This window comes from Pan paniscus, chromosome 15 (genome assembly GCF_029289425.2).
Source record: "Pan paniscus chromosome 15, NHGRI_mPanPan1-v2.0_pri, whole genome shotgun sequence".
NCBI lineage: Eukaryota > Metazoa > Chordata > Mammalia > Primates > Hominidae > Pan > Pan paniscus.
The window spans coordinates 108,375,971-108,448,059 of record NC_073264.2 but is presented as its reverse complement, the minus strand read 5'-3'; the positions used below and the strand labels follow the sequence as shown (position 1 = coordinate 108,448,059).

At 44.4% G+C, this 72,089-nt stretch overlaps 3 protein-coding genes across 5 annotated transcripts in view; 1 reads left to right on the top strand and 2 right to left on the bottom strand.

The window, feature by feature from the left end:
• Window positions 1-11,892: 11,892 nt before the first annotated feature.
• Window positions 11,893-37,669, bottom strand: LOC129393901 (putative protein FAM157B). 3 transcript variants are annotated; one of them, XM_055098125.2, is made up of 5 exons: window positions 37,153-37,669; window positions 32,873-33,420; window positions 23,242-23,437; window positions 13,973-14,060; window positions 11,893-13,317 (listed from the first exon to the last, which is right to left on the bottom strand). In XM_055098125.2, the coding sequence occupies exons 2-4, from the start codon at window positions 33,284-33,286 to the stop codon at window positions 13,993-13,995; spliced, it is 678 nt and encodes a 225-aa protein (XP_054954100.1). In that variant the 5' UTR covers window positions 33,287-33,420; window positions 37,153-37,669; the 3' UTR covers window positions 11,893-13,317; window positions 13,973-13,992. The 3 variants fall into 3 exon arrangements, with proteins under 3 accessions (XP_054954100.1, XP_054954097.1, XP_054954098.1); XM_055098122.2 differs by lacking the exon at window positions 37,153-37,669 and having other exon boundaries at window positions 32,873-34,495; XM_055098123.2 differs by lacking the exons at window positions 13,973-14,060; window positions 37,153-37,669 and having other exon boundaries at window positions 32,873-34,495.
• A 5,622-nt stretch (window positions 37,670-43,291) lies between these two features.
• LOC129393898 (tubulin beta-8 chain-like) lies at window positions 43,292-45,340 on the bottom strand. The gene is given in 4 exon segments (XM_055098120.2): window positions 43,292-44,421; window positions 44,424-44,504; window positions 45,000-45,110; window positions 45,189-45,340. Coding segments are annotated over 3 exon segments (1,107 nt in total). The 5' UTR covers window positions 45,061-45,110; window positions 45,189-45,340; the 3' UTR covers window positions 43,292-43,456.
• Window positions 45,341-69,213: 23,873 nt separating this feature from the next.
• Window positions 69,214-72,089, top strand: part of LOC129393899 (histone-lysine N-methyltransferase PRDM7-like) — a 14,193-nt gene continuing 11,317 nt past the window's right edge. The window contains exons 1-3 of the mRNA XM_055098121.2: window positions 69,214-69,282; window positions 69,650-69,773; window positions 70,101-70,208. Of these exons, the coding sequence (XP_054954096.1) occupies window positions 69,214-69,282; window positions 69,650-69,773; window positions 70,101-70,208 (301 nt within the window). The remainder of the gene's footprint in view (window positions 69,283-69,649; window positions 69,774-70,100; window positions 70,209-72,089) is intronic.

Genomic DNA, 72,089 nt, shown 5'->3' with positions numbered 1-72,089 from the left:
ACCCTAACCCTAACCCTAACCCTAACCCTAACCCTAACCCTAACCCTAACCCTAACCCTAACCCTAACCCTAACCCTAACCCTAACCCTAACCCTAACCCTAACCCTAACCCTAACCCTAACCCTAACCCTAACCCTAACCCTAACCCTAACCCTAACCCTAACCCTAACCCTAACCCTAACCCTAACCCTAACCCTAACCCTAACCCTAACCCTAACCCTAACCCTAACCCTAACCCTAACCCTAACCCTAACCCTAACCCTAACCCTAACCCTAACCCTAACCCTAACCCTAACCCTAACCCTAACCCTAACCCTAACCCTAACCCTAACCCTAACCCTAACCCTAACCCTAACCCCCTAACCCTAACCCTAACCCTAACCCTAACCCTAACCCTAACCCTAACCCTAACCCTAACCCTAACCCTAACCCTAACCCTAACCCTAACCCTAACCCTAACCCTAACCCTAACCCTAACCCTAACCCTAACCCTAACCCTAACCCTAACCCTAACCCTAACCCTAACCCTAACCCTAACCCTAACCCTAACCCTAACCCTAACCCTAACCCTAACCCTAACCCTAACCCTAACCCTAACCCTAACCCTAACCCTAACCCTAACCCTAACCCTAACCCTAACCCTAACCCTAACCCTAACCCTAACCCTAACCCTAACCCTAACCCTAACCCTAACCCTAACCCTAACCCTAACCCTAACCCTAACCCTAACCCTAACCCTAACCCTAACCCTAACCCTAACCCTAACCCTAACCCTAACCCTAACCCTAACCCTAACCCTAACCCTAACCCTAACCCTAACCCTAACCCTAACCCTAACCCTAACCCTAACCCTAACCCTAACCCTAACCCTAACCCTAACCCTAACCCTAACCCTAACCCTAACCCTAACCCTAACCCTAACCCTAACCCTAACCCTAACCCTAACCCTAACCCTAACCCTAACCCTAACCCTAACCCTAACCCTAACCCTAACCCTAACCCTAACCCTAACCCTAACCCTAACCCTAACCCTAACCCTAACCCTAACCCTAACCCTAACCCTAACCCTAACCCTAACCCTAACCCTAACCCTAACCCTAACCCTAACCCTAACCCTAACCCTAACCCTAACCCTAACCCTAACCCTAACCCTAACCCTAACCCTAACCCTAACCCTAACCCTAACCCTAACCCTAACCCTAACCCTAACCCTAACCCTAACCCTAACCCTAACCCTAACCCTAACCCTAACCCTAACCCTAACCCTAACCCTAACCCTAACCCTAACCCTAACCCTAACCCTAACCCTAACCCTAACCCTAACCCTAACCCTAACCCTAACCCTAACCCTAACCCTAACCCTAACCCTAACCCTAACCCTAACCCTAACCCTAACCCTAACCCTAACCCTAACCCTAACCCTAACCCTAACCCTAACCCTAACCCTAACCCTAACCCTAACCCTAACCCTAACCCTAACCCTAACCCTAACCCTAACCCTAACCCTAACCCTAACCCTAACCCTAACCCTAACCCTAACCCTAACCCTAACCCTAACCCTAACCCTAACCCTAACCCTAACCCTAACCCTAACCCTAACCCTAACCCTAACCCTAACCCTAACCCTAACCCTAACCCTAACCCTAACCCTAACCCTAACCCTAACCCTAACCCTAACCCTAACCCTAACCCTAACCCTAACCCTAACCCTAACCCTAACCCTAACCCTAACCCTAACCCTAACCCTAACCCTAACCCTAACCCTAACCCTAACCCTAACCCTAACCCTAACCCTAACCCTAACCCTAACCCTAACCCTAACCCTAACCCTAACCCTAACCCTAACCCTAACCCTAACCCTAACCCTAACCCTAACCCTAACCCTAACCCTAACCCTAACCCTAACCCTAACCCTAACCCTAACCCTAACCCTAACCCTAACCCTAACCCTAACCCTAACCCTAACCCTAACCCTAACCCTAACCCTAACCCTAACCCTAACCCTAACCCTAACCCTAACCCTAACCCTAACCCTAACCCTAACCCTAACCCTAACCCTAACCCTAACCCTAACCCTAACCCTAACCCTAACCCTAACCCTAACCCTAACCCTAACCCTAACCCTAACCCTAACCCTAACCCTAACCCTAACCCTAACCCTAACCCTAACCCTAACCCTAACCCTAACCCTAACCCTAACCCTAACCCTAACCCTAACCCTAACCCTAACCCTAACCCTAACCCTAACCCTAACCCTAACCCTAACCCTAACCCTAACCCTAACCCTAACCCTAACCCTAACCCTAACCCTAACCCTAACCCTAACCCTAACCCTAACCCTAACCCTAACCCTAACCCTAACCCTAACCCTAACCCTAACCCTAACCCTAACCCTAACCCTAACCCTAACCCTAACCCTAACCCTAACCCTAACCCTAACCCTAACCCTAACCCTAACCCTAACCCTAACCCTAACCCTAACCCTAACCCTAACCCTAACCCTAACCCTAACCCTAACCCTAACCCTAACCCTAACCCTAACCCTAACCCTAACCCTAACCCTAACCCTAACCCTAACCCTAACCCTAACCCTAACCCTAACCCTAACCCTAACCCTAACCCTAACCCTAACCCTAACCCTAACCCTAACCCTAACCCTAACCCTAACCCTAACCCTAACCCTAACCCTAACCCTAACCCTAACCCTAACCCTAACCCTAACCCTAACCCTAACCCTAACCCTAACCCTAACCCTAACCCTAACCCTAACCCTAACCCTAACCCTAACCCTAACCCTAACCCTAACCCTAACCCTAACCCTAACCCTAACCCTAACCCTAACCCTAACCCTAACCCTAACCCTAACCCTAACCCTAACCCTAACCCTAACCCTAACCCTAACCCTAACCCTAACCCTAACCCTAACCCTAACCCTAACCCTAACCCTAACCCTAACCCTAACCCTAACCCTAACCCTAACCCTAACCCTAACCCTAACCCTAACCCTAACCCTAACCCTAACCCTAACCCTAACCCTAACCCTAACCCTAACCCTAACCCTAACCCTAACCCTAACCCTAACCCTAACCCTAACCCTAACCCTAACCCTAACCCTAACCCTAACCCTAACCCTAACCCTAACCCTAACCCTAACCCTAACCCTAACCCTAACCCTAACCCTAACCCTAACCCTAACCCTAACCCTAACCCTAACCCTAACCCTAACCCTAACCCTAACCCTAACCCTAACCCTAACCCTAACCCTAACCCTAACCCTAACCCTAACCCTAACCCTAACCCTAACCCTAACCCTAACCCTAACCCTAACCCTAACCCTAACCCTAACCCTAACCCTAACCCTAACCCTAACCCTAACCCTAACCCTAACCCTAACCCTAACCCTAACCCTAACCCTAACCCTAACCCTAACCCTAACCCTAACCCTAACCCTAACCCTAACCCTAACCCTAACCCTAACCCTAACCCTAACCCTAACCCTAACCCTAACCCTAACCCTAACCCTAACCCTAACCCTAACCCTAACCCTAACCCTAACCCTAACCCTAACCCTAACCCTAACCCTAACCCTAACCCTAACCCTAACCCTAACCCTAACCCTAACCCTAACCCTAACCCTAACCCTAACCCTAACCCTAACCCTAACCCTAACCCTAACCCTAACCCTAACCCTAACCCTAACCCTAACCCTAACCCTAACCCTAACCCTAACCCTAACCCTAACCCTAACCCTAACCCTAACCCTAACCCTAACCCTAACCCTAACCCTAACCCTAACCCTAACCCTAACCCTAACCCTAACCCTAACCCTAACCCTAACCCTAACCCTAACCCTAACCCTAACCCTAACCCTAACCCTAACCCTAACCCTAACCCTAACCCTAACCCTAACCCTAACCCTAACCCTAACCCTAACCCTAACCCTAACCCTAACCCTAACCCTAACCCTAACCCTAACCCTAACCCTAACCCTAACCCTAACCCTAACCCTAACCCTAACCCTAACCCTAACCCTAACCCTAACCCTAACCCTAACCCTAACCCTAACCCTAACCCTAACCCTAACCCTAACCCTAACCCTAACCCTAACCCTAACCCTAACCCTAACCCTAACCCTAACCCTAACCCTAACCCTAACCCTAACCCTAACCCTAACCCTAACCCTAACCCTAACCCTAACCCTAACCCTAACCCTAACCCTAACCCTAACCCTAACCCTAACCCTAACCCTAACCCTAACCCTAACCCTAACCCTAACCCTAACCCTAACCCTAACCCTAACCCTAACCCTAACCCTAACCCTAACCCTAACCCTAACCCTAACCCTAACCCTAACCCTAACCCTAACCCTAACCCTAACCCTAACCCTAACCCTAACCCTAACCCTAACCCTAACCCTAACCCTAACCCCAACCCCAACCCGAACCTAACCCGAACCCTAACCCTAACCATATTACTCATGTAATTTTGGGTGTCATGTGTGCATTAGGAATGCTACATTTGTGTTCCGACGCTGCAGTTGGAACCAGCAATGCAGCCCCCCGCCTTGGGAGAATCTCGGTGCGCAGGATTGAGAGAGGCTTTTGATTTCCCGTTTTCCACACTGAACCGTTCTAACTGGTCTCTGACCTTGATTATTCAGGGCTGCGACCGTGAAAGATTTTATTCACCGTCCATGCGGCCCTAAGTTGTCCCAAAGCCAGGCAGTGCCACCAACATCTCTGCTGAGAATGCTGCTCCGCCTTTACGGTGCCCCCCAGGTCTCTGCTGAGCAGAACAGAGCTCCACCCTCGCAGTGCCCTCCGCCCACCCGCGTCTGACCTGAGAAGAACTCTGCTCCGCCTTCGCAGTACCCCCGAAGTCTGTGGAGAGGAGAACGCAGCTCCGCCCTCGCGATGCTCTCCGGGTCTGTGCTGAGGAGAACGCAAATGCGCCCTCGCAAAGACACGGCGCGCCGGCGCAGTCGCAGAGAGGCGTGGCGCGCCGGGCCCGGGCAGGCGCAGAGAGGGGCGGCGCGGCGGGCCCGGGCAGGCGCAGAGAGGGGCGGCGCGGCGGGCCCGCGCAGGCGCAGAGAGGGGCGGCGCGGCGGGCCCGGGCAGGCGCAGAGAGGGGCGGCGCGGCGGGCCCGCGCAGGCGCAGAGAGGGGCGGCGCGACGGGCCGGCGCAGGGGCAGAGAGGGGCGGCGCGGCGGGCCGGCGCAGGCGCAGAGAGGGGCAGAGGGGCGGCGCGGCGGGCCGGCGCAGGCGCAGAGAGGGGCGGCGCGGCGGGCCGGCGCAGGCGCAGAGAGGGGCGGCGCGGCGGGCCGGCGCAGGCGCAGAGAGGGGCGGCGCGGCGGGCCCGCGCAGGCGCAGAGAGGGGCGGCGCGGCGGGCCCGCGGAGGCGCAGAGAGGGGCGGCGCGGCGGGCCCGCGCAGGCGCAGAGAGGGGCGGCGCGGCGGGCCCGCGCAGGCGCAGAGAGGGGCGGCGCGGCGCTGTTGGGGAAACGCGGCGCAGGGCATAGAGGCACGCCGGCGCGTCCCCGGAGGAGAGAGGTCGCTGGGCGAGCGGGAGTGAGGCGCGGCGCAGGCGCAGAGACGCACGTCGCTGAGCTGACGGTGGCGGGGCGTGTTGCAGGCGCACAGTCGCACGCCGCCGGGCGGGGAGCACGGGGGTGGCGCGGTGCAGGCGCAGAGACACGTCCCCGGCGGCGCGGCGCAGAGACGGGTGGAACCTGAGTAATCTGAACAGCCCGGTTCGGGCCCCCCCCTGCTTGCACCCGGGCACTACAGGACCCGCTTGCCCACGGTGCTGTGCCATTGCGCCCCGTGCTGGCGACTTGGGCAACTGCAGGACCCTCTTGCTTGCAGTATAGTGGCGGCACGCCGCCTGCTGGCCGCTAGGGACATTGCAGGGCCCTCTTGCTCACATTGTAGTGGCAGCACACCCGCCTGCTGGCAGCTGGGGACACTGCCGGGCCCTCTTGCTCCAAGTGTAGTAGCGGCTGGCTCCCCTGCTGGCAGCTGGGGACACTGCCGGGCCCTCTTCCTTGCAGTGTAGTCAGGGCACGCCCTCTTCTGACCGCTGGGGGCACTACAGGATCCTCTTGCTCACAGTGTAGTGGCAGCACGCCCCCTGCTGGCAACCAGGGCACTGCACGGTCCTCTTGCTCATGGTGTGGTGCCCCTACGCCACCTCCTGGCAGCTAAGGACACTGCAGGGCCCTCTTGCTCACAGTGTAGTCGTCGTTCGCCCCCTGCTGGCAGCCAGTGACACTGCCAGGCCCTCTTGCTGGCAGTGTCGTGGCTGCAAGCCACCTGCAGGCAGATGGGGACTAGGCAGGGCCCTCTTGCTCCCGGTGTGATGGCTGGCGTCCCCTACTGGCCGCCTCCTGCACCACTTAAAGTCGGAGCGCCAGTTATTAATCCCCATCAGTTCTGTAAAACTGAAAAGGAGCTATTACTGGGAAGAGCTGATGTCCCAGTTATTAACTTGGAAGAAAGATTTTTCACCAAGAGGCAGTGCAAAGATGGAAGACAACTTCATTCAAAAGAAATACAGTGTAAAGAGCTTATTGTAGAAAAATAGGGAGGAGTGGGCTGATAGTGCATGAAAACAGCCTAAGAGTCCTGTGCGGGGAATTTTATTTTGGACTTCACATTCCTGCCTCTGTCTCAAGTCTCCGCCTGTTTTCTTTGGTTCTCCTGCTACTGCCTTAGGTCCCCAACTTGCCCCACTTAGGCTTGTGGGACCTCCTTACTGTTGATTGAGGTACATGTGTGGTGATCAATCCAAATCCACTCTGGCACCAGCCTCCTTCCCGCCATCCCAGGCAGGCTGACAGCGGTCACGTTTGTATCTACTGCACCTTCCTCTTTTGAATGTCTTTCTCTGCCCTAATCTGTACTTATGGTGCCAGGTTTCTCTTAAGAATGTCCCCTTTGTCCTTCTTATCTGCATGTAGCTAGCAATATTCTGACATTTTTATTGCAGAGTGAATGATGATTGGGGCATCTTAAGAGAAGTTCTAGGGTGTTTCTGCGTAGGTACCTCTTCTCCTTCCTAACCACAATTGACAAGTGCCCATCCACTCTAGCACTAGAGATGCTACTAATATGTGCATTTTTGGGGTCCCTCCAGGTGAGGCTTCCCAGACTTCCCCTTTTCCAGGAGCTCCCCCTCCTGTTCATGTCTAGCTAGCTATCTACTCTAACAGAGCCCACTATCCTGTGTCTTTCCCAAAAATAGTCAGGGAATGATTAATTGGAAACCATAAGAAATGATATGCATGTAGATGAAAACTTTACAACTTACACAAATAATCACTCAAAATCATCCTTACACTAAAAATGCAAAACTATACAATTTCTAGAAGAAACTACAGAAGAAAAGCTATGTGCCTTTGCGTCTGGTAATGAATTTTAACAAATGACACACAAGGTTGATATACACAGAAGAAATGACAATGTGGATTTCTTAATATTTACAGTTTATACTCTGGAAGAGACCTTGTTAAGAGAACCAAAAGACAAGCCACATATGGAAGAAAATATTTGCTAAATACAGATCTGAGAATTTGTATTCAAAATATATTAAAAATTATTAAAACTAAACAATCAGTTAAACAGCCCAATTAAAAATGCACACAGATCTGAACAGACACCTCAGCAAAGAAGATCTACAGATGGCAAGTACACTTACAAAAAGATGCTCAACATACTAGAGACCTGAAAACCATAAAAAGCACAGCTGGTCTATATATAAGACCAAATATAAGACCAAAATATGCCACCCCAAAATATAATGGTAGGAAACCAGAATATGCAACCCCAAAATATGTCCCTTTGGCTTAAGAATTATTCCAAGCTAATTATTTTGAAAAAAAAAAAAGCTAACAAAGGAAGTTGTGAAAACACAGTAGAAATTACTTGTGTAAGGAAAATTTACATCTATAAAGGAAATAACCATTTAATAACCTTTGTAATAACCTTTGTAATAAACCATTGTAATAACCTTACAATCCAAAAATAACATTCCTAAGTATTTTGACAACTACTTTGATGTTATTTCCAATCAAAACCTACCATGAAACCCCGTCTCTACCAAAAATACAAAAATTAGATGGGCATGACGGCATCTGCCTGTAGTCCCAGGTAATCAGGAGGCTGAGGAGGGAGGATCATTTGCACCCAGGAGGTAGAGGTTGCCATGAATACTTATGCCGAAGTGGCATATTTTGGGCTGACATAGTCTGATCCCCTTTGGCTACTATAAACATTTGTCTGCAGGTTTTTGAGCTACCTCTCTTGACACCAAGAAGAGAACGATAACTAAATCACTAAAGAGTCTTATCAATGGAGAATGCATGGACTTAAGTCTGTATAACGAACCTTACCCTTGTCTAATGTGCTTTTGCTAGTTAACTCCCCACTAATGCACCTCAAATCTTCTTTCTTTAAGTTGAGGACAGTATTTATGCTTGAACTGAAAGCCACCTGTTGGAGATTTACTCATTTTTCCCTGAGTATCTCCCATGTAACCATAAGGTATACATGTTTTTAAACTTTTCTGTTTTTCTCATTTTAATCTGTCAGTTTTTACAGAGCATCCCATCTAAGAATTCCGAAAACAAAAAATTATTTTTCCTCCCCTATTACAAATTGGGCATTTTTTCCAAAGCTAAACAAGTCTCACCTTACAATCCAAAAATAACATTCCTAAGTATTTTGACAACTACTTTGATGTTATTTCCAATCAAAAGCTACCATGAAACCCCGTCTCTAACAAAAATACAAAAATTAGATGGGCATGACGGCATCTGCCTGTAGTCCCAGGTAATCAGGAGGCTGAGGAGGGAGGATCGTTTGCACCCAGGAGGTAGAGGTTGCCATGAGCTGAGATTGCACCTTTGCACTGCAGCCTGGATGACAGAGCCAGACCCTGTCTCAAAAAAAATTTTTTTAAAGGAAAACTATAGCCAGTATAGCTTATCAGATTCTAGTCTTGTTTCTTGTTTCTGGGCTATTTTTACCCCTTTGTAAACTGGATCCTGCCATCTGATGAATTTTGTCCCACAATGATACTTGGGGAACAAGAAGCCAAGTATTGTCTCTCCTACTAATGTATCTATTGTCAGTTAATTTGAAGGTCTCCAACCCTGGAACAAAGTTAGAAGAGGAAGGTTCTGCTCCCCAAAATGCATAACCAAATTGTGGTACATTCATGTAATGGAATACTATTTAGCCATAGAAAGGAACAAGCTATCAACTGACACAAAGACATGAGTGAATCTTGCATGCACATTGCTAAATGGAAGAAGACAGTCTGAGGAGGATACACACAATGTGATCTCATTTAATGAGACACTGGAGAAGGCAAACTATACAGATGGGAAGCCATTGGCTCCATGGGGTGGGGGTTTGAAGCATTCCATATGATACTTTAATAGTGGGATATCTGCCACAATGCATTTGTCGAAATATGCAGAATTTTACAGCCAAATGGTTAAAGCAAACTCTATTCAAATTAAATACAATTACTCAGGATGTGGAGTATCCCAGGACAGAATACATCATGTGAAAAAGAATTTATGCTACAAATTACTATGGTTTGGATGTGGTTTGTCCCCACAAAAACTCATGTTGAAATTTGACTCCCACTGTGTCAGTGTGGGGTGGTGGGGCCTAGTGGATGGTGTTTGGGTCGTGGGGACGGATCCCTCATGAATACATTAATGTCCTCCATGGGGGTGAGTGAGTTCTGTTCTCACAGGAATAGATAATTTCTACAGGAGTAGGTAATTAAAAAGAGTCTGGCTTCCTTGGCTTCCCTCTTGCTTTCACTTCTGCTATGTGATCTCTGGGGCACCCCTTGCTCCCCTTCCACTTTCCACCATGAGGTGAAAAAGACTGAGGCCCCGCCAGATGCAACTGCCCAATCTCAGACATTCCAGCCACCAGTATTGTGAACCAAATGAACCTTTTTTACTTATAAATTACGCAGCCTCAGGTATTCTGTTACAGAACCACGAAATGGACTAAGACACAAATGTAGGTAAAAACTCACTGAAGGTGTAGGGAAAATGGTGTTGACCTAAGTCACTTTGAAAAGGAACAGAATCTGTAGGCTGAAGGCACATGAACTATACTTCATCATTGGATTCCACTTTATAAAGTTCTTTCCAACAAAAGCAATTGTGAACAATTGTAAAACCACAGTGTCTGTATCTGGAATAAAACAATGACTTTCATAAGTCACAGATGGTGGGAACCAGGTTTCTCACTGTTGAAGTGGGAGATTACAAATTAGCAAGGCAAGAAGGCTAGAATGATTCATGTGATAGTAGATCAGAGGTGGAGACATCAACGTAAACTTATGTTTAGTTTAATATAGATACACACAGTTCTACATAGAAAACTTTATAATTAGGTGTGTATAGGTAGGTTAGACACACACATATACTTCCTAGCATTGCCAATGAGGGACAAGATACAATGTGCTCATTCAGCAGCCAGATGTAAGTTTTCCTACCATTCTGAAAGGAATCAGGCTCTTTGAAGAAATGTCTGATACTAGAACTGGGACAGTAAATATAGGAGCCAGGATAATCTGGAAGTATCAGAAAGTAAGTAAGTACTAAAAAATTTAAAATATATCAAAGAAAAATAAGAGCCAATAAAAACAGCTACTGATGGCCAACACAGGAATGAATTGTGCAACATAATACTGTAGTGTTGAATAATAACTAAAGCTTAAAGTCATTATCTAGGTGTCTGTATTTGTATCCCTAGGTGAATAAGCAAATGGAGTTGCATAGAAATCTCCTTTGCAAAAGAATTCCAAATAATTGATGTAGACACTCAGCCACCAAGAAGGTGGAGCCAACTCCTCACTCCATAACTGTGGGCTCTGCATAGTGACTTGCTCCAAAAGAACACATGGACTCTAAACCCAAACCCGAACCCGAACCCGAACCCCTAACCCCTAACCCTAACCCTACCCTAACCCAACCCTAACCCAACCCTAACCGTAACCCTAACCCTAGCCCGAGCCCTAGCCCTAATCCCTAAGCCCTAAGCCCTAAGCCTAACCCCAACCCCAACCCCAACCCCAACCCCAACCCTAACCCTAACCCTTCCTCAGCCTCTCAACCTGCTTGGGTTACAGGTATGAGCCCCGGTGCCTGGCCAAACATTCCATTTTATATGCATATGCTAGGAATGAATAATCTCTAAACCAAATTATGAAAATTCTACCTTAAAAAATACCAATAGCAATATTATACTTAGGAATAAATGGAATGAAATGACAAGACTTAGATGAGGGAAATTATAAGACATTACTTAAGGAAATTAAATTCCCAATAAATGTAAAAACTTATCTTATTTGTGGATTTGTAGACCACATTGTTAAGTTTCCCAAAGTACACGAAGCAATCCGTGGATTCAATGTTATTCCTACAAAAATCCCAAAGGCTTTGGGACAGAAGTGGATAAGCTGATCCTGATCACATCCCAATTTCAAATTTTATTACAAAGGAACAGTAATAAAAACAGTGGGATCCTCACACAGGAATAAACAGAAAGATCAACTGAATTGAATTGGGAGTCCAGACAGAAAACAATACCTCTATGCTCAACTGATTTTAGACAAGGTCCATTACCAGTAAATTGGGGAAAGAATCCTGTCCTCAACAAGTGATGTAAGGCAACTTGCTATCCACATAAAGGGAAATGAAATTGTATCCTTACCTCATACCACATAAAAAATTAACCTACAATGGCTCAAAGACCAAAATAGGTGAAAACTAAAAACTCTGGAAGAAAACATACAGTTAAGCATTCATGACCTTACATGTAGCAATAGTTTCTTACATCTGACACCAAAAGCACAGACCACAAAAGGAAAAATAAATCAATTTATTTCCTCAAAATTTACAACTTTTACGTCTCAGAAGACATGAAGAAAAAAGTTGAAAGACAAAATGTTATAATAGGAAAAACAACTGTCTTATAGTATACTCTCAACACTCAACACAGAACACTTCTGTTACCAGATACATCGGTTTTTTCCCCACACAGACCAAACCTTGGGTACCAGCTGGGTGTCCTACAGTGCAACCCAATTGTGACAGTAAATGGAGAAAGCATCAGACCCCACAGGCTAAGGACTCAGTCCTAGGAATACACGTCATGCCCCTTGTTGCTTGCAAATTTAAATGACAAACACAAGGATGGTAAAAAGAAAGTGACTTTATGCCAGAGCTTAGCTGAAGGGAACATACAGGCTCTTGCCTTAAGGGAAGCGCTTCCACTTTCTGGGCAGAAAGCAGGGCTTTCGGACTTGCCAGAATGGCATGCAGGGGATGAGGTGAGGAGGTGCAGGGTCTATGGGACATGCTCTGATGTTTTCTCCATTAGGTGATCTTGCTAGCACCACCATGGGCAGAGCCAGGTTGTAAATTGACTGTTGTCTGCTGCCAATCTCCTGGTGGGGGAGAGATATGGAAGTGCCAGTTTGTTTCAAGGTTTGGTCCCTGGAACTTTTAAGTTATCACACAGTTGGAAAAGTTTGCAGTATAGGAAGTGTCTGGTGGAGAGACAGTAAAGCTTATAATTGCATTCCTAAAGAGCTAAGTGCAGGAACAGCAAAATGGTAAAACTAATTCATTTCTTCTGTAAGAAAATATGGGTACTCCGTTACAAGACTGTAACCACTTAAGGTGCCAACCACAAACAGTAGGTTCCCAGGTTACCTTCTGTCTGACTTTGCTACAGATTGGAGGCTCCCACAACACCCTTATTGGGTTCAGCAATTTGCTACATCACATTGCACAACCCATGAACGCAGTGTACTTACTATTCCTGACTTATTACCAAGGATCTTTTAAACGCTACAAATGAAAAGCCAGAAAAAGAGATGCACAAGGTGAGGTATGTGGAAGGAATGCAGGCCTCCCATGCCCTCACCAGACATGATCCTCCCAGTATCTCCTGTGTTGGGAGAGCAACACAGATGCTCTCCCAACCCTGTCCTTTATTACACAGGCAAATTGGTTACGTCTGTGGCCATAGGTGATCAACTCAACCATCAGCACCTCTCCCCTTCACAGAGACGGGACGGGGGAAGAAATTTCAAATCCTCTAATGACAAGGTTGCTTCCCTTGGCAGCCAGCCCCACTGAGGCTATCCAGGTGCCCCCAGCCATCAATCATTTCATTAGCATACGAAAGACACATTACTTCGTACATTCCCGAGGCTTAGCGCTCTGTTTCAGGACACTGCAGCAGAGACCACACATTAACTCTTATTACGTTCCAACAACCTATAAAATGGAAGAAAATGTCGGCACATTAGATACTTCATTAGTGTCTGTTATCCAGAATGTATAAAGAACTTTTACAACTCCACAGCAAAGACAACCCAATCTAAAAATTGACAAAAGACTTTAATACACACTTCACCAACAAGCACATGAAAAGATGCTTAACATCATTACCATAATTAAAACCATGAAGAGATAACCCTTAACTCACACAAGAATAGTTATACTAAAAAATAACAAGTGTTGACAAAGATGTGCAGAAACTTGAACTCTTAAACACTGCTTGTGACAATATGTGACAATAAGTGACAAAATGGTGCAGCCTACGTGTAAAATAATTTGATGTTTCTTCATAAAGTTACAAATAGATTTACCATATGACTCAATGATTCCATTCCTAGGTATATACCGCAAAGACCTGAAAACAGCTGTTCAAACAAAAACCTGTGTGCTCTTTAAATGTGTCAAGGTCATAAATATGCAGGAAAGTCTGGGGAACAGTTCAAGGAAAAGAAAACTGGATCCGAATGAAAAAAAAAAAAAACACATTATACTCCCAAGTGTGGCACGAGGTAAAAGTGAAGTGAGTTTGTGGACCGAATTATCATGTAGGAACAATGCTGATTTCCTGAACTAGGGGTTATGTGGTAGTTACCTGGGAGAGTGTCCATGCTTTCAGTGCAATATACCAGAGTATTTTGTGCGACACTGCAAATCTGGTACGGCAATAACTGTTGGGGAATCTAAGGGAAGAAAAAGTTGTATTTTGTACTACTACTGGAAGTTGCTTAGAAATATGACATTATTGAAAAGTAAGTTATTTTTAAAACAACCATGTCAATACCATGCCAGCAAAGCAGACACATCATCAAAATCCATTACAGAGGCTATAGTTCAGCCAAAGCTGTAAAACCCTTAAAAAAGTCTCAATGTCAACAGGGTCCACTTACTAGATATTATTCTATTTATTAGTATTAGAGGCAATTGTGTCAATATATTAGTGTTAGGGCATGGTATGGACATTTAGATTAGTGTTAGGGAATGGTGTGGATATTGTATTGGTGTTGGGAAATGGTGCAGATATTACATTAGTGTTAGGGCATGGTGTGGATATTATTACATTAGTATTAGAAGCGACGGTGTGGATTAGATGAGTATTAGGGCATGGTGTGGATATTATTACATTAGTATTAGAAGGGATGGTGTGGATTAGATGAGTGGTAGGGCATGGTGTGGATATTATTACATTAGTATTGGAAGCGATGGTGTGGACTAGATCAGTGATAGGGCATGATGTGGACATTACTAAATTAGTACTGGAGGTGATGGTGTGGATTAGATCACCGATAGGGCATGGTGTGGATATTATTACATTTGTATTAGAAGCGAAGGTGTGCATTAGATCAGTGATAGGTCATGGTGTGGATATTATTACATTAGTATTAGAATGGATGGTGTGGATTAGATGAGTGGTAGGGCATGGTGTGGATATTACTACATTAGTATTAGAAGCCATGGTGTGGATTAGATCAGTGTTAGGGCATGCTGTGGATATTATTACATTAGTATTAGAAGCGATGGTGTGCATTAGATCAGTGATAGGGCATGGTGTGGACATTATTACATTAGTATTAGAAGGGATGGTGTGGATTAGATGAGTGGTAGGGCATGGTGTGGATATTATTACATTAGTATTGGAAGCGATGGTGTGCATTAGATCAGTGATAGGGCATGATGTGGATATTATTACATTAGTATTAGAAGCGATGGTGTTCATTAGATCAGTGATAGGGCAGGTGTGGTTATTATTACATTAGTATTAGAAGGGATGGTGTGGATTAGATGAGTGGTAGGGCATGGTGTGGATATTATTACGTTACTATTGGAAGTGATGGTGTGGATTAGATCAGTGATAGGGCATGGTGTGGATATTATTACATTAGCATTGGAAGCGATGGTGTGCATTAGATCAGTGATAGGGCATGAGGTGGATATTATTACATTAGTATTGGAAGCGATGGTGTGGACTAGATCAGTGATAGGGCATTATGCGGATATTACTACATTAGTATTGGAAGCGATGGTGTGGACTAGATCAGTGATAGGGCATGATGCAGATATTATTACATTAGTATTGGAAGCGATGGTGTTGATTAGATCAGTGATAGGGCATGATGTGGATATTATTACATTAGTATTGGAAGCGATGGTGTGGACTAGATCAGTGATAGGGCATGGTGTGGATATTATTACATTAGTATTGGAAGCGATGGTGTGGACTAGATCAGTGATAGGGCATGCTGTGTATATTATTACATTAGTATTACAAGCGATTGTGTGGAGTAGATCAGTGATAGGGCATGCTGTGGATATTATTACATTAGTAATGGAAGCGACTGTGTGGACTAGATCAGTGATAGGGCATGATGTGGATATTATTACATTAGTATTGGAAGCGATGTTGTTGATTAGATCAGTGATAGGGCATGGTGTGGATATAATTACATTAGTATTGGAAGCGATGGTGTGGATTAGATCAGTGTTAGGGCATGATGTGGATATTATTACGTTAGTATTAGAAGCGATGGTGTGGATTAGATGAGTGTTAGGGCATGCTGTGGATATTGTTACATTAGTATTAGAAACGATGGTGTGGACTAGATCAGTGATAGGGCATGGTGTGGATATTATTACATTAGTATTAGAAGCGATGGTGTGGACTAGACAATTGATAGGGCATGGTGTGGATATTATTAGTATTGGAAGCGATGTTGTGGACTAGATCAGTGATAGGACATGATGCAGATATTACTACATTAGTATTGGAAGCGATGGTGTGGACTAGATCAGTGATAGGGCATGGTGTGTACATTATTACATTAGTATTGGAAGCGATGGTGTGGATTAGATGAGTGTTAGGGCATGGTGTGGATATTATTACATTAGTATTGGAAGCGATGCTGTTGATTAGATCAGTGATAGCGCAAGGTGTGGATATTATTACATTAGTATTGGAAGCGATGGTGTGGATTAGATCAGTGATAGGGCATGGTGTGGATATTATTACATTACTATTAGAAGCGATGGTGTGCATTAGATCAGTGATAGGTCATGGTGTGGATATTATTACATTAGTATTAGAAGGGATGGTGTGGATTGGATGAGTGGTAGGGCATGGTGTGGATATTACTACATTAGTATTAGAGGCGATGGTGTGGATTAGATCAGTGTTATGGCATAGTGTGGATATTATTACATTAGTATTAGAAGCGATGGTGTGCATTAGATCAGTGGTAGGGCATGGTGTGGACATTATTACATTAGTAGTAGAAGGGATGGTGTGGATTACATGAGTGGTAGAGCATGGTGTGGATATTATTACATTAGTATTGGAAGCGATGGTGTGCATTAGATCAGTGATAGGGCATGGTGTGGATATTATTACATTAGTATTAGAAGCGATGGTGTGCATTAGATCAGTGATAGGGCATGGTGTGGATATTATTACATTAGTATTAGAAGGGATGGTGTGGATTAGATGAGTGGTAGGGCATGGTGTGGATATTATTACATTAGTATTGGAAGTGATGGTGTGGATTAGATCAGCGATAGGGCATGGTGTGGATATTATTACATTAGTATTGGAAGCGATGGTGTGGACTAGATCAGTGATAGGGCATGATGTGGATATTACCACATTAGTATTGGAAGCGATGATGTGGATTAGATCAGTGATAGGGCATGGTGTGGATATTATTACATTAGTATTGGAAGCGATGGTGTGGACTAGATCAGTGATAGGGCATGGTGTGGATATTATTACATTTGTATTGGAAGCGATGGTGTGGACTAGATCAGTGTTAGGGCATGATGTGGATATTATTACATTAGTATTGGAAGCGATGGTGTGGACTAGATCAGTGATAGGGCATGGTGTGGATATTATTACATTAGTATTGGAAGCGATGGTGTGGACTAGATCAGTGATAGGGCATGCTGTGTATATTATTACATTAGTATTACAAGCGATGGTGTGGAGTAGATCAGTGATAGGACATGCTGTGGATATTATTACATTAGTATTGGAAGCGACTGTGTGGACTAGATCAGTGATAGGGCATGATGTGGATATTATTACATTAGTATTGGTAGCGATGGTGTGGACTAGATCAGTGATAGGGCATGGTGTGGATATTATTACATTACTATTAGAAGCGATGGTGTGCATTAGATCAGTGATAGGTCATGGTGTGGATATTATTACATTAGTATTAGAAGGGATGGTGTGGATTGGATGAGTGGTAGGGCATGGTGTGGATATTACTACATTAGTATTAGAGGCGATGGTGTGGATTAGATCAGTGTTATGGCATAGTGTGGATATTATTACATTAGTATTAGAAGCGATGGTGTGCATTAGATCAGTGGTAGGGCATGGTGTGGACATTATTACATTAGTAGTAGAAGGGATGGTGTGGATTACATGAGTGGTAGGGCATGGTGTGGATATTATTACATTAGTATTGGAAGCGATGGTGTGCATTAGATCAGTGATAGGGCATGGTGTGGATATTATTACATTAGTATTAGAAGCGATGGTGTGCATTAGATCAGTGATAGGGCATGGTGTGGATATTATTACATTAGTATTAGAAGGGATGGTGTGGATTAGATGAGTGGTAGGGCATGGTGTGGATATTATTACATTAGTATTGGAAGTGATGGTGTGGATGAGATCAGTGATAGGGCATGGTGTGGATATTATTACATTGGTATTGGAAGCGATGGTGTGGACTAGATCAGTGATAGGGCATGATGTGGATATTACCACATTAGTATTGGAAGCGATGATGTGGATTAGATCAGTGATAGCGCATGGTGTGGATATTATTACATTAGTATTGGAAGCGATGGTGTGGACTAGATCAGTGATAGGGCATGGTGTGGATATTATTACATTAGTATTGGAAGCGATGGTGTGGACTAGATCAGTGATAGGGCATGGTGTAGATATTATTACATTTGTATTAGAAGCGATGGTGTGGACTAGATCAGATAGGGCATGCTGTGGATATTATTACGTTAGTATTACATGCGATGGTGTGGACTAGATCAGTGATAGGGCATGCTGTGGATATTATTACATTAGTATTGGAAGCGATGGTGTGGACTAGATCAGTGATAGGGCATGATGTGGATATTATTACATTAGTATTGGAAGCGATGGTGTGGATTAGATGAGTGTTAGGGCATGGTGTGGATATTATTACATTAGTATTGGAAGCGATGGTGTTGATTAGATCAGTGATAGGGCATGGTGTGGATATTATTACATTAGTATTGGAAGCGATGGTATGGATTAGATCAGTGTTAGGGCATGGTGTGGATATTATTACGTTAGTATTAGAAGTGATGGTGTGGAGTAGATGAGTGTTAGGGCATGCTGTGGATATTATTACATTAGTATTAGAAACAATGGTGTGAACTAGATCAGTGATAAGGCATGGTGTGGATATTATTACATTAGTATTGGAAGCTATGGTGTGGACTAGATCAGTGATAGGGCATGGTGTGGGTATTATTACATTAGTATTGGAAGCGATGGTGTGGATTAGATGAGTGTTAGGGCATGGTGTGGATATTATTACATTAGTATTGGAAGCATTGGTGTTGATTAGATCAGTGATAGCGCAAGGTGTGGATATTATTACATTAGTATTGGAAGTGATGGTGTGGATTAGATCAGCGATAGGGCATGGTGTGGATATTATTACATTAGTATTAGAAGCGATGGTGTGCATTAGATCAGTGATAGGTCATGGTGTGGATATTATTACATTAGTATTAGAAGGGATGGTGTGGATTAGATGAGTGGGAGGGCATGGTGTGGATATTAATTCATTAGTATTAGAAGCGATGGTGTGGATTAGATCAGTGTTAGGGCATGGTGTGGATATTATTACATTAGTATTAGAAGTGATGGTGTGCATTAGATCAGTGATAGGGCATGGTGTGGATATTATTACATTAGTATTAGAAGCGATGGTGTGGATTAGATGACTGTTAGGGCATGGTGTGGATATTATTACATTAGTATTGGAAGAGATGGTGTGGATTAGATGAGTGTTAGGGCACGGTGTGGATATTATTACATTAGTATTAGAAGCGATGATGTGCATTAGATCAGTGATAGGGCATGATGTGCATATTATTACGTTAGTACTAGAATCGATGGTGTGCATTAGATCAGTGATAGGGCATGGTGTGGATATTATTACATTAGTATTAGAAGCGGTGGTGTGGATTAGATGAGTGTTATGGCATGCTGTGGATATTATTACATTAGTATTAGAAACGATGGTATGGACTAGATCAGTGATAGGGCATGATGTGGATATTATTACTTTAGTATTGGAAGCGATGGTGTGGACTAGATCAGTGATAGGGCATGGCGTGGATATTTTTACATTAGTATTGGAAGCGATGGTGTGGATTAGATGAGTGTTAGGGCCTGGTGTGCATATTATTATATTAGTATTGGAAGCCATGGTGTTGATTAGATCAGTGATAGCGCAAGCTGTGGACATTATTACATTAGTATTGGAAGTGATGGTGTGGATTAGATCAGTGATAGGGCATGGTGTGGATATTATTACATTAGTATTAGAAGGGATGGTGTGGATTAGATGAGTTGTAGGGCATGGTGTGGATATTATTACATTACTATTGGAAGTGATGGTGTGGATAAGATCAGTGATAGGGCATGTTGTGGATATGATTACATTAGTATTGGAAGCGATGGTGTGGATTAGATGAGTGTTAGGGCATGGTGTGGATATTATTACATTAGTATTGGAAGCGATGGTGTGGATTAGATGAGTGTTACTTCATGGTGTGGATATTATTACATTAGTATTAGAAGCGATGGTGTGCATTAGATCAGTGATAGGGCATGATGTGGATATTATTACATTAGTATTAGAAGCGATGGTGTGCATTAGATCAGTGATAGGGCATGCTGTGGATATTATTACATTAGTATTAGAAGCGATGGTGTGGAGTAGATGAGTGTTATGGCATGGTGTGGATATTATTACATTAGTATTGGAAGCGATGGTGTGGATTAGATAAGTGTTACGGCATGGTGTGGATATTATTACATTAGTATTAGAAGCGATGGTGTGCATTAGATCTGTGATAGGGCATGATGTGGATATTATTACGTTAGTATTAGAAGCGATGTTGTGCATTAGATCAGTGATAGGGCATGGTGTGGATATTATTACATTATTATTAGAAGGGATGGTGTGGATTAGATGAGTTGTAGGGCATGCTGTGGATATTATTACATTACTATTGGAAGTGATTGTGTGGATAAGATCAGTGATAGGGCATGTTGTGGATATGATTACATTAGTATTGGAAGCGATGGTTTAGACTAGATCAGTGATAGGGCATGATGTGGATATTACTACATTAGTATTGGAAGCGATGGTGTGGATTAGATGAGTGTTACTTCATGGTGTGGATATTATTACATTAGTATTAGAAGTGATGGTGTGCATTAGATCAGTGATAGGGCATGATGTGGATATTATTACATTAGTATTAGAAGCGATGGTGTGCATTAGATCAGTGATAGGGCATGCTGTGGATATTATTACATTAGTATTAGAAGCGATGGTGTGGATTAGATGAGTGTTACGGCATGGTGTGGATATTATTACATTAGTATTAGAAGCTATGGTGTGCATTAGATCAGTGATAGGGCATGATGTGGATATTATTACGTTAGTATTAGAAGCGATGTTGTGCATTAGATCAGTGATAGGGCATGGTGTGGATATTATTACATTAGTATTAGAAGGGATGGTGTGGATTAGATGAGTTGTAGGGCATGGTGTGGATATTATTACATTACTATTGGAAGTGATTGTGTGGATAAGATCAGTGATAGGGCATGTTGTGGATATGATTACATTAGTATTGGAAGCGATGGTGTGGACTAGATCAGTGATAGGGCATGATGTGGATATTACTACATTAGTATTGGAAGCGATGGTGTGGACTAGATCAGTGATAAGGCATGGCGTGGATATTATTACATTAGTATTGGAAGCGGTGGTGTGGATTAGATGAGTGTTAGGGCATGGTGTGGATATTATTATATTAGTATTGGAAGCGATGGTGTTGATTAGATCAGTGATAGCGCAAGGTGTGGATATTATTACATTAGTATTGGAAGTGATGGTGTGGATTAGATCAGTGATAGGGCATGGTGTGGATATTATTACATTAGTATTAGAAGGGATGGTGTGGATTAGATGAGTTGTAGGGCATGGTATGGATATTATTACATTACTATTGGAAGTGATGGTGTGGATAAGATCAGTGATAGTTCATGGTGTGGATATGATTACATTAGTATTGGAAGCGATGGTGTGGATTCGATGAGTGTTAGGGCATGGTGTGGATATTATTACATTAGTATTGGAAGAGATGGTGTTGATTAGATCAATGATAGGTCATGGTGTGGATATTATTACATTAGTATTAGAAGCGATGGTGTGCATTAGATCAGTGATAGGGCATGCTCTGGATGTTATTACATTTGTGTTAGAAGCGATGGTGTGGATTAGATGAGTGTTATGGCATGGTGTGGATATCATTACATTAGTATTGGAAGTGATGGTGTGGATTAGATGAGTGTTACGGCATGGTGTGGATATTATTACATTAGTATTAGAAGCGATGGTGTGGATTAGATCAGTGATAGGGCATGGTGTGGATATTATTACATTAGTATTAGAAGCGATGGTGTGCTTTAGACCAGTGATAGGTCATGGTGTGGATATTATTACATTAGTATTAGAAGGGATGGTGTGGATTAGATGAGTGGTAGGGCATGGTGTGGATATTACTACATTAGTATTAGAAGCGATGGTGTGGATTAGATCAGTGTTAGGGCATGGTGTGGATATTATTACATTAGTATTAGAATCGATGGTGTGCATTAGATCAGTGATAGGGCATGGTGTGGATATTATTACCTTAGTATTAGAAGGGATGGTGTGGATTAGATGAGTGGTAGGGCATGGTGTGGATATTATTACATTAGTATTAGAAGTGATGGTGTGGATTAGATGAGTGTTAGGGCATGGTGCGGATATTATTACATTAGTATTAGAAGCGATGCTGTGCGTTAGATTAGTGGTAGGGCATGATGTGGATATTTTTACATTAGTATTAGAAGTGATGGTGTGCATTAGATCAGTGATAGGGCATGTTGTGGATATTATTACATTAGTATTAGAAGGGATGGTGTGGATTAGATGAGTGGTAGGGCATGGTGTGGATATTATCACATTAGTATTGGAAGTGATGGTGTGGATTAGATCAGTGATAGGGCATGATGTGGATATTACTACATTAGTATTTGAAGCGATGGTGTGGATTAGATCAGTGATAGGGCATGGTGTGGATATTATTACATTAGTATTGGAAGGGATGGTGTGGATTAGATCAGTGATAGGGCATGGTGTGGATATTATCACATTAGTATTGGAAGCGATGGTGTGGACTAGATCAGTGATAGGGCATGGTGTGGATATTATTACATTAGTATTGGAAGCGATGGTGTGGATTACATCAGTTTTAGGGCATGGTGCGAATATTATATGGGTGTTAGGGCACGGTGTGGATATCATAGTAATGTAGAGCACAGTGTGATTATTATATTAGAGGCCACTGTAAGAATATATATTAGCAGCCACTGTGTCTTGGACGTTGACCATGATACTAGGGTATACTCCAAACAGTGAGATTTGGGGGTTTTATTTTTCTAGATTAATTTCTTCCTCTGCTGAGTACTCTAAAGACTCACTCCTTGGCACTCAGGGCCGTGGACAGCAGCTTTTTACTCACCAATGAAGAACACCAAATTAACTTGACCCTCGTGCTGCCCTGAGGAAGTTGAAGCTCCTCGCTGCTTCTGGCACCTCAGCGGGAAGTTGGTTGGGGCGGGATCGCGCGCCCTCTGGTGGAGCCATGGTTCATCACAGACGCTCTTGCTCACAGTTTCTCGGCGGATGTGCGGCCCCTCCTGGCTGTCCTGAAATACCTATAAAATTCAATATTCAGTTTATTCAGTGTCATAATTTTGGAAATTCAAACCGAAATAAAGGCCACTATATCCATACCTTTCCCATAAATGGTGATGGAAGAATTATTTGGAAGCCATATAGAATGAAGTGACTCTATACACAAATTAAAACACAAAAACCTACTCAAAATAGTCCAGAGACTACAACTTGAAATGCAAAACTATAAATAATCTAAAAGAAAACCTAAGAGACACTGGATTTGGTGTTGAGTTTTAACACACAGCATCAAGTGCCAATTCGTGAAAATACTGAGAACAGACTTTATAAAACTAAATTTTCTACTATGAAAAACCCTATTCGGAGAACAAAAAGACAAGACACACTGTGAGAAGATATTTACAAAATACAAACGTGATTTTAAAAACTGTATTGAAAATACACAAACAACTCTTCAAACGAACACTAAGAAAACTAAAAACCCAAATAAAACTGGGTAAATATCTGAACAGACATCCAGCCAAATAAAATATATAGATAGCAGGCCAGGTGTGTTGGCTCATGCCTATAACCCCAGCACTTTGGGAGGCTGAGGCGTGTGAGTCACCTGAGGTCAGGAATTTGAGATCAGCCCGGCCAACACAGTGATACCCCCTCTCTACTAAAAATACAAAAAAATTAGCCAGGCATGGTGGTGGGTGCCTGTAATCCCAGCTACTTGGGAGGCTGATGCAAGAGAATTACTTGAACATCGGAGGTGGAGGTTGCAGTGAGCCAAGATCACGCCACTGCACTCCAGCCTGAGTGACAGAACGAGACTCTATCTCAATAAAAAAAAAAGAATAAAGAAAAAAAAGAAAATATACAGATAGCACATAATCACACAAAAGGATGCTCAATATATCTCATTAGGAGACTGGAAATTAAAATAATGCTGAGATATCACTGCACACCTAGTACAACTGTGGGACTCTTAAAAAAGCTCAACAGTAACAATTGGAGGTTGAAGAACAATAGGTACGGCCATTCATTACTGGCAGAATGCATGAATGGGTACAGCCACTTTGGGAAACAGTTTGACAGTTTTTCCCAAAGATAAACAAGTCTTACCTTACAATCCAACAAATGCACCCCTAAATTGTGTATGTTTAGACAGCTGCTTTGAAAAATTATGTTCAAACAAAAACTAGCATGTAATTATATACGAGCCACTCTACTCATCATGGCCAAAACTTGAAGTAATCAGAACATTCTTCAATAGCTGAATGCATAATCAATTTGAAGTACAACCATGCAATGGAATGCCATTCACCAACAGAAAGGAATGAACTGTCAATCCATGAAAAGAAATGAATGAATCTTGCATCTATGTTGCTAAGTAAAGGGTGGCATTATGAAGATGCTATACATTATATGACTCCATTCATATGACATTCTGGAAAAAGCACAACCAAAGAGATGATAGTCAGATCAGTGACTGTCTGGGGTGGGGATCTGAAGTATTCTGTATGCTACTTCAGTAGTGGATATCTGACAGTATGCATTTGATAAAACCCACAGAATTTTAATGCACAAAGAACAAATCACAATCTACACAAATTAAATTATTTAGGATGTGGAAGTATCTAAGGACAAAATACAGAGTGCAACCAAGAATCTAACTGTATTACCAATGTATGTTGCAAGTGGTGGGCCAAAGGTGCTGAGCTGGAAATGAGTAGAATCCATAGACTAAAAACAAAATGTACTATATACATGAACAGTGGACTCTATTTTATAAAGTTATTTCCCATAGGGATAATAGTTAATTTTGAAACCACTATATCTGTAAAAAGAAAAATAACCATGATTTTCCTCTATACTATGAACATTCCACTTTTAACAGCAAATTGTGGGGGGGGTGGGTGTTTCCCACACCAACCAATTTTCCAACTCTCTGGAAAACAATTGGGTATCCTGTAATTCAACTGTGACACTGATTACCTGGAGTTAGTATACACCCTACAGGTTAAGGGCTTAGTAACACCAGACTGTCCACAACCTCAGATGCCAATCACAAGTAATGAATCCCCAGTTTACCCAAACTTCTATATGACTTGGCTAGAAACTAGGCATTCCTACACCCCCTCTTCAGGTTTGACAATTTGCTATGATGGCTTATGGAACTAGGAAATACTTACTTATGTTTACCAGTTATTATGGTCTCAATGTGTGTACACCCCCACCCCAAATTCCTATTTTGAAATGTAATCCCCAAAGGGATGGTATTCAGAGGTAACCGAGAGGTGATCGGATCATGAGGGTGCTGTCCTCATGAATGAAACCAGTGCCCTTATAAAAGTGTCTGGGAGCCCGTTTCCCCATTCTGCCATGTCACGACATGCTAGAAGGCACTATCTATGATAGATGAGCCCTCACTAGGCATCAAATCTGTCAGCCTTGATCTGGAACTTTCCAAATTCCATATTTTAGGAATTTTTATGGAAGCTTCATCATGTAGACATGACAGATTATTAACTCAATTTCCAGTCCCTTCACACCCTCAAAGGATTGCATGTTAAGCTAAAAGTTACAACCTTCTTATCATGGCTTGGTCTTCCTGGTGACCATCCCCATCCTGAAACCATCCAGGAACCCACAGAGTGTCCTTATTAGAACAGAAGCCATTCCTATTATCCAGGAGATTCCAAGAGATTTAGGAACTCTGCGTCAGGAACCAGGGCCAAAGACCAAATATTAGAACACAAGATGCTCCTACTGTTCAGGAAATTGTAATAGTTTTAGGAGCTCTGTACCAGGAACTGCAGACACAGACCAAACATATATTTCTTATTAAGTCCCAACCTGGAATCTTGATCAAGAATGAATTCCTTGTTCCCAATGGTACAAGGGATGAAATAAATGGCAGATAGATAGTAGGAGCCAGGTTCCTCACTATTACAGTGAGAAGTTACAGATAAAAAATAGGGAAGCCTAGAATGATCTCTGTCATAATGAGTCAGAATATATATATACAACATAAGTATAAACTCACATTTAGCTTAACATATACACAGATGGTTCCACATAGAAACCTTTATAATTAAGTGGGTACATATAAGTTAGAAGACACACATATATTTCTTTGCACTGTCAGCTGTAAGTGTCATGATGCAATGACCACATTTAGTGTCCAGATGTAAGTTTTTCATACCATTCTCTAACAAAAGAAATCAGGGCTATTAGAAGAAATAGCTGAAACTAGGACTGGGACAGAAAATATATGAGCCAGGGTACTTTTGAAGTAACAGAAATACATTATTAAAAAAACATGAAATTATGTAAAAGGAGCCAGTGGAAAGAGCTACCAATGGCCACAGGTATGAACAAAGAGCAACAAAATACTGTAGAATTAGATAACAACCAAAAGATTAAAGTAACTATCTGTGGATCCATACTGGTATAAATAAATGATTAAACAGATATGCAAATGGGCTGAATAGAAATCTCTTATACAGAAGAATTCCAAATACCTGATATAGACACTCAGCCATCAAGGAGGTGGGGCTAACTCCCCATTCCTTAAGTATGAGCTCTGCATGATGACTTCCTCCAAAAGCATACATACAATATAGACATGGGAAAAAAGTAACTTCACGGTGAAAAACCTGAAAACACTGCCTCAACCAAGTGATAAAAGTTAACATTAATGGTGATAACGCATCTTGAGAGCATGAAGTGACTAGACTAGCACTTGCAAACCAAAAATAAAATTCAAAGATCTTTCCCACAACCACCTCTCCACCAGGGGACACCAAAGTTAACCTGGAAGACTGGTTCAGGCTATGATGGGAAAGAGGTGGTCAGACATTCCTCAGTATGCCCTCCTCCCTTTTGGAATTCAGGAAAAGCCAATCAGCATTTAACATCAACACGACCTTAAATCTGATAAGAAACATTTACAATCTATTCTCTCTGAAGCCTGCTACCTGGAAGCTTCATCTCCATGATAAAACCTTGGTCTCCATAACCCCTTATCATAACCCAGACACTCCTTTCTATTGATAGTAAGTCTTTCAACAAACTGCCAATCAGAAAAATTTTAAATGTACCTATAACCTGGAAGCCCCACCCCACCCTAATCCTTTGGGTTGTCCCACCTTTCTGGACCGAACCAATATATATCTTAAATACACTTGATTGATGTCTCCTATCTCCCTAAAATGTATAGAACCAACCTGCACCCCAACGACCTTGGGCACATGTTCTCAGGGTCTCCTGAGGGCTGTGTCATGGGCCATGGTCACTCATATTTGGCTCAGAATACATCTCTTCAAATATTTTACAGTCTTTGACTCTTTTTGCGGACACACTACACATCTGCTCTGCTTCCCCCAAACCCCTAAACCCAGGCTGATTATGAGAAAAACCCCAAGTAAACCACAATGGAGGACATTCTACACAATACCTCACCAATCCTCCTAACACTGTTTCAGGTCCTCAGAAGTAAAGTCTGAGAGACTGCCACAGCCAAGAAGAGCCTGACATGATGACTAAATGTCCTATGGGATCTTAGATAGGATCCTGGGAGAGAAAAAGGCAGAACTAAGGGAAACCAAATAAGATGTGAGCTTATTTAATAATATAGTAATATCCAGTCATTAACTATGACAAGAAATGATATAAGATGTTGGTCAGGAGTGGTGGCTCATGCCTGTAATCCCAGCACTTTGGGAGGCTGAGGCGGGCAGATCACCTAAGATCAGGAGTTCAAGACCAGCCTGGCCAACGTGGTGAAACCTCATCTCTACTAAAAATACAAAAATTAGCCGGGTGTGATGGCAGGCACCTGTAATACCAGCTACTCAGGAGGCTGAGGCAGGAGAATTGCTTGAACCTGGGAGGCGGAGGTTGCAGTGAGCCGAGATCATGCCATTGCACTCCAGCCTGGTTGAGACCCAGTCTGAAAAAAAAAAAAAAAAGAAGATGTTAAACCTATCTGATACATGTTGATATGTTAAAAAGAGGGGAAACTAGGTTGCGTCTACATGGGAAATCTGCATTTTCTTCCCAATTTCTGTGTGAATCTAAAACTAATTTAAAATAAAACCTCTATTTAAAAATTGTAATTTTTTCAGATATCTGCTAAATTATTTCTACTAAAAATTAGTAATTGGCAGTAACTACTCCTACTTTTAAAAATAAGAGCATTCATGATACTGCAAAGTAAATTATACAGACTAATACATACTTTCAAAGAAATGCCCCTTTTACATGTTTTATGTTAAGATAACATATATGTGTAAACATGGTCGTATCATTTTTCTTATGGTGTAGTTCACTCTCTAAGAAAGCTGGTCATCTTAGAACCAGGGAAAAAAATTCACATTTTGGAGACTATTTCAATTTACGGCTGGATGTTTTCAAAGTATGACTTTGTGAAAAAAAAAAAGTTCAAATTGATTCCTTGTGACTGGATCACTTATTCTAATGAATGCTTGCCTTTATTTTGTTTCCCAGCATTTCTTTCAGCTACGATACAACAGAAGCAAATATTTGCCACTGGAAAAAATATTCAAAGACACTCTTAGGTTAATCTATAGCTGATGACAGTCAGTCTAGTCTACATAGCAAGCAGCTTCAAGATATGATTATTTAGCTAAGCGGGAAATGGGACGTGACTGCTGCCTCATTCCCACGTCTCTCTGGACCTGATAATTTAGAGGAAGCTCACATTTGCAAGATAAAAATTTTCTTTTCCTTCTCAGTATTAAATATGCTGTCACAATAGAAGAAAGCTTTACTGACTTCTTAAATGATGTGTTGAGACCGGAAACCTAAAATGATAGTTACTGAGAATAGTGCTAATGCCCTAAGTTTTTAGTCACACCCTCACCTAGGTAGGAACCTAACCAAAAGGGGAGAACTGTTGAACAAATTACGGGAGGTCATTGTTTTGGTCACAACTCCTGCATTAGGCCACACTGAGCAGGCAAAACCAGAATGGAGACACTCACGCTGAATGACACACAACGAAGCTGAAACTTTAAGGAAGTAGATAGATCCCAAAAGAGCTCCCTTTTTCCCTGAAGAGACTCCAGTCTACCTGAGTCAGCATAAAGAAGTCCCCTCTGCTTTAATTCTTACCAAAACAAGTAACTTGAAGTAATCTGATATTAACAAATCAGTTGTTATTTTCTATTGCTCTATTTCCGCCTTACACAACACAGTGTTCTGCTATTGCCCAGAGGGCACTGAGACCAAATAAAACTTGAAAATGCCACACTGAAAGCAAATAAGTCCTAATAACTCAACTTACAACGATAACAAAGAGTGACACCAATGCCCAAAGTTTTGATCAGTATCTCAAAATTGAGAGGCTGACCAAAAGGGAGGAATTCTTACATCAAACAACATTTGGGCTTTAGAAGCCTCCCAAGGAGTCCTTGTAAAGAGTCGTGGCCGGGCACCGTGGCTCACGCCTGTAATCCCGGCACTTTGGGAGGCCGAGACGGGTGGCTCATGAGGTCAGGAAATCGAGACCATCATGGCTTACAAGGTGAAACCCAGTCTCTACTAAAAAAAAAAATACAAAAAAATTAGCGGGACTTGGTGGCGGCAGCCTGCAGTCCCAGCTACTCGGGAGGCCGGGACAGGAGAATGGCATGAACCCGGGAGGCGGAGCTTGCTGTGAGCTGAGATCGCGCCACTGCACTCCAGAGCGAGACTCCGCCTTAAAAAAAAAAAAAAGAAGAAGAAGAAGAAGAAGAATCGCAACCTACTTTACTATAGAAACAAACTGAAAACCTGACTTGGGAATGTATCATTGTTACAAATAGCGGCGGTTCAGCCAATCACATCAGCCGAGTGTCAGTCAATGGCCGGCAGCCAGCTGTTCAAAACAAGTTCCAAGAAGGCAAATCCGGGCTGTAACCAGGTCTGTAACCAATCCAGCCACCTCTATACCTCACTTCTGTTTTCTGTATGTCACTTTTTTTCTCTGGCTATAAATTTAACCTGCACATATTGTGTGGCAGATCATTCTGAACCATTTTTGGTCTGGACTGCTGCCTGATTCTAGAACCACAAAAGAAAAGCCAATTAAGATCTGCAAACGCACATTTGTTGTAATTTTGTATTTTAACAGTTGTGCCCTACAAAAGACATTAAGCTGAAATTAATCAAAAATCATTTACGGTCATGATTAGGTCATAAAAAATTGTCAAACATAACAATTCTTCAAAAAAAGCTAAAAAGTATTTTTTAAAAATATTGTTGATGGAAAAAAGAGTGCAAAAGTAGATAGGAAAATTATGTACAAAACTAAAAACAGAGGAGAAATTAAAAGTCAAATAATTGCATCAAACTGGAAACCTAGAAAAAATGGGTGATTTCCTAGTAAAAATACACATTAACAAAATGGGCACTGAAATAAGGCAACTATGAATATACCAATTAGCATAGAAAAGCTAAGAAAGGTCCTTAAAGATCTCCCAGTGGAAAAAGGCCCCAGGACCATCTGGGTCCATAGCTTAGTGTAAGCTGACTTAACTAAATGTGATTTTACACTCATGCATTGCATACATATGATGGTGGTCCCATGAGATAAAAATGGAGCTGAAAAATTCCTTCCTAGCCATCTTGTCATAAGCTCATGGCTCAAAGCATTACCTTTTCTCTGTTTTGATACCATGAAAGGAAAATAAATCTCAGGACCCCCAAATCACTAAGCCAAGGGAAAAGTCAAGCTGGGAGCTCGGTCAGGCAAACCTGCCCTCATTCTATTCCTAACTAAGATAGCTACAAAGATAAAAAGCTACATACCTCACTCACAATTTGCCCACGAAGAATTTCCTTTTGGACAAAGGACAGACAGCACTCAAAGTCATCCCTCACCTGAGACAGATGCATATCTGATTGCTTCCTCTGCCCTATTATTTATGTAAAAATGCAGATTCATTGAGCCAGACTAAATTGTGTATTCAGTGGAAGGCTGATCAAGGATTCAAAAGAATGCAACCTTTTGTCTCCAACCTACTTCTGACCTGGAAGCACCCCCACTTCCTGCTTCCAGTTGTCCCGCCTTACTGGGCCAAATGACTGTATATCTTACACGTCTCATCTATTCCTAAAATGTACAAAAGCAAGCTCTACCCTGGCCACCTTGGACACATGTCGTCAGGACCTCCTGAGGCTGTGTCAAGGGTGTGTCCTTAATCTTGGCAAAATAAGTCTTCTAAATTGACTGAGACCTGTCTCAGATATTCTGGGATCACAATCTACAATCACCATGGTGTTATAGTTGACTGCAGCATTCAGTACAGAGACATGCTGTACAGGTTTGTAGCCTGGGAGCAATAGGCTATACTATGTAACTTAGGTGTGGAGTGGGCTACACCATTTAAGTTTTATAAGGACACTCTACAGTGTTCACACAAAGATGAAATCACCTAAGGATAGATTTCTCAGAAAGTATAACATCGTTACGAGATGCCTGAGTGTACTTTAAATGGTCAAAGCCTAGGAGAAAAAAAGAAACTTAACTCTTGTTATGGGTTAATAACAAAGCTTAAGAGAGTTAACATAGTTCATCTAATCTAAGATGCCAATGATTAAAAAACATTATTTTATGCACCATCACAAATAGGTTGCCAATTAAACCGACTTTCTGAATAACACACAAATGTGAATTTACTTCTATTAATGCCAGGAAAGTAAAATGAAAAATAAATTATGGTTTTGACATGTTAAAGCAAATAAGGCGGGGGTTAGCCTGAGGCCTTCCCTAAGCAAACAGAAACCGAACTTGGAGGCATTTGAACTGACTTAAAAAAATTAACAAACCAACCACAGTCAATGCCAAAAAGCTCAGCAGCCAGTTGGCTGTATGACTAGGGACGCTGAGGGAACCATCCCCACAACAGGCGGTCGCCTAGCTGGAGCCACTGAGGAGCCTCACTTAGGGGCCACCCTAAGAGCTCAAAGCCCCAAGCCGATTTCCGTTCTGGTGCTTCCTGCGTGATTCATGAACCATTCCTTTGCTGAAATAAACTCCGCTTAAATTTATTTTACCTAAAATCCTTTTAACAGACAAAGTCCAGTATTTACACTTAAAATACGGTTGTGAAAACTCACATCTACATCTGCTCTTCAATATTTTTCAAGTACTTTAACACTCTAAGAAAAACGAGCCACTGGAATGCAAATAAAAGCAAGTCGTGGGGTGCGCGTCTCCCTGGGGCTCTCCATGTTGCCCTCAGGGTTTCTCCCTTCTCTGTCCCGGATCCACCCCAAACAAACCCAAATTGGTCAAAAATTAAAAAATGAAACAACTCAGGTATGCTGTAATAATGAATAACAAAGCCACTTAATGATGGGCCACTTTGTAAAATAAAATAAATACAACTTGAGAAAGTGGAGCGCGAGGCAGCGCGGCCTCCTCAACGCTGAGCCGGGACAGAAAGCTTTTTCCTCACCTTTCCTCGGGCAGCCTCGGGGACCATGAAGCCACAGCTTCCCCAGTCGTTCCTGAGGAGCTGAGGAGAAGGAGGCTGGGGTCGTCCCTGGCCACGGTCCCCAGGTGTTCCTATAGAGCCAGCGGCGTCTCCCGAGTGGGTCCTGAGGAGGAGGAGGCTGGGTCCTCTCAGGTGTCCCTGTAGGGATGGAGGCGTCTCCTGCGTAGGTCCTGAGGAGGCGGCTCGGCTCCGCCCCCTGGAGCCGCAGGGCGTCTGTGCCGGAACCCGGGCGCCTCTTGAGGTTCTGTGAGGCGGCATCGCGCCCCCTGACGGCCGTCGCAGGCGGTGCAGGATGCTCAGGTGCTCGCGGTCGAGCTGTGGCCTCGCCCCTCCGGTGAATCTCCGAAGTTCACTGTTCTGACAATTACACGCCATGGCTTTTGAAAAACCAGCTGAGGCCGGGCGCGGTGGCTCACGCCTGTAATCCCAGCACTTTGGGAGGTCGAGGCGGGCGGATCGCGAGGTCAGCAGATCGAGACCATCCTGGCTAACACGGTGAAACCCCGTCTCTACAAAAAAATAAATAAATAAAAAATTAGCCGGGAGTGGTGGCGGGCGCCTATAGTTCCAGTTACTCGGGAGGCTGAGGCAGGAGAATCGCTTGAACCCGGGAGGGGGAGGTTTCATGGAGCCTCCTCTAAACAGAAAAGACCGACCCCCAGTCAGTGTTTTATTTTCCCTGATGACCGCAGGCCATGAACTTATGGAACAATAATGTAATTAGGCTCTTGGACCCAGGGAAGTAGCTCCATGCCACCTGCCCTCATTTGCTGAACATTTTGGTTTCTCGGATCTGCTACTCAGTTTCCAGTCTCTTCCTCCCTGCCAATGCTGCCAGCGTGCCTCTTCTGCAAGCAGCAACCGCCTTCCACCTTCCATTCTCTACTCTTTAGCCGTCATCTGGCTGGACTTTTCAGAACGGACTGCAAAGGAGAATAAACTGGCTGAGTCTGAGGGTGCACTCACGTGCAAAGTTGCAAGCTTTAATGTACCCATCTTGGCAGATTTTGGCTCCTTAGAGTTCTTTCTCATTTGGGGATCTCATGTGCCCTCTCATGAGGTGGGCTCGCTGACTGTCTGCGCTGGTGGCATCTGGCAGCACCTTGTCAAGTGCACCTAGGTAAGAACCTGGCTGCACCTGATGCTTAGCCAAATGGGGAGCCCACAGTTCTGTGTATCAGGTGATGTTTAATCTCTGGAGGTTAATGAACGTGAGGGAGCGATACTGTCTGGGACTGTCCACATATTGCGTCTGAGTCACTGAAGGAAAAGAATGTAGGGTCTGTTTGCTGGGACTGGACACCTCCATAATCACATGCTCCGTGAAATGCAGGCAGGAGATCTCGCTTTCTACCTCTGGGATGGGAGTGTGCAGTTTCAGAGTGAGACTAGCTCACACAACTGACTCTTTATTTGGGAAAGAGAAATGAAATCAGATGCAGCAATTTAATATCCACTAAGATGATATCTTAATCACAAACACTCTTCTGGTTTTTAGAAATGTGAATGTTATTTACACTAGGTTAAAAAACCTGAATATCCAACAGCATGACACCGACTAAAGAAATACTGGTGCACTCTGGAACCTTGCACACCACTTATTGGCATGGGAACAATGGGAACACACCTATGCAAAGATGTGCATGGAAATTAGAAGAATGCAACACTGTAGAACAGATGTGACTAGGTGCATGATCAAGAGCACACAAGACCAAGCCTGCCTCTGCACACACAAGACCGCGGCTGAGTCTGCACCACGTGACGGGACCATTGTGGAGCAAGCCTGGGAGATTCTGATGTAGGCAGCAGAGGCGTCACTTAGGGACCAGACTTCTGTGGGAAACCACCATCTCCTTCCAACCCAGATGCACTTCGTGGGAAACGCGAGCAGATGAAGGTCATGTAGGAGATGAAAGAACTCGCTCCCCAAGCCCATAGGCCTTTGTCCTCCACCCATGGACCGAAGCATCTTGTTAGATGACGGCCGCCCGCAGCCAGGGCCAGCGGAGAACCTGCCATGGAGCAGAGGTCCGTAAAGAACTGCTGACTGTCACTGTCCCTACTTGGGGGCCACTGGGGGATCTGATGCATCTCACTACCCTTTGTAAAGGAATTATTGAAAATGTCAGCCCTCTAACAAGGCATAGGTTGATTAGTTACAGGATTTAACATTTCTATTTTTAAAAGGCAGCATTGAAGAATGTCTTTACAAAGGCTGTACAAAGTCTGCCATATTCTTTGTCACACAGATTGACTCATGTGCAATGCAGCCATTTGATGAAACACTGGCATTTACCAGATGTAAACTTATTAGCAGACGACAACTAGAAATAGTGTGCTGGATGTGCCCGTTTATTTATATGAATATAACCATCTCTCTAGATGCATCGAAAGATACACAACATGAGATCCACTTTATTTCTACAAGTTTATGATCAGGTGGTCAGGACAGGGAAAGAAGAGGAAAAAACTTTAAATCATGGACCTTTATTCTTAGACACCTTTATCCTACATACACAAGGGACATGCATGGTTGAAATAACGGAAACAAGGTGGATAAAAGTGAAAGTAACTTAAACTACTTTACCCAGGAATGCCCAATTCAGATGCTGCAGAGAAGAGCATGAGAACCGGGTGTCTTCAGGACAGGTGTGCATCTGGGAGCAGAGTGGGCATTCATCAGCAGGGAGGAGCAAGGCCTGGGTCGGGGGACACTGGGGCTGCTGTCCCAGAGGCTGGCAGTGTAGCCCTGAACCCCCAAGACTTCACTGAGTCTCCCCTCAACCACCTAAACCAGAATAAACTGATGTAGCAGGACTCCTCAAACACTGTGCAGGGTCTCCATGTCCTCGATGGCCCCCGATGAGCCACAGTACCCTCAGGTCCTGGTGAAGGAGCTGGTGCTGCCTCCTGCCTTTCCCCACATGGGGTCCTGCAGCTCATCCCACACAGCCTCAGATTCCCTCTACAGAACCTGCCCACAGATGTCTTCCGAGACCGGCAATACTGGGAGGCCTGTGGCCCAGACCCAGGAGGAACCAGCTGAGAGGCTCCGTGGAGGTATCGCTGATGGTGTAACCAGAAAGAAAATGCCCACTTCTGTTCTGCTCCCTGAGAACAACTGTCAAGCCAGCATGAGTTTCCAGTTGGAACTTTTCCTTTTCTCCCCATGTTTGTCGCTGTTTTAATGGACATTGCCTGGCTATTAAATCCCCCGATGAACTCACTTTGAAAATTATCTATTGCACTGGGCACCCTTTCAGGAATCACTGAGTGTTAATTTTCTCAGTCTGAGTGATAATTTATGAGTCAAACAAGGACAGATCTGAAGCCAGAGGCTGCTCCTGTTGGAAAATCCCTGAGGATGATGTTCCGGGGAAGCCTCCAGCCTTGGGAGTCCCGTGGAACTGAGCCAGCCCAGGTCATGAAGGGAGCTGGTGCCAGACACTGACTGGGGACCTGCTGGCCTCTGGGCAGACTGCTCTGTCCCTGCACCTGGCCTGCCAGGTATCCCTGTGCAGTCATACCAAGTCCTGTGCTCAGAAGGGCCCCAGAGTAGTTTAAAGTTCTGCTGCCGCCCCTGGAAGCTCATGATTTTGAACAACAACAACAAAAAAAACCCCACGTTTTCCACTCGGCCCCACACATTATGTGGCCTGCGCAGCTGTCAGGCTGTGGCCACAGTGCTGGCATCTCTCACACAATGAAGGCTGCTGGAGTCCTGGCTGACTTGTTTTGACTCTTTTGTGAGGCCCACACCTAAGCTAAACACTCACGTGCCCCCACGCTGACTCCCCACACTCTAAAGCATGAATCTGCCCCTTCAGCTGGGAGAGGGTCCTCGTGTCATCTGGGTTTTCAGAGAGAAGGTCAAGGGAGCCTGGGTTCTAGTTCTTCAGTAATCAAGAGTAAGGGTCTTACCTGTTCACAGGTCCCTGTGGCTGCTTTACAGAAAGCAGGAAGTGGCCACTTCAGCCACACGGCTGCATTTCCAGCTCAGTCCAGGCAGAGCTGCACCCTGCCTTGCACCTCTGCAGATCCTGAGGGGAGTCCTTAACTGAGCCAGGGCGAGTCCTGGGGGCACTCTGCCCCTGTGGACACTGCCCCTGGGCAGGCCCTGAATCTCCTCTGCTCCCACACTCTAGAGTTCAACAGGTCTCAGGGGCTCTGCCTGAGGACTGCCCTTCAACCAGGTATTCGTAATTTCCCCAAGACCCAGGCTTGCTGAGTCACTCAGTTACCTGAATGCCTTTTTCACAAAGGGATGACTGTGCTGCTCCGTCTTCCTTCTTTTTGTTTGCGAGGCCACAGGGAAATCTGGATCCTCTGGTGAAAAAGCAAATCCAGTTTCTTCTTCTTCTTCTTCTTCTTCTTCTTCTTCTTCTTCTTCTTCTTCTTCTTCTTCTTCTTCTTCTTCTTCTGCTGCTGCTGCTGCTGCTGCTGCTGCTGCTGCTGCTGGTTCTTGTAAATGTCCTCACTTGGTTTCTGGGCAGCAACTTCCTTGACTTGCCTGGGGAGCGGATCTGAGCTGCATTTACCAGGCCATGCCCAGGGGAAGTGATCAGTGTGGGACCGTGAAGCTGGATTTCCCCAGGAGCTCCCTCCAAGCTTCTGGTATGATGATAAGACTCGGGATGAACCAAGGATCTCGAACCATGGGACAATGTGAAGTCTAGACCCAGTGGAGGAAGAGAAAGGCTACGGGAAGGGCAGGCTTCACTTTACTGAGCATCCGCTACCTGCCACAGTTTCACGTGACTTATTCTGTGTGTTTCTCACAGCACCCTTGAGAAATAGAGACTACGATCACATCTTTTACATAAAAGAAAACCACCATCCAGGGAGGCGAAGTCCCTTGCTCACAGACTGTCATGTGGGAAGCTCTCTGGATGCAGTGATGTCCTCCAGCTGCAGTACCAGGCAAGCTGTCCCAGAGTTCATGGAGCGGAAAGGCTCGAGAAGCAACTGAGGATGCTCGAATCACAGGTTTATAAAATCCATTCGTAAAACACAGCAAGAAGCTGAGGGAAGGAGATGGGAGGGCCGTATGACCTGATTCCTGTGCTGTCAACATTCATCGGTTCTCTTCTTTCTCTGCTAGTCAACCTCACCCCCTCAGGTGTGACCACGAGGACCAGAGCTGAGGTCTGGGCAAGAGTGCTCACAGCTGAAGGGCTTATGACACACACCAGCTCAATGGGACAGACATGGGACAAGTGTGCCTGATCATGGTGGAGTTGCCAAGAAGCAGCTGTCGCACTGCCATGGGTTCTACGTGTTTCTTGGGCAGAGGACGCATGCGACCAGAATGGGCACCAGGAATGGTGGTGAATGAAGGCCCCATGGTTCTGCATGTTTAGGTGTCTCTTGTATAAACGCACATTGTGAATTGAACATTTAGTGCCCAGGAGCCTCATGCATATTAAGTATCTCTTGGCCCTTGTGTCTCTTCCTTCCCACATGTAACATACCTGTTCTCTGTAACTATCTATTCTGAGCGTATCTAAAAACCATGTCTTGCCTGTGTTATACAAACCACATGCATACTCACGTTCTCTGATGTAGCTGAATGTTTCCTAAGGCCAGGGCACATTTCAGGGTCACATAGAGTGGAGAGAGGGACCAAAATAGCCTTGCTCTGTTTGACTCCCAGCCGAGATGTCTGCTGGGCAGCACTGCCTCTGTAGGCTCTAATGGGGGAAGGGAGCTCAAGGGAGCCTCTGGGGCTGGGCAGGCTACCAGAGAGTGTGGACATTTGGGTGGACCCTGACGGAGGACTTGGGTTTCCTTGGGAGGAAATGTCAGGAAGGGCATCTGGGGCTGAGAGCACTGTGTGAGCAACAGAAGGAAGGAAACTGTGGCTGGCTGGGAAGGGATGGTATGGGGGACAGGGTGAGACTTCTGGCCCTGGGTGCTCAGATGAAGACCTGGGGTTGCCTAGTGGCTGGAAACACACACCAGCTGTGGCAACTTGACCTCTGGGATGTGAGTGTACAGGCAGCTGCTGAGAACGGCTGTGGATTTGGAGATGTGGCTACAGGGAATGGGCAATGGATTCATCTGGGAATTCTGCAGGCAGTGGCCCATTGAGGAAACAGCCTGGAAATGAGACTGCAGATACGTGCTAAAGAGGCTGGAGGAACAGTGACCCCAGTACAAGTTTATGGATCTTATCCACAATCTAAAGAAATGGAGGCCAAATGGCTTTTGAAATTCTAAGATACATGCAGAGGAAGAGTAATGCTTCATGGGAGAGCCAGACTCTTACTGGCAGTGACGCTACACAGTAGAGCTCTGTTCCTCCTGCCCATGTCTGTGGTTGGGGCTGGGGTAGTGCACAAACATGACGCTGATGAGGCCCAAGCATTGTTGGAAAAGAATTCAGCAGCTGCCACAAGAATCTTGAATCCGTGGGTGAAGACCTTGACTTTCTCTGGGACCAATGTGGTCAAGAACAAAGTAAAATCATGACAACAAACACTGTTCAGTTTTCCAAATATAGGCTATTTTAAATACTCTACATTTACCCTCAAAGACTGACATAACTTAGAATAACTTTTATAACAGCAAGGATGAGAACTAAAACTTAAATTGTAAATACAATTTTATTTATAAAAACAAAGTTAGCTTCAAATATTTTATGAACTAGTAGAATTTTAACCTTTTGTCACATTTCCCAACAAAGTAAATAATTCTTTTTTTCACTTCTAGTCTGTCAGAAGAAAAGTCTTAGCTGAAATGGCCAGAAACTCTGACGCACACTCCGGAGGCTGCTTCCGGGGCACCTCGGCACGGCCGCTTTTCCATCCCGGCCCTCACTTGATGCGGTCCAGCAGGGTTGAAATTGTTTGACATGCTTGTTCCCAGTGCGGTAAAGAAATAGCACTTGAATGTAAATTTAATTTCCTCAGCAAGGCCATTTTTATTTTTTTTTAATTTCTGCAGAAAGGGTACACTCACCAGCAGTTTTGCCACAAGAGTATACTGAGCAAAGGAGACAGGGTCATTTATAACCTGAGGCATCCACCCTACTGCTGTGTCCAGTTTCCAGCGGCTGGAACGGGACCTCACATTCTGTATTTGTTCCGATTGGCTAGCAACTTAGAACTTTTTTAGAGAGGAAAAGGCAGAGGAGAACAAAGGAAGGAGGAAGTAACTTGTGGAATGCTGAAAAAAGTAAAAACACCTTCGAATAAAGAAGAGGAACAGGCAATGACCTAAAGCTTGCTTGGACTAGTATAAGCATGCCAGGGCAAATATTTAGGCTAAATTGTGGGAGCTAAGAACATAAAGTACATTGATTTCTTTATTAGGGCTAGCAGATATTTAAGAATGTTAGCACAGGTCTTTGAATAAATTTTGCTTCTAAGAGAAGTTACTATTTATTTCTAATGAGATGGGAAGGAAAGTCTTTGAAGAGGAAACTCTACTTTTTACAGAAGTAGGAACTTAGACTTACAGTTTGCACATTGACAAACTTGTTTTCCTTCCGTACACGAGGGGTTTATGGTCCTCTGTTGCAACTGATTTGTCTTATGTAACTTCAAGAGTTACTCGTCAACCTACTTACTATTCTGGACTTTTCGGGAAATGGCAATTTGCCTTCCTATTTAGTGGGAGGGATACTGAGACTGCACTTTTTCTTACCCCAAGAAGTGCACAGTGTCATTGCAATGTCAACATCAGGGAGATCTCAGCCAGTGTGAAATAATTAGATCGTCCACTCAAAATTCTTAGTTACATCTTTTTAATATTTTCTTCACACTTCTTAAAAGCAGCTTAACAAGAATTGCATTAGTCAGGGTTTTCCAGAGAAACAGAAAAGAGAGGAGGAGATGTCCAGAATTGTCTCGTGTAATTACAGAGGCTAGAATCCAAGGAAGAGTGGCTTGAGTCCAGGGGCAGAATTCCCTCTTCCCCTGGGAGGTCAGTATTTCTTCCTTTAAGGCCTTCAACTGATTGGATGAGACCCACCCACATTATGGAGCATAATCTGCTTTACTAAAAGTATACTGGCTTAAATGCTAATTTCATCTGAAAAATACCACAGAATAATGTTGACCAAGTACTGGGAGAGGCCTTTTCCTTCATCTTTTGGTAAATTGCAATCCCTGGGTATATTCACATTTGAAACTCAAATGTGGGCATTGGCTACTGCAGGCCTTTCCCGGCTCAATGGAGTGCAGACAGGGGAGGCACAGGAGTGACTCCACTGTGTGAAGAGAAGACTGATGAGGGCCTGTGTGGCACCTCAGGTAGGGTCTGCACTGTCTGGACTATGGTCAGGCCCCTGCCTGAGCCAGCCCTGCTCTCCAGTGTCCCCAAGGAATCCCTGAAACTAGCATCTCATGGAGGAGATAGACGATGCAGGAGGTCCCCTGTGCCCAGAACAAATGGTACAACAAGGCCCCTCTGTTCCCCAAACTGGTCTCAGCAAACTTTCCCCACAGCTTGGATCTGGGCAGGTCACAGGGCCCAAACCTCATGACCAGCAGTGCTGGACCAGGGGGCTAGAAGGGCAGGTGGAGCTCTCTGACGACATTGTGGAGAGGAGGGGTGCCAGGCAAGGGGTGTCCAGGCAGGGGGTGTCCAGGATACTGTCCTGAGAGCCTCTCCAGGGACAGGTGCCCTTAGGGGCAGAGAAAAAGGCAACCGGGGAGACCAGAGGAGTCTGATGCAGATAAGGAGGGGCTCTGTCCAGTGATGTTTCTCCACAATGAGCTCTCCCGAGGACAAGCAGCCTGCTTTATAGGTGAACCCCATTGCACAGTGAGAAGACGAAGACTTCGGAACTCAGTTCCCTAGAACCTCTTCTCTCCCTGCATAGTCCGGCCCTATTGGTCCCTTCTGGTCTTGAAGGTCTTTAATGGAAACAAACCGCAAGGCCAAGGCCAGACCTGCCTGCCCTTCATGCCCATCTCCACGCAGCAGTTGAGTGTGGACTCTGCCTCCCCTGTCCCCCGAACAGTGAGTCCCCACCAGCCCCTCCAGGGACACAGTGCCAGCTCTGCAGCCCTCCCATCCCTCTGTCCATTCTTCTGCAGGCAGGATGGGCACTGTGGCTGGAGGAAGGCTCCTGATCCACTGCTTTGGGGGAATCTCTGATTTAGCACTCCACAGGGAACCCAACAGAGATCCAAAGCTGAGTACTGATTCAGAGAAAGAACATTTCTGCTAAGCTTAGGGCCTCAGGGAGGACAGATAATTATCTAAAGTTGACAGAACAATCAATTTTCTGGGTCTGAAGTTTACAAACAAAATCCCTCTCCTTTGAAGGCAGATTAGCCGTGGAAACACCTTCTACATTGCCTGCCTAAATGGTTTGTCTCTGCAATCAATCTCTCTATTCTTTCAAACAGAATTAGGATAATTTGCATAATTGTTTCTTGTCTCAGAGAAATCTTACGGGGAGGCTGTCTCCAGATAACCAGCAGCCTGGGCTCCAGGCTGGGTTGTTTCCCGACGCCAAACCCACAGGCAGCCTTGCGGTAAGGCTCCAGGCTCTAGAGCCAAAGGCTGTAGGTCAGAGGCTCCACCTGGGACCCCTGCGCCCTCCCTGCCAGGGCGGCAGAGGGAGCCACATCCCTGAAAGCCTCTGGCTTAGGGACCTCAGAATTCCCACCTCTGATAAGGTAATGAAATGAGCCAAAGTTGGTGAACAAACTGTGAACAAACTGGCCTACAGTGGCTAAAACCAGAGGGAGAAAAATAAGGTGATAAACCCCCAAAACCAGCCATCCTGGGAAGTTTCAAGGGGCTGCATAGGGTTCTACATAGGGTTCAGTGCATGTCACAGGCCCAGCAACCACATCTGCAGCCCCCAGGACCTAATCCCCTTCTACATAGGGTTCAGTGCATGTTAGCAAACACTGGGCTCGATTCCTGCCTAGTCCCTGCCAGATATCCCATGCCCACCTCATTAAGAGAATGAGGCCACACAATCACACCCAGGCCATCGTGGTGATGGAGTGGCTGGGGTCCAACTTGCACACCCTTCATTGCTGGTTCAGAGCCAGCTGTCTGACCACATTCCTACTCCAAGATGGGACTTTGGGGACATTAAAAGGGGTCAGCGACCCTGGTGGACAAAGTTCCAAAACATGGCCAGCTGGTCCCCTAGAAGTTTGGTACATGGGATAAGCCAAGGCTTTTCTTCAGGAACAAGTTTTCCACCACGTCGCTGCCCAAGGCCCAGGGCATCCCCAAGTTTGCGTGAAGCCTGCCTGCCACGTCCACAGCCCATGCCGAGCCCTCCTGGAGCCACTGGAATGCTTGTTCCTGGGCATGTGATAAGCCCAGACAGCTTCCGCCTTGCAGGACAACTGTGTGCATCTGGCAGCAGTAGCCAGAGGGCCCATGGAAGATGGAGGTGAAACCAGATGCTGTGAGAACACTTTATTAGGCAAAACCGCATACTATACAAATGCTTTAAAATGCAGCAGGAGATGTGAAGACACAAATGAACAAGCGCATAGTGACACATGGCTGTCAGAACACAGGAAAGAATCCACACTGCTTCCCCCCTTTACCTAGAAAAGGAGAGTTCTAGGCCACCTCCTCCTCAGCACACCCCTCATCCTCCTCCTCCTCCGCCGTGGCATCCTGATATTGCTGATATTCAGGCACCAGGTCGTTCATGTTGCTCTCGGTGAATTCCATCTCATCCATGCCCTCACCTGTGTACCAGTGGAGGAAGGCCTTGCGCCTGAACATTGCTGTAAACTGCTCTGAGACACATGTGAAGAGTTCCTGGATGGCCGTATTATTCCCAATGAAGGTGGCTGACATTTTTAGCCCCCGGGGTGGGATGTCACAGACGGCTGTTTTTACGTTGTTGGGGAGCCAGTCAGCAAAGTAGCTGCTGTTCTTATCTTGAATGTTGAACATCTGTTCATCCACCTCCCTCATGGGCATGCGACCCCTGAAAATGGCAGCTGCTGTTAGGTAGTGGCCGTGATGGGGGTCACAGGCAGCCATCATGTTCTTAGCATCAAACATCTGCTGGGTGAGCTCAGCCACAGTCAAGGCCCGGTACTGCTGGCTGCCCCGGCTGGTCAGTGGGGCAAAGCCGGGCATGAAGAAATGCAGCCGGGGAAACGGAACCATGTTCACGGCCAGCTTCCGCAGGTCAGCATTCAGCTGGCCCGGGAAGCGCAGGCACATGGTGACCCCACTCATGGTAGCAGACACCAGGTGGTTCAGGTCACCATACGTGGGTGTGGGCAGTTTTAGGGCCTTGGAACATATGTCATATAGCGCTTCGTTATCTATACAGAAGGTCTCATCCGTGTTTTCCATGAGCTGGTGGACTGAGAGGGTGGCGTTGTAGGGCTCCACCACGGTGTCTGACACCTTGGGCGAGGGCAGGATGCTCAATGTGTTTATGATCCTGTCTGGGTACTCCTCCCGGATCTTACTGATGAGAAGGGTACCCATCCCAGACCCAGTCCCCCCACCCAGGGAGTGGGTCAGCTGGAAACCCTGCAGGCAGTCACAGCTCTCAGCCTCCTGACAACGTCCATCACTGACTCCATCAGCTCTGCGCCTTCGGTGTAGTGTCCCTTGGCCCAGTTGTTTCCGGCCCCACACTGACCTGTAAGACAGTACAGCCAGTCACTCGACGGCCAGGTATACGGTCATCAGTGGTCACCACCATAATGCAGAAAGGGCCAAGTGTCACATGTGAGGTGAAAGCACCATTCGCCCTGCAGGTGGAGCAAATGAAACCTGCTCCCCCAGAGTTACAGGACAGCAGCTTCCCCTGTTAGAAATTAAGACAGGAGTCAAACCTGAGACAGGCTCACAGACCTCGCTGCAGGTGGCTCCTGCCCATTCTCAGGAAAGGCAGTAGCCACGACCCCAGCTCAGCTCCCGGCAAGGACATCAGTAGCTCCTCACCTTGAGGAGACACCCGGGCCTTCCTCCCGAAGCCCGTTTAGGACAGGCAGATTGAGCGACTCGACTCGGCGGATAGGAGGGTGTTCAGGGGCCCTGGCGCCACAGTTCCCACAGGATGACCTTGGGGTGTTCCTAGATTTTGAGCTGCCCTGGCTAAGGAGCCGCACCCCGGTCCTCGCCCGCAGCTCACCGGAAATGAAGTTGTCTCGCCTGAAGACCTGCCCGAAGGGACCCGAGCGCACAGAGTCCATGGTGTCCGGCTCCAGATCCACGAGCACAGCGCGGGGCACGTACCTGCTACCTGCGTGGGGCGGGAGGGCATGAGCGAGGGGAGAGCCACGTTCCCAGGAGGGCAGTGGGGGAAGGACGAGGGTCTCACCGCTGGCCTCGTTGTAGTACACGTTGATGCGCTCCAGCTGCAGGTGGCTGTCCCCGTGGTAGGTGCCAGCGGAGTCGATGGCATGTTCATCAGAGATCACCTCCCAGAACAGGAGGGGCCAGACAGGCCGGGGCTGAGTCACGGAGGCGCCCCAGCCCCTCTCCCACCCCCACCCTCATCCGCACCCCCATCCCTAGGCCGCCCTGTCCCTGGGGTCCACCCCAGCCGCCTCGCCAGCCACCCAGTTCCACCATCCCCGGCAGGGAGCCCAGGGGCCGCAATGCAGGGGCACCGCTCCCACCACTGCCAACATCTTCCCCGGCCACCCGGCAGGCCCGGGCTGGGCCCTCAGAGCCCCGGCTGCCAACCTTGGCCCCGATCTGGTTCCCGTACTGCCTGGCCTGCGTGAGCACGATCTCCCTCATGGCCAAAGCAGGATTAGGGCAGCAACAGAAGCGCGAGAAGGAGGAGCAGAGGTGCAGCGACCCAGCCCGCCCTCCGCTAACGCTTCAATAGCCCCGCGTCCACCTCCCCCAGCCTCCGATTGGGCTCCCAGAATAAGCAACAGCTTTACTTCCACACAGGTGCACCCACCTGTGAATCCCTTGGCGTTGAACGTCTGTTGGAGAACTCAGGTGTCCTTGCTATGGTCCTTTCCACGTTGGGGAAAGCTGCTCAGCTGAAGAACTTCCTCCCACGTCTTTAGTAAGACTAAATCCCTAGCTGAGCTGAAACTGAATTTTCCTCCCATGTGGGAGGGGAAGACTCTTGTTTCCATATTCACAGAGTGCCTTTGCACCTGTCCCAGATTGATGACATATTTTTGTAATTGATGAGTCTTTTCATCTATTAGGAGATCTGTGGTTAGGAAAGGCCTTCCACATGTTAACTCAACAGGACTTAATTATACGTTTTACTTTGGAGCAGTTCAAACCCGCAGTAAGCTATGGGTGTTAGAGATAGTCAGGCCTCTCATTTAGCTAGAGTCTTCTTTAGGATTAGCCCTTTCACCTTTCCAGAGGACTGCGGTCTCCAGCAGAGTGAAGGTAATATTGGATTCTTAAAGCTGAGGATAGGTGTTGGGTTATGCCTGCTGTGAAAGATGGGCCATTGTCACTTTGCAGGCTTTTGGATTACCCAAACTGAGGAGTTATTTCTTCTGGTAAACATTTTTCAGATGGGGTGGGGAATGCCTCGATCTAACCAGTGAAGGTATCAGTAAGCATTAGCAAATATTTGAATCTCCTGCAGAAAGGCTTCAGGGTAAATTAGAGTTGTCAGTTCTCATGTAGATAGGTTCCTCAATTTTGGACAGGTTTAACTGGAGAAGGAGAAAATTGCTGGCCGTTTGGGTCATGTCAGGCACAGAGCTCACAGGGCTGAGTCACCTGTTTTAGTGTCTTGAAAAGATTTACCCCTATAAACAAATGAGACATTAACAGAAACAAAGAATCCCTTCTAGGGTGAAAAGAATCATGAAAGTGCTGAGTTATACTCCTGTGATTGGTACTTGGCATTAGTAATTTATTACCATCATTCAGCCCGAGAGGCCCTGGACTGAAATGCAATCCCTGGCCCATTTTTGTTCTTCTTCAGGGTATTCCGGCCCAGTTCTATGTATGCTGACCAGCACGCCCACAAGCTTCATTGGCCCTTTCAGTGCAGGGGCCTTGGCTGCGGCATCTACAAGGGCATTTCCTTTTACATGGTCAGTCTCTCTTGATCTCCTCTGCAATTAATTATAGTCACTTTTTGGCAGCAAAGCAGCATTCTAACAAGCTCAAAATCTGAATGATGTTGTATGGAAAAGCCCTTTGGGGTCAGGAGTCCCCACCCATTCCAAATTGCAGCATAAGCATGAAGCACTAAAAAATCATACTTGGAATCAGTGTAAATGTTAACTTTTAAATCCTTTCCAACTGCAGGGGCCTAGTAAGTTCAATTAACTCAGCTTTTTGAGCTGAGGTTGAGGCCAGCAAGGCTTGTGCCTTGATTCTCTTGTGCTGACTACTAATAGCATATCTAGCCCTCCTGTTTTCCTGATGCATACAACAACTTGCATCTGTTAACCACTCTGCCTTGGGATGGTCAAGGGGCTCATCTCTCCTACGTCTGGCCTGCTAGAATAAATTTGTTTCATAACCTGTGACATGCTTTGGCTGTGTCCCCAGTCAAATCTTATCTTGAATTATAGCTCCCATAATTCCTATATATCGTGGGAGGGGCCCAGTGGGAGGTAATTGAATCGGGGGATGGGTCTTTCCCATGCTGTTCTCGTGACAGTGAATAAGCCTCATGAGATGTGATGGTTTATTTATTTATTTATTTATTTTTGAGACAGAGTCTTGCTCTGTTGCTCAGGCTGGAGTGCATTATCATGATCTTGGCTCACAGCAACCTCTGATTCCTGGGTTCAAGCGATTCTCCTGTCTCAGCCTCCCGAGTAGCTGGGATTACAGGTGCCCACCACCATGCCTGTCTAATTTTTGTACTTTTAGTATAGACGGAGTTTCACCATGTTGGCCAGGCTGGCCTCAATCTCCTCACCTCAGGTCATCCACTGCCTTGGACTCCCAAAGTGCTGGGATTACAGCTGATGGTTTTATAAAGGGGAGTTTCCCTACACAAGCTCTTTTGCCTGCTGCCATGTAAGAGATGTGACTTTGTTCCTCACCTGCCTTCTGCCATGAGTGTGAGGCCTCTCCGACCATGTGCAACTGTGAGTCAATTAAACCTCTTTTTTTATAAATTACCCAGCCTCAGATATGTCTTTATTAGCAGCGTGAGAACAGACTAATACAACCTGTATGCCAGAAAGGCTGGGAGCACCTGTGGACTCTGACAGGTAAGTAGCTGGGTTTATGGTTTGCCAGGCTTTAAGGGTTATGTCTGGAGGGTCGGTCTAGCAATAAGGCCTCACACTTTCATAAATATTCTCCTATTATCCACTGCTGCCCTTTAGCTTCTAGGACCACCTTCCCTTGGTGTGGGGTCAAAAACCTGTAGGTGCTGTTCTAATGTTAGTTTATTAGCTTTGCCAACTAGAAAAGTGGTAGCAGCAATAGCTCTAAGACATCAAGGCTAAAAGTCAGAGGATTGCTGAGGAAAGTAAAAGCTAAACTGTTTGGGGCCTCTTTCCTGGGGCAGCCTCCAGGCTACTGCAAAACGGAGGCGGTGAGCAGAAAGGCAACAATATGCAGAGCACTCAGGTGAGGGACAAAGAGCACAAGGTGGACAGTCCAAAAAGAGAAAGTGGCAAACATCTTGTTTAGCCAAATCCATTCTTCTCAATATTCCCCAGGGCCTCTAACCCTGTGGGCTTGGCCTCTAATCTGAGTATGACACCCTCAGGTCTCTAACTTTGGGCTGAGTCTCTCACCCTAATATTATACCCTAGGGCCTCTCACTTAAGTAACAGTGGGTAATCATTCTTGCCAACCTGAATGGCTTCGCGACTCTAAAAGACAGCCCACTTGCCAGCTGATTGATTCTATGTGGATTGTTTTCCTTGGAGTGGGGGTCTTGTCTTGGTGTCCCTTCATGGTGTTGCTGAAAGATGTTGCTGGAAAGGAGGTTCCTGATACAGACCACAGAGTAGGATTCTTAGATCTTGTGCAGGAAAAAATTTGAGGTGAGTCAGAGAGCAAAGTGAAAGAAGCAAGTTTATTAGAAATGACTCCATTACAGAGTTGGACATCCTCAGAAAACAAGAGCAGGAATGCATTGTCTTTTGTTAGTGTCTGTACTCTAACTATAAAGAGAAAGAGTTATAATTAAACTTGGAAGGTGCAGATGTACTCACTAAAGTCGGGGCTATTGGTTTTAACAGTGACCATTAACCCGTTAACCTAAGCTAGCTCGTTAATATTATCTTTAACAAAAAATGCTGCACTCCTAGGACATTTATACATTTTTCAGGCTTGGTGGAAGATGTCTTGTATGGCCATAAATATTCTGCAATTGTAATCTGTGGCCAGTAAAAAAATGTGGCTATTTCCAGACTATAGGTATTAACCTTCTAGATGCCTTGTGAGTACCTAGCTACTCATATTAAGATAGAGAATTCTAGTCATGTTTATTAAACTAGAAGCTTGATAACCATGAGTTCCTCTAACACAGCAAGTCTACTCCTCAAGGAGAAAATGTATTTCTCAGGAATTTTGTGCATTTTGTATGGTGGCATTTGGTATGTTTACCAAAATGGCAGAAAAGAGTGAAATTAGTCCTCAAAGATTTCTCAAGATTGGATATAAAGTAAACAAAATGATTATAGTTAATATGCAAGTTGACACAGTTGATATGCAAAAGAAATTTTGTTTGAAACACAATGAGATTTTTATTTTTATTTATTATTATTATTTTGAGACAGAGTCTTGCTCTACTGCCCAGGCTGCAGTGCAGTGCACCATCTTGCCTTACTGAAACCTCCGCCTCCCAGGTTCAAGTGATTCTCCTGCCTCAGCCTCCCAAGTAGCTGGGATTACAGGCATGAATCACCACACCCAGCTAATTTTTGTATCTTTAGTAGAAATGGGGTTTCACTCTGTTGGCCAGGCTGATCTCAAGCCCCTGATAACAAGTGATCTGCCCACCTTGGCCTCCCAAATTGCTGGGATTACAGGCATGAGCTACTGCTCCCAGCCACAATGAGGCTTTTAAATAATTCTGATTTCCTGCTGTTGAGCAGGGAGCTGAGCAAATTCAACAGATCATGAGCCTAAAGTAGGAGAAGACTGAGGACAAACTCTAGAACACATGTGATTAAATTAATTACAATGGAAACCAAATCAAATTTAATAAGGCCATACCTCTTAGTTTCAAGATGTTTCCCCTCATTTTGAAATGTGGTGTTATTCAGTGGAAAATAAAAATAGTGTTTATCTCCAGAGTAAAGAACAGGGTTCCCTGCAGGGACTGACTGACTGAGAGCTATGGCTCAGGATTAAAAATTCTCTTTTTTCCACTTACAAACTAAAAATTAATTTCTAAGCCCCTATTGACTAAATGGACCCCCCTTCTTGGATAAGGACATTCCAAAGTTACCCTGAAAAGCTAGTTCAAGCCATGGGTCACACCTGCCTCATTAGACTCTCCTCCCTTTGGTTTTAACTGTAATTTTTAATTAATTTTTATGGGTACATAGTTGGTGTATATATTTATGGGGGTACATGACATACTTTGATACAGGCATGTAATGAGTAATACATAATAAAAAACAGGGTATCCGTCCCCTCAAGCATTTATAGCTTGTGTTATAAACAATCCAATTATACTATTTTAGTTTTTATAAAATATATAATTAAAAATTTTTTTAACATAATCACCCTGTTGTGCTATCAAATACTGTCTTATTCATTCTTTCTAACAATTTTTTGTACCCATTTCACATCCCCACTAACCCCCTGTTCCCCCACTGCCCTTCCCAGCCTCTGGTAACCACCCTTATACTCTCTATGACGTCAATTATTTCAAATTTTAGCACCCACAAATAAGTGAGGACATGTGACATTTTTCTTTCTGTGCCTGACTTATTTCACTTAACATAAAGACTTTCAGTTCCATTTCTGTTACTGCAAATGACAGACTCTCATTCTTTCTTATAGCTGAATAGCACTCCATTGTGTATATGTACCACATTTTCTCTATCCAGTCATCTGTTGATGGACATTTAGGTTTCTTCCAAATCTTGGCTATTAGCAACATTTGTTTTTGACTGACTTCTGGATAAAAGCCACCTTAACTGAGGTGAAATGATATCTCATTTTGGGTTTGATTTGCATTTCTATAATGATCAGTAATGTGGAGCACCTTTTCACTTGCCTATTTGCCATTTGTATGTCTTCTTTTCATAAATGTCCATTTAAATTTTTGTCCACTCTTTAATTGATTATATTTTTTCTGTAGAATGTTTTGAACTCAATATATTGTAGTGTATTAGTCTGTTTCTGCACTGCTATAAAAAAACTGAGACTGGGTTATTTATCTATTTATGTATTGAGATGAAGTCTTGCTCTGTCGCCCAGGCTGGAGTGCACTGGTATGATCTCGGTTCACTGCAACCTCCACCTCCTGGGTTCAAGCAATTCTCTGCCTCAGCCTCTTGAGTAGCCGGGATTACAGGCACCTGACACCATGCCCAGCTAAGTTTTGTATTTTTAGTAGAGATGGGGTTTCACCATCTTCGCCAGGCTGGTCTTGAACTCCTGACCTCGTGATCCACCCGCTGCAGCCTCCCAAAGTGCTGGGATTACAGGCATGCGCCACTGCGCCTGGCGAGACTGGGTAATTTATAAAGGAAATAGGTTTAACTGAGTCACAGTTCCACGTGGCTGGGGAGGCCTCAGGAAACTTACAATCATGGCAGATGGGAAGCAGGCACCTCTTCCATGATGGCAGGCGAGAGAGCATGTATGTGAAGCAAAGGGGGAAGGGCCCCTTATAAAACCATCAGATCTCATGAGAACTCACTCATTATCAGAAGGACAGCCTGGGGGAAACCAACCCCATGATCCAATCACCTTCTACCAGGTCTCTCCTTCAACACCTGGGGATTACAATTCAATATGAGATTTGGGTGGGGACTCAAAGCCTAACCATATCATGTAGCTATTAATTGCTTTTCAGATGGGTAATTTACAAATATTTTCTTCCATTCTGTGGGTTTTCTCTTCACTTCATTGTTTCCTTCACTTTAAAAAAGCTTTCTGACTTGCTGTAATTCCATTTGTCCATGTTTGCTTTGGTTGTCTGTGCTTATGGGGCATTATTTAAGAAATTTTTGCCCAAACCAATGCCCTAAAGAGTTTCCCCAGTGTTTTCTTGTAAAATTTTGATAGTTTGAGGTGTTAGGTTTAAGTCCTTAATTCATTTTAATTTGATTTTTGTATTTTGCAAGAAATAGGGTTCTAGTTTCATTCTTCTGCCTATGGCTTGCCAGTTTTCCCAGCCCTATTTATTACAGAAACTCTTGTTTTTTGTTGTATGTTATTGACACTTTTGTTGAAAATTAGTTTAGCTGTATGAGTTTGTTTCTAAGTTCTCTATTTCATTCCATTTGTCTTTATGTCTTTTTATTCTAGTGTCATGCTGTTTTAATTACTATAGCTTGATAGTACAATTTAAAACCATGTAATGGGATTCCGACAGTTTTGGTTTATATACTCAGAATAGCTTTGACTATTATGGTGTTTTGTGGTTCCATATATATTTCAGATTTTTTTTCTATTTCTGTGAGGAATGTCATTGTTATTTTGATAGAGATGGCATGAAATGTATAGATTGCTTTGGATCATATGGACATTTTTTAAAATACTGATTCTTCCAATATGTGAACATAGAAATAACTTTCCATTTTTTTGTCTTCTCTTTCATTTCTTTTATCAGTGTTTTACATTTTTAATTGTTGAGAACTTTTATTTCTTTGGTAAATTCCCACACATTTTGTTTTATTTGTGGCTATTGCAAATAGGATTACTTTTTTGAATTCTTTTGCAGTTTGTTGACTGTTGGCATATAGAAATCCTACTGATTTGTATATGTTAATTTTGTATTCTGCAAATTTACTCAAGTTATTACTTCTAATAGTTTTTTGATGGAAATATTACGCCATTCTCACATTGCTGTAAAAACAATCGGTGACTGGTTAATTTATAAAGGAAATAGGTTTAATTGGCTCATGGTTCTACAGGCTGTACAGAAAGCATAGCACTGGCTTCTGCTTCTGGTCAAGCCTCTGACAACTGACAATCAAGGTGAAAAATAAATCCGGTGCTTGCACATCACATGGTAAGTGTGAGGGCAGGGGGGAAGTGCTACACACTTGTAGATAACCAGCTCTCATGAAAACTTACTATTGTGAGAATGGCACCCAAGGAAATGATGCCAAACTGTTCATGGAAATCCTGCCCTCATGATTCAATCACCTCCCGACTAGGCCCACTTCCAACATTGAGGATTACATTTTAATATAAGATTTTGGTGGGAACACATACCTAAACTATATCATTTTGCCCCTGGCCATTCCAAATCTCATATCCTTCTCATATTTCAAAATACAATCATGACATCCCAATAATCCCCAAAGTCTTCACTCATTTCAGCCTTAACTCAAAAGTCAAAAGTCTCATCTAAGACAAAGCTAGTTTATTCTTCCTATAAGCCTGTAAAATAAAAAACAAATTAAGTGCTTCCAAGATACAAATGGGGCATAGGCATTGGGTAAATACTCCTATTCTAAAAGGAATAAATCAGCTAAAAAAAAGAGGCCACAGGACCCATACAAGTCTGAATTTTAAGGCTCCAAAATAATTATTTTTGACTCTATGTCCCATTTCCAGGGCACACTAATGCCTTGGGACGTTTAGACCTTGTGGCTTTGCATGGTTCAGCCCCCACAGCTGCTCTCATGGGCTGGTATTGTGTGCCTCTGGCTGGTTTTGTGTGCTTCTGGCTTTTCCAGGTGCAAAGTGCAAGCTGTAGCTAGATCTACCATTCTGGGATCTGGAGGACAGTGATCCTCTCCTCACAGATCTACTAGGCCATGCCCCAGTGGGGAACCCACATGGGGATTGTAACCCTACATTTCTTTGCTGCATTGTTTTAGTAGAGGTTCTCCATGAGGGCTCCACCCTTGCAGCACACTTCTGCCTGCACACCCTAGCTTTTTTATACATTATTTGAAGTAAAGGTGGAGGCTCCCAAGTCTCAGCTCTTGCATTTTGTACACTCACAGGCCTAACAACATATGAAAGCTACCAAGGCTTATAGCTTGCACCCTCGGAAGCAGTGACTGGAGTTGTAACTGGGCCAATTTGTGCTACACCTGGAGCTGGAGCAGTGGCCAGGATGCAGGGAGCCATGTTCTAAGGCTACCCAAGGCAGCAGTTCCTGGGCCTGATCCCAGAAACTATTCTCTTCTTTTAGGCCTCAGGGTCTGTGATGGGGGGCTGCCTTTTAGATTTCTAAAATGCCTTCAATTCCTCTTCCCCATTGTCTTGGCTATCAACACTTGCTTTTTTTTTTTAAGTTATACAAATATCTCTAACAAGTGATTGCTCCACAGCCTGCTCAAGTTCCTCTCTTGTAAAAGCTTTTTATTTTTCTGCCACATGACTAGGCTGCAAAGTTTTTAAGCTTTTACGCTATGCTTACCTTGCAAGTAAAAATAAATTACAACTTACTTTTTTTTGCTCCAACATGTGAGCATAGGTTGTTAGAAGCAGCCAGGCCACATCTTCAATGCTTTAGTGCTTAGACATTTTTTCAACAGAAACCCTAAATCATCACTTTCAAATTCAAACTTTTATATATCCCTAGGGCATGACAGAAATTCAGCCAACCACTTTGCTAAGACAACAATGAATGACCTTTGCTTCGATCCTAATAAGTTTCTAATTTTCATCTGAGACCTCCTCAGCTCAGCCTTCACCGTCCAGATCACTATCAGCATTTTTGTCAAAGCCATTCAAAGTTAAGAAAATCTCAACTTTCCCTCATTTTTCTGTCTTCTTCTGAATCCTACAAACTCTTCCAACCTCTGCCTGTTTACCCAATTACAAAGCTGATTCCACATTTTCAGGTATTCTTATAACAATTTTCCACTCCTTTGTGCCAATTTTCTGTATTAAGCTTTTTTCCCATCACTATAAATACCTGAGACTGGGTAATTTATTTTTCTCTACAGGCTGTAGAGAAGACACAGCACTGGTATGCACTTCTGGGAAGGCCTCTGGAAGTTTACAGTCATGGCAAAAGTTGAAGCAGAATCTTGCACATCATAGGGCAAAAAGCAGGAGCAAAAAAACAGAGGGGCAAGTTGTTACACACTTTTAAATAACCAGGTCTTATGGGAACTCACTCACTATCATGAAGATAGTACCAAGTGGGATGGTGCTAAGCCATTTATGAGTAATCCACACCAATGGTTAAATCACCTTTCACCTGGCCCACCTCCAACATTGAGAATTAAATTTGGGAGGGGACACACATTAAAACCCTATCAGAGGAGTCTTTACGTTTTTCCAAATATAAGATTATATCACTGGCAAAAACAATAATTTGACTTCTTTTCCAATTGGGATGCCTTTTATTGCTTTCTCTTGTCTGATTGCTCCAGATAGGAATTTCAGAATTATGTTGAATAACAGTGGTAAAAGTGGATATTCTTGTCATCTTCCAGATTTTACAGGAAAGGCTTTTAGTTTTTCCCCACTTAGTATGATACTAGCTGGGGGTCTGTCATATATGACTTTTATTATGTTGAGATATGTTCATTCCATACCCAGTTTTCAAAGGGTTTATTATTAAAGAATATTAAATTTTATCAAATACTTTTTTAGCATAATGCAAATGATTATATGGATTTCATCCTTCATTCTTTTTTTTTTTTTTTGAGATGAAGTCTTCCTCTGTCACCCAGGCTGGAGTGCAATGGCATGATCTCAGCTCACTGCAACCTCTGCCTCCCGGGTTCAAGCGATTCTCCTGCCTCAGCCTTCCAAGTAACTGGGATTACAGGTGCCCACCACTCCACCTGGCTAATTTTTGTATTTTTAGTAGACATGGGGTTTTGACATGTTGGCCAGGCTGGTTTTGAACTCCTGAACTCAGGAGATCCGCCTATCTCTGCTTCCAAAAGTGCTGGGATTACAGGTGTGAGCCACTGCACCTGGCCCCTTCATTCTATTTATATGATATATCACATTGACTGATTTGCATGTCGAACCATCCTTGTATCTCTGGGATAAATTCCACTTGGTCATTATGAATTACCTATTTATGTATTGTTTAATAGAGTTTGCTAGGTTTTTTGCAAATTTTTGCATCAATATTCTCAAATATGGGCTCGTAGTTTTCTTTTTAAATGTGTCTTTGTCTTGTTTTGATATCAGTGTAATACTAGCCTCAAAGAATGACTTTGGAAATGTTCTTTCCTTCTCTATTTTTCAGTCTGGTCCTACAGACATTTTTTTATTATGGCTTTAATTTTGTTACTCGTTATTGGTCTATTCAGGTTTTGGATTTTTTCCTAGTTCACTCTTGGTAAGTTATGTGTGTCTAAGAATTAATTTCCTCTAGGTTTTCTAATTTGTTGGCATACAATTACTTATAGTAGCCACTAATGATCCTTTGATTTTCTGAAATGTTACTTGTAATGTCTCCTTTTTCACCTTTGATTTTATTAATTTGTATCATCTCTGTTTTTTAGCTAGCTGTCTAAATATTCATTAATTGTTTTACTTTTCAAAAAACCAACTTCTTGTTTCATTGATCTTTTGCACTGTTTTCTTCATTTTATTTCTGCTCTAATTTTTATTCTTTCTTTTCTTCTAATTTTGAGTTTTGTTTGGCCTTTTTATTCTAGTGAATTAAGATGTATTGTTAGGTTATTTATTTGCAGCTTTTCTGATTTTTATATAGGCACTTACAGTTATAAATTTTCCTTTTATAATAGTACCTCTTTTACCATATTCCACAGGTTTTGCTATGCTATGTTTCTATTATTTGTTTCAAGAAATTTTTCCATTTTCTTTTTAACATTTTTATTGACCTACTGATCATTAAAGAGCATATTGTTTAATGTCCAAGTGTTTGTATAGTTTCTGAAATTCATTTTTTAATTGATTTCTAGTTTGTTCCATGGTGGTCAGAGAAAATGCTTGATATTACTTCAATTTTTTTTAATGTTTTTAGACTTGTTACTTAATATATGGTCTATCCTTGAAAATAACCCATGTGCAGAGAAGAACAATGTGTATTCTGCAGCTGTTGAATGAAATTTTCTGTAAATATCTATTAGGTTCATTTGTTATACAGTGCAGATTAAGTCTGATGTTTCTTTGTTGGTTTTCTGTCTGGAAGGTCTATCCAATGACTAAAGTAGGGTATTGAAGTGTCCAGCCATTATTGTATTGAGGTCTCTTTCTTTAGCTCTTATAATATTTGCTTCATTTATCTAGGTGCTTTAGTGTTGGGTGCATATATATTTCTTATTATATCCTCTTGAAGAATTGATCTCTTTATTATTATATAATGACTTTCTTAATATCTTCCTACAGTCTTTTGTTGAAATCTATTTTTGTATGGTATAAGTAAAGCTATTTCTGCTCTTTTTTGGTTTCTATCAGCATGGAACAACTATTTCCATTGTTTTATTTTCAGTCTAAATGTATCTTTACAGGTAAAGTATTTTTTTGTAGGTCATAGATTATTGTCTTGCTTCTCTATCCATTCATCCACTATTTGTCTTTTGATTGGAGTATTTAGTTAATGTACATTCAATGTTATTATTGATAAGCACTTACTCCTGCCATTTTGTTACTTGTTTTCTGATTGATTTTTGTCCTCTCATTGTTCTTTTCTTTATTCCTGTCTTCCTTTTAGTGAAGGTGATTTATCTTTTAATATTATCTAATTTATTGCTTTTTACTTTTTGTACATCTGTGGTATGCTTTTTGATTTAAAATTACCATGAGGCTTGAATATAATATCTTATAACACATCATTTTAGACTGTGGACAATTTAACATTGATTGCATAAACAAAGAAACAAGCAAAGCAACTAATAAAAACTCTACACTTTAACTCCATTGCCATTCTTTTAAACTTTTTGTTGTTTCTCTTCCTTCCCTATTTTACTGTCTATGTCTTGGAAATATGTTGTAGTTATTTTTTATTGGTTTATTGTTTACTCTGTTTGAGATTTTTGCACACCATAATTACCATGTTATAATATTCTGTGTTTTTCCATGTGCTATTACTACTGAGTTCTGTACCTTCAGATGACTTCTTATTGCTCATTCACTTTTTTTCTTTCAGGCTCAGAACTCCCTTTCGCATTTCTTGTAGGACAGGTCTGGTGTTAATGAAATACCTCAGTTTTTGTTTGTCGGAAAAAGTTCTTATTTCTCTGTCAAGTTTAAAGGACTTTTTGCCAGATACATTATTCTAAAGTAAAAGTCTTTTTTTTTTCCTTCAGCTTTTTTAATATGTCATGCCACTCTCTCAGCCTGTAAATTTTCCCCTGAAAAGTCTGCTGTCAGATGTATTGGAGTTCCATTGAATGTTATTTGTGTCTCTTCTCTTGCTGCTTTTAGAATCATTTCTTTATCCTTAACCTTTGGGTGTTCAGTTAAGCGCCTTGAGGTGGTCTTCTTTGGGTTAAATCTGCTTGATGTTCTGTAACTTTCTTGTACTTGAATGTTGATATCAAATGTTGGGGAATTGTTTTTAATATTATTTCTTTAAATAAATGTTTAATTTTTTTTTTTTTTGACAGAGTCTCGCCTGTAGCCCAGGCTGGAGTGCAATGGCGCGATCTCGGCTCACTGGAAGCTCCGCCTCCTGGGTTCACGCCATTCTCCTGCCTCAGCCTCCCAAGGAGCTGGGACTACAGGCACCCCCACCACGCCCAGTTAATTTCTTTTTGTATTTTTAGTAGAAATGGGGTTTCACCGTGTTAGCCAGGATGGCCTTGATCTGCTGACCTTGTGATCCACCCGCCTCAGCCTCCCAAAGTGCTGGGATTACAGGCGTGAGCCACTGCACCGGGCCAATAAATGTTTAGCTCTTATCTCTTTTTCTACCACCTCTTTAAGGCCACTAACTCTTAGATTCCTATTTTGAGGCTATTTTTTAGATTCTGTAGGCATGCTTTATTTTTCATTCTTTTTTGTCTCCTCTGACTTTGTCTTTTCAAATAGTCTGACTTCAAGTTCACTAAATCTATCTTCTCCTTGATCAATTTTTCTAAGTAACTCTGATGCATTCTTCAGTATGATAATTGCATTTTAACTTCAGGATTTCTGCTTTATTCTTTTTATTTCAATCTCATTGTTAAATTTATCTGATAGAATTTTGAATTCCTTCTCTGCATTATATTGAATTTCTTTGAATTACCTCAACCAGCTATTTTGGATTTCCTGTATGAAAGGTCACATATCTCTATTTTTCCAGGATTTGCCCCTGGTGCCTTATTTAGCTTGTTTGGTGAGGTCATGTTTTCCTGGATGGCCTTGATACTTGTAGATGTTCATCCATATCTGGGCATTGAAGAGTTCAGTCTTTATTGTAGTCTTCACAGTCTGGGCTTCTTTATGCCAATTAGTTTTGGGAACATTTTCCAGGTGTTCAAAGACACTTAGGTCCCAAGCCCAAAAACACAGTAGCAAACACGTAGAGGTACTGCTTTGGTGGCCTTGGATTAACATTAAGAAAAATTCTCTTGATTTATCAAGTAGAGATTCTTGTTCTCTTCCCTTTCTTTCTCTGAAACCAGCAGTCTCTCTTTCTGTGCTGAGGCATGTGGAGCTGGAGTTGGGGTAACATAAGTACCCCTGAGGCCATCACCACTGAGACTGTGCTGGTTCACACTTGAAGTAGGCATAGAACTTGGTCTCACCCAAGGCCCACTGTAACCACAACTTGGCTACCATATAAGTTTATTCAAAGCCCTAACCCTAACCCTAACCCTAAACTCTAACCCTAACCCTAACCCTGACCCTGACCCTGACCCTGACCCTAACCCCTAACCCTGACCCTGACCCTGACCCTAACCCTGACCCTGACCCCTGACCCCTGACCCTAACCCGACCCTGACCCCTGACCCTGACCACTGACCCTGACCCCTGACCTTGAGATAGGAATTTTCTAAACACAACAATCGGCCTCCAGCACCATCTCCATTGTCAAGGCCCAGTGCTTTACTCCTAAGATCACCACCAAGGCATCAATGCTCATTTTCATCACTGTATTCAACACTGTATGGGAAGTTCCATCCACAACAAATAGGAGAGAAAAAGAAGTAAAGAGCACTCATATGTGAAAGGGGACAGCAAAACTGTCTACTCACAGATCACATGATCTATCTTACATACAGAAAATCATTAAGAACCCCCAAAATATTATTAAAACTAGTAAAGTAAGCAAAGTTACAACACAAAATCTCAATACACAGTAATCTGCTATATTTCTAGACACTAGAAACAAACAACGTGAGAATGTAATTATGAAAAAAATTCCAGTCTAGGGGTGGTGGCTCACACCTGTAATCCCAGCACTTTGAGAGGCTGAGGTGGGAGGATCTTTTGAACCCAGGAGTTTCAGGCCAGTCTGGGCAACACAGGGAAACCCTCTCTCTACAAATAACTTAAAAATTAGCTAGGTGTGGTGGTGCACGTCTGTAGTCCTAGTTACTCAGGAGACGGAGGAGGGAGGATTGCTTGAGCCCAGGAGGTTGAGGCTGCAATAAGCTGCGTTCGCACCACTGCACTCCAATCTGGGCAACAGAGCAAAACCATGCCCAGAGAAAAAAAGAAAGGAAAAAGAAATTCCATTTTTAAAAATCAGCAGGCTGGACATGGTAGCTAACACCTGTAATCCCAATGCTTTGGGAGACAAAGAGAGGAGTATCACTTGAGGCCAGGAGTTTGAGGCCAGCCTGGGCAGGAGAGAAAGACCCTACCTGAAAAAAATAAAAAAAAATTAGCCAGCTGTGGTGGTGCACACCTCTAGTCCCAGCTACTTGGGAGGTTTGAGGTGGGAGGATCACTTGAGCCCAGGAAATAGAGGTTGTAGTGAGTCATGATTGTGCCACTGCACTCCAGCCTGGGAGACAGAGTGAGGCCCTGCCTCAAAAAATAAAACAATTGCTCATAGGAGTATGGGTTTATCTGGACTCAGAATTCAGTTCCATTGATCTATTCCATTGATGATGCCAAAATCATGTTGTTTTTGTTAATGTTGCTTTCTAGTAAGATTTGAAATTTGGAAATGTGAGCCTCTGAGTTGGTTTCTTTGACACTATGTTGGCTATTCTGCATCCCTTGAAATTTCATATAAATGATAGGATCAGCTTGTGAATTTCCGCCAAAAGTTTTCTTGAATTTATTTCAGCAATGTTTTGGAATTTTCCATGTATGAGTTTATTTTTTCCCCCCAAAACAGAGTCTCGCTCTGTCACCGAGGGTGCAGTGCAGTGGTGCAATCTCGGCTCACTGCAATCTCCGCCTCCCGGCCTGTAATCCCAGCACTTTGGGAGGCCGAGGCGGGCGGATCATGAGGTCAGGAGATCAAGACAATCCCGGCTCACACAGTGAAACCCCGTCTCTACTAAAAATGCAAAAAAATTAGCCGGGCATGGTGGCTGAGACTACAGTCTCAGCTACTCAGGAGGCTGAGGCAGGAGAATGGCGTGAACCCAGGAGGTGGAGCTTGCAGTGAGCAGAGATCACACCACTCCACCACACCACTGCACTCCAGCCTGGGCGACACAGCGAGACTCCGTCTCAAAACAAACAAACAAACAAACAAAGCACTATGTCTAGGTATAACTGTTTTCAGAAGAGGTGTCATACTGGTATAACATATCATGGCATATCGTAATACCCACCCACAACAGTGCTGTGACGTTCACAATGCAGATGATACCTGCAAGACTGCTATGGCACCCTTAAAACTGATGTGAAGCCCGCAAGATTCATGACACTCCTAAGACTCATATGACACCCTTAATAATGATATGACACCCATAAGGCTGATATGATGCCCATAAGACTGATGGGACACCTGCAACAGTGATATGACACCCACGATACAGACATGACACCCGCAATACTGATGACACCCACAAGAGTACTATGACACCCCTAAGACTCATATGACACCTGTAATACTGATATGACAGCCGCAATACTGACATGACAGCAGGGCGCTTGGTATACAGCTTCCACTGACCTGGATTTGGATTGGTTTGGCCTCTATAATGAAGTTTGATGTCTCTGCTTTACTGACAAGGTATTAATGTGGTTGTTTATAGTTTACAATAATTTCCTTCTTCTAGGAATATTGCAATAGCAAAGTTTAACTTATCCCTTCTCTTGGATTCCCCAGCAGTTACAGCAACTTCACACAAAATACTCCTATGTATTTTATCAAAGCAAAGACAGCCTAAAATTTTTTTTAATTTAGAAAAAAAAAAGCAGCCGGGCATGGTGGCTCAGGCCTGCCTGCAATCCCAGCACTTTGGGAAGCCAAGGCAGGTGGATCACTTGAGGTCAGGAGTTTGACACCAGCCTGGCCAACATAGTGAAACCCCATCTCTACTAAAAATACAAAAACTTAGCTGGGCGTGGTGGCGGGTCCCTGTAATTCCAGCTATTCGGGAGGCTGAGGCAGTAGACTCGCTTGAACCTGGGAGGCGGAGGTTGCAGTGAGCTGAGATGGCGCCACTGCACTCCCGCCTGGGCAACAAGAGCGAAACTCGGTCTCAAAACACACACACACACACACACACACACACAAAAAAACAAACAAACAAAAAAAAACGAGCACTGATCCGGGGGCGCCTGTTTTCTTGGCCTCAGGCTGTGGCGCCTTCCCGTCCCCAACCTCCTGACCGCGTCTCCTCTCTTGGTACCAGGGTCTCTCCCCAGAAACAAACTCACATCCATAACCTGCATCTTGGCCTGCGCTGGGGGTGACCAGCCCAAGCCCTCATGAGGGGACGCTTTTATTAATATAAAGTGAGGTCCCGCTACAAACGGCGGACAGGGAAACACGGCCGCGCTCCCGCCGCTACACTCAACGGCAACAGGAAGCTTTTTCCTCATCTTCGCCTGGGCGGCCCCAGGTGTCCCGAAGCTGCAGCAGCGTCTCCCTGTCTCACTGTGGACGCGGCCCCAAGTGTCCCCATGTCTCCCGAGGCCGCAGCCTCTCCCAGCCGCGTCCTGAGGGGAGGAAGCTCTGTCCTCACGGTAAACGCCCCGCAACGCCGCCTTGCGGATCAGATACGGCTCAAGCGCGCAGCGCTCGGGTTTAGCAGGGGCTGGGCGCCCCCTCGCGGCAGCCCTCGGGAATCTCTGAAATTCAGCCTCCAGATTACTCCGGGCCATGATTTTGGAAATTTCAACTGACATCGAGCCCACCATCACATGCCTTGATCAGAACGCATGGAGATTTTTAACAAGTAAAGAAGATGGCCAGTAGAAAAAGGTCAATGGATTTTCTTTTTCTTTTTCTCTTTCTTATTTTAGAGACGGAGGCTTGCTCTGTAGCCCAGGCTGGAGAGGCAGTGGCATGACCTTGGCTCACTGCAGCCTCCGCCTCCAAGGATCAAGCAATCCTCCCGCCTCAGCCACCCAAGCGCTGGGATTACAGGTGAGAACCTCCGCGCCCAGCCCTAGCTGATTTTTTTTATATCACCAATAATGTATAGGAATAATTTGAACTTAATGAATTAAATTTTGGGTGTGCTATTGTAAATGATACTCTTTAAAATTTCAATTCATTGAGTATAAATCTAACAAAAGACAAACAAATATGCATTCAGGAAACTGAATCATGGTTGAGAGGAATAAAAAATATATAAATAAATGCAGATAGTCCTCGTTTAGAAACAATAACTTACTATTGTTATCTTTACCACAAAGCTAAAGTAATGAAGAGTGATATTGGTGACGGAATAAGCAAAAAGATAAATGGAACGCAATAGAGAACCCAAAAGACCCGAATAAATACAGTTAACTGATTTTGTCATGGGGCAAACGCAATTCAATGGGGAAAGAAAAGTCTGTTCCACAAGTGGTGACAGCACAACAGAAACCATAGTGGGGGAATGAACAAAGACACAAACTTCACGGGTCAACCAAAAAATCACTCAAGATAATCTATAGACTTAAATTTCCAAATATAAAATAGTAAAAGTTATAGAAGAAAACCTACATGGATTTGGGTTGGTGGTAAATTTTTAGATACAATAGCAAAAGCTAGTCCATAAAAGAAAAAGAAATTGATAATGTGGACTTTATTAAAATTTGAAATGTCTACTCTGTGAAACATCCTGTTACAAGAATCAAAAACAAAGCCACTGACTGAGAGAAAATATTTATAAAACAAACCTGAAAAGGACTTATATGCAAAATATACAAAGAAATTCTAATGCTCAACAAGAAAACAACACAACTAAAAGGTTGACACCTCACTAAAAATGATATAAGACAGCAAACAAGCATCCAAAAGAACGCTTATGGCACTTGTCAAGAGGGAAAAGCAAATTAATGCAACAATGGTATACCACTGAGCATCTACTAAACTGACTAAAATCTTTTTTTAATGCAATAAAAATTACAACAGGAGGCGGGGCACAGTGGCTCATGCCTGTAATCCCATCAGTTTGGGAAGCAAAGTCAGGAGGACCAACTGAAACCAGGAGTTCAAGACCAGCCTGGGCAACATAGTGAGACCCTCATCTTTAACAAAAATTAAAAAAAAATTAGCCAGCCCTGGTGGCACATGCGTGTAATCCCAGCTGAGGTGGGAGAATTGCTTGAGCCTGGGAGGTAGAGGCAGCAGTGAGCAATGTTCATGCCACTGCACTCAGATTGGGCTACAGAGCAAGACTCTCTCTCAAAAAAACAAATAAATAAATAAAATTAAAATAAGTTGCAACAGGAACTCTCATTCAATGATAGTGGAATGCATAATGATACAGCAACTTCAGAAAACAATACAGCAGTTTATATTAAAGTTAAACATGCTTCACCATAGAAGCACTCCTAGGTTTTGGGGGGTTTTTTTGGGTTTTTTTTTTTTTTGGTTGTTGTTTATTTGGTTTTGTTTTTGTTTTGTTTTTTGTTTTTTTGAGATGGAGTCTCGCTCTGTCACCCAGGCTGAAGTACAGTGGTGCGACCTTGGCTCACTGCAACCTCCACCTCCTGGGTTCACGCCATTCTCCTGCCTCAGCCTCCCAAGTAGCTGAGACTACAGGCACACACCACCACGCCTGGCTAATTTTTTGTATTTTAGTAGAGAAGGTGTTTCACCGTGTTGCCCAGGCTGGTCTCAAACTCCTGAGCTCAGGCAATCCACCCACCTCGGCTTCCAAAAGTGCTAGGATTACAGGTGTGAACCACTGCGCATGGCCAACTACTAGGTATTTAGATAACAACTTTATAAACTTAAGTCCAAACAAAAGCCAATATGCTGTTATGTACAGTTGATCTCTTCATAATGGCCAAATACTTTAAGGGGTCAGGATGACCTTCAATAGGTGAATGAATAACCAAGTTGGGTACATCCATGCAATAGAATGCTATTCAGCGAGAAACAGGGGTGATCTATGAAGCCATGCAAAGACATTGATGAATCTGACATGCACATCGCTAAGTGAAAGAAGCCACTCTGAAAAGATCACATAATGTGTGATCCCATTTCTGTGACATTACAGAAAAGTGTGACCATAACTCGTTTTAGGCTCAAACTCCTGGGCTCAAGCAATCCTCCCACCTCAGCCTCCCAAGTAGCTAGGACTCCAGGCAAGTGCCGCCACACCCAGCTAATTTTTTAATTTTTTTGTACAGTTGGGATCTCCCTATGTTGCCCAGGCTAGTCTTGAACTCCTGGGCTCAAGTTAACCTCCCACCTCAGCCTCCCATGTAACTTGGACTTAAGGCATGGGCCACTACACCCAGCTAATTAAAAAAACATAATTTGGTAGAGATAGGCCTCAAAATGTTGCTCAGGCTAACGTGAAACTCCTGGCCTCAAACAATCCTCCCTCCTTGGCCTCCCAAGTGCTGCGATTACAGGCATAAGCCACTGCACCCCACCTGATTTTTTAGTCAAGTTATTGTTTGTTGTTGAGTTATAAGACTTTTTTTTATAAGTTTCTGGATATTAACTCCGTACCAGTTATATGATTTGCAAATATTTTCTCCCTTTCTATATAGGTTGCCTTGTCACTCTGTTGATTGTTTCCTTTGCTACACAGAAGTTTTTAAGTTTGATGTACTCCCATCTATCTAATTTTGCTTTGGTTGCTTATACTTTTGGTGTCATATCCAGGAAGTAATTGTTCATTACAATGTTATAAAGATTTTATTTTTTTTCTTCTTGGAGTTCTGTACTTTTAGGTCTTACATTTCAGTCTTTAATTTATTTTGAATTAATGATAATAGATGATGCATTACACGGTAGCATTCCATAGAATGGAATGATCTGGTTGGGATCTGTGTCCAAAACTTAGTTGAAATGTCATCCCCAGTGTTGGAGGTCGGGCCTGGTGGGAGGTGATTGGATCACAGGACAAACTTCTTATGAATGGTTTAGCACCATCCGTCTTTGGAACTGTACAGTGAGATCTGGTTGTTTAAAAGTGTATAGCACCTCCCCATCTTTCTCTCTTCCTCCTGCTCTGGCCATGTCAAGTGCTGACTCCCCTTTCGCCTTCAGCCATGAGTGTAAGTTTCCCAAGAAGCCAAGCAGGTGCCAGCATCATGCTTCCTGTACAGCCCGCAGAACAATAAGCTAATTAAATCAATTTTAATTGAAGGAGACTCTGGCAGCAGCTGACGTCTGAGCCAGGAGACAGCAGTGGCAGCTTCCCTGTGGGACTTGGGTGCCTCCGTTCTGCAAGTCCTCCTGTCCACTGGCCCCTCCCAGGGCCCATGCCTAGCCACTCTGCAAGAGTAGGTGCACAGTGCAGCCTCTGCAGCCCAGCCTGAGTGCATTGCTCCACCTGAGTACCTTCCCCGTGGCCCAGGAGCACATTGGATTCCCCAGCGCAGCAAGAGCCCAACCCCAAGCCATAGGACTTCCTGGTGTCCCCAGGGCTGTGGCACGTAGCTAGGGATACCGAGGGGGAGATCTGTGGCCAGCACTCGAACAGAGGAGGAGCCCCCACTCTCAGAGCACTGAGAGAGGTGAGACATGTGGGATCCTGGGCAACGAGGGAGCGAGGCATGCCTCCCTCCAGAGGGCCAGTCCAGAAAGGGGGCGACCTATGCAGCCTCTGCCCGAGGGAGCCCCGCAGCTCAGAACACCTAACAAAAGAAACGCAGGCAGGCGCCAGTGATCACAGGAGGCTCCCCTCAAGGTCCAGGAGCTGATGAGGGGCTATCGCTCTCCCGTCTCAATGCAAAGCACACCTGCGAACACGAAGTACAAAAGAACCTTGCTGTTGGAGATAGCAGCCGTTCCTCTTAAGCACCATCTATTGGATCACAGCCCTAACTACAACACCAAAATTGGCCAGCTAATACAACATCTGTGAAACCAAGCACAATTCACCCACCCGTAAGGGTCCTGTACAGAACCCTGGCCCTCTGAAGCATCCAGAAACGAAGCCAGCTGACAATACCCAACTTACACCACAGTTAAAGGAACACCAACCCTCCCAGATGAGAGTCAGTGCAAGAACTCTGGCAATTCAAAAAGACACAGTGTCCCCTCAGAAGACCCAGGCCTGAGGAGGGACGTGAGGAGCAGCCCCGACTCCCGGCTCAGTCGCAAACACCGGCGTTGGGGAAAACCAAGTAATAAAACCGCGAAACTGCGCCTGTGCGCGGGAGGATTCCAGATGGTTGCACGCAATCCCAGCGGGGTGGGGCAGGACCTTCCCCAGGGGTGGGACCTTCCCCAGGGGCGGGAAAAGCCAGGCCCCTCCCCGACCTCCTGAGCCCAAAACCGGGTTGTGCCCATGACTGACAGGCAAGGCTCCGCCCTACTCCCCTTCCCTTTAGCACCTCCTGACTGCCGATTGGCGGGCTCGCCTTGGTCTCAACGCTGATTGGCTGGCAGCACTACAGGCTGGCGCCCACCGCGTCTCACCTCCTGAGCGGCTCCGAGAAGACGCCCGGCCAGGGTGAACACCGCGGCAGGAGAAAACGGGAGACTGTGAAGAGCATGGGGAGCCTTTGTCGTGCAGCGTGAAACCCTTGTAAACCCTCATCCCAAGACCTTCAAATTTTAGCCTAGGAGACCCCAGATCCCCTCACCCTGAGAAGCTCCAAATCCTCTCAGCCTCAAAAGACCCCAAATCCTGCCACCTTGAGGGATTTAAAATCCCCTCAGCATGAAACCCCCAAAGTACCTCAGCTTCAGACACCCCAAATCCCTTCGCCCAGAGGAACATCGAATCTCCTAATGCTTAGATCCCCAAATATTCTGAGCCTGAGGAGCCACAATTTCCCTCACCCTAAGGCACCCCAAATACCTCAGCCTGAGGAACCCTAAATATCTCAGAGAGACCAAATTTCCCCAACCACAGATAACCTAAATAGCCTGACAACTCAATCCCGTCAGCTTCAAGGACCAAATAACCTCAGTGTCAAACACCCTAAAACCCATTAATGAGAGACCCAAATCTCCTTTACCCGAGACCCAGAATTTCCTCAGCTTCAAATATCCCAAATCCTTTCATCCCGAGGAACCCCAAATCCCCTTAACCTGATGAATCTCAAATCCTGTCAACTAGAGCACCCCAAATCTCTTCAGCCTAAAAGACCCCTAAACTCATCCTGAAAAACCACAAATACTATCAGCCTGAGGGATACCAAAGCTCCTCAGCTCGAGATACCCCAAATTCCCTCAACCTGAGAAATCCCAATTTCTTCAGTCTAAGACATCTCAAATCCCCTCAGCCTGAGGGACCCCAAATCTCAACTTGAGAGATAGCTTCCCCTTAGAGATGCAGACTGCTTTACTCCTGGATTTTTCTAGAATCCCCAGGTAGAGATCCCCAAATCCTGTCTATGCAAAATGTTCATTTTGCCTCGCTAAAACAGAACCCTGCTCCTCAGTGTGACCCAAGTCCCAGCAGTCAGGGGGCCTCAAGGTCTCCTTGGGACTCCTCTGGCTCTCACACCTCAGGACTCCCCTCAAACACCGGTAGCTACAACCCTCCAGGCACCTGTGCCACCCTTCTCCAAATGAGCCAAGCGCAGGGGAACTAAAAGAACAAAATTCAGCTTACATTAGGTGGCAGCTCATGGCCAGCGGAGGCCTTCCCATCCCATCAGTACCCCCAGACCTCCCTGGGGTGCTCGAGACCTCACCAGGAACCCAGTCTTCCTGCTCTGAACACCCCAGCCAGATGGAGAAGACAGAGCCTGGTTCTGGGTAGTGCTCAGGGCTGTTGCCCCATCTCAGCACCTTCTCCTTCCACAGGAGCCTTTGGCCTAGGAGCTGGGAGACTCAGGGGCCCTTCCCACATGCAGGATTGGAGCAGGGCCTTCTAGACAGTCCCAGCACCATGAGCCCTGAAAGGTCCCAAGAGGAGAGCCCAGAAGGAGACACAGAGAGAACAGAGCGGAAGCCCATGGTGAGAAGTCGGGGAGGCAAAGCCAGACTCCCAGCAGGAGCTGATCTCTGGAGGGCTGCAGACTCCTGGCCTGTACCCTTGGGTGACTCTGTCTGAATGTGCATGGAATGGGGGCAGCTGGTCCTGGCCAGGACATGGGGGAGAAAAGAACACTAGCATCAGCGACTGCTCTGTGTCAGCAGAGAGCTAGGAAAATGCTCAGTGTCTGCTCAGTTAAACAGGACACAATCTGGAGAAGGAGGGAAGGTCTTTATGTTTCACAGAGACTCCCAGAGGCCCCAGGCTATGCCCTACACACAGGGTAGAGGAAAAGGACCAGCTCGATGTGTATTAGTAAATCACTGGTGGAATCTGTTACTTCCTCTAGGTCAAAGATGCCTTCAAAGACATTTCCATATACTTCACCAAGGAAGAATGGGCAGAAATGGGAGACTGGGGGAAAACTCGCTATAGGAATGTGAAAATGAACTATAATGCACTGATTACTATAGGTAACAGGAAGTGCTGGGCACAGACCAGCCTGGGCGATATAAAACAGGTCTTTGGTCCCTATATTATTTTAATTATCAGGTGGCGGCATCTGCCCACAATTCCCTTTTGCACGGAGACAAATCTGGAGGGAAATATTGTTCTTTTGCATCAGTGCAGGGTTGTGTGTGGATACTGACCATGCAGAGGTCACATCTTGACCTTGTTCAAGACTCTCCCAGCTCATCAGACTGAGCAGCACCGGCTTTGTGGTGCTTTCCATTGCCACTGCCCTTTGTTCCTCCTCCCAGCTCTTCCGTTTCAGAGCAAAATTTTTTGCTTCTTTTCAGGTCTCAGAGCCACTCGACCAGCTTTCATGTGTCACCGAAGGCAGGCCATCAAACTCCAGGTGGATGACACAGAAGATTCCGATGAAGAATGGACACCTAGGCAGCAAGGTAAGAGGGAAGGGAAGGAGGATTTTTTTTTTTTTAAAGACAGAGTTTCGCTCTTGTTGCCCAGGCTGGAGTGCAATGGCGTGATCTTGGCTCACGGCAACCTCTGCCTCCCAGGTTCAAGCGATTCTCCTGCCTCAGCCTCCCAAACAACTGGGATTACAGGCATGCGCCACCACACTCAGCTAATTTTTTGTAATTTTGTTTAGTAGATATGGTATTTCTCCATGTTGGTCAGGCTGGTCTCGAACTCCTGACCTCAGATGATCTACCCACCTTCGCCTTCCAAAGTGCTGGGATTACAGCCATGAGCCACCACACCTGGCCTATTTTTATTTTTTTTAAGACAGAGTCTTGCTCTGTCATCCAGGCTGGAGTACAGTGGTACAATCTCGGCTCACTGCAGCCTCCACCTCCCAGGTTCAACAATTCTCCCACCTCAGCTTCTCGAGTAGCTGGGACTGCAGATGTGCACCACCTTGCCCAGCTAATTTTGGTATTTTTTGTAGAGATGGGGTTTCACCGTGTTGGCCAGGCTGGTCTCGAATTCCTGGCCTCAAGTGATCTGCCTGCCTTGGCCTCCCAAAATGCTGGGATGATGATGATGATGATGATGATGATGATGATGGTTACTATTATTACAGACAAGGTCTCACTCTGTCACCCAGGCTGGAGTGCAGTGGCACAATCATAACTCACTGCAGCCTCAAACTCCTGGGCTCAAGTGTTCCTCCCACCTCAGCTTCCCAAAGTGCTGGGATTACAGGCATGAGCCACCGTGCATAGCCCCCAGTAAGATTTAGAAGTGACCTCCTGGCCAGGCATGGTGGCTCACACCTGTAATCCCAGCACTTTGGGAGGCTGAGGCAACCATGTCACTTGAAGTCTGGAGTTTGAGACAAGCCTAGCCAACATGGTGAAACCCCATCTCTATTAAAAATGCAAAAAAAGATAGCTGGGCATGGTGATGGGTGCCTATAATCCCAGCTACTCAGGAGGCTGAAGCTGGGAAATAGCTTGAACCCAGGAGGTGGAGGTGGCAGTGAGCCGAAATCGTGCCACCACCCTCCAGCCTGGGCAACAGAATGAGAAGACTCCGTCTCAGGGGGGAAAAAAAAGTGACCTCCTGAAACTGGCCTCGGTTTAGGTCTCAGCTACATTTCAGAATTTAACAAAGGAAAAAGAGTCTTCCCTCAAAAACATAAATGTTCAACAAACCAGCACAATGTAATCCCAGGACTTTGGGAGGCCGAGGCGGGCGAATCATGAGGTCAGGAGATCAAGACCATCCTGGCTAACACGGTGAAACCCCATCTCTACTAAAAATACAAAAAATTAGCCGGGCGTGGTGGCGGGCGCCTATAGTCCCAGCTACTCAGGAGGCTGAGGCAGGAGAATGGCATGAACCCAGGAGGCGGAGCTTGCAGTGAGCCGAGATAGCACCACTGCACTCCAGCCTGGGCGAAAGAGCAAGACTCCATCTAAAAAAAAAAAAAAAATTGTCATTCTTTTTTTAAAAAAAAGAAAACATTGTTTTTGCTAAACAATGTTAATAAATCACAGAACAATTAAAGAAAACAATTAAACTGCAAATCCACAAAAAAGCTTTCTAACACCAATCTCATAATAGTTATTGAGTTAAATGTCTTAGAAGAAATAATATTAAGTAAAGATACATCATTTATGTACATTTAATCATACTATATGATCCTCTTATACCAAAATGTATCTACTTCTTCGTCTCGATTCTGGAGCGGGTTTGAGAGAGCTGTTTAGTTGCCCTGATCTTTCCCATACGTCACTGACCAGAGACAGCATCAAGTAGATAAAATAACGTACCATAATTATAAAATAGAAGTGCAAAGCTCATTTCCTCTTCTACTG

Coding starts and splice junctions, on each gene's coding strand:
- LOC129393901 (XM_055098122.2), bottom strand. CDS start 33,538: ATGAAACCTCCCCCTCCCGGGTTCAAGCGATTCTCCTGCCTCAGCCTC. Junction 23,438..32,872: donor CCGAGGCTGCCCGAGGAAAG/GTGAGGAAAAAG, acceptor TGAATTTTATAG/GTATTTCAGGACAGCCAGGA. Junction 14,061..23,241: donor TAATTTGGTGTTCTTCATTG/GTGAGTAAAAAG, acceptor TTCTTCCCTTAG/ATTCCCCAACAGTTATTGCC.